The 71,701-nt window shown below is 36.8% G+C and overlaps 5 protein-coding genes across 10 annotated transcripts; 4 read left to right on the top strand and 1 right to left on the bottom strand.

Annotated features, from left to right (window-relative positions):
- The first annotated feature begins 18,343 nt into the window (after window positions 1–18,343).
- On the top strand, window positions 18,344–22,222 carry LOC141605575 (uncharacterized). Of its 3 annotated transcripts, none has more exons than XM_074424408.1 (4): window positions 18,345–18,531; window positions 18,874–19,310; window positions 19,501–20,059; window positions 20,913–22,222. In XM_074424408.1, exons 2-4 carry the CDS (start codon window positions 18,906–18,908, stop codon window positions 21,050–21,052), a joined length of 1,104 nt encoding a protein of 367 aa, XP_074280509.1. In that variant the 5' UTR covers window positions 18,345–18,531; window positions 18,874–18,905; the 3' UTR covers window positions 21,053–22,222. The 3 variants fall into 3 exon arrangements, with proteins under 3 accessions (XP_074280508.1, XP_074280509.1, XP_074280510.1); XM_074424409.1 differs by having other exon boundaries at window positions 18,349–18,531; window positions 19,501–19,899; XM_074424407.1 differs by lacking the exon at window positions 20,913–22,222 and having other exon boundaries at window positions 18,344–18,531; window positions 19,501–20,460.
- A 3,016-nt stretch (window positions 22,223–25,238) lies between these two features.
- Window positions 25,239–27,503, bottom strand: LOC141605572 (GTP-binding nuclear protein Ran-3). Its single transcript, XM_074424405.1, has 8 exons — window positions 27,400–27,503; window positions 27,246–27,315; window positions 26,950–27,006; window positions 26,751–26,868; window positions 26,046–26,135; window positions 25,763–25,942; window positions 25,607–25,684; window positions 25,239–25,531 (listed from the first exon to the last, which is right to left on the bottom strand). The coding sequence occupies exons 1-8, from the start codon at window positions 27,400–27,402 to the stop codon at window positions 25,462–25,464; spliced, it is 666 nt and encodes a 221-aa protein (XP_074280506.1). The 5' UTR covers window positions 27,403–27,503; the 3' UTR covers window positions 25,239–25,461.
- A 224-nt stretch (window positions 27,504–27,727) lies between these two features.
- LOC141605573 (uncharacterized) lies at window positions 27,728–28,482 on the top strand. Its single transcript, XM_074424406.1, has one exon. It carries the CDS (start codon window positions 27,857–27,859, stop codon window positions 28,310–28,312), a length of 456 nt encoding a protein of 151 aa, XP_074280507.1. The 5' UTR covers window positions 27,728–27,856; the 3' UTR covers window positions 28,313–28,482.
- Window positions 28,483–36,636: 8,154 nt separating this feature from the next.
- LOC141605571 (potassium channel AKT1-like) lies at window positions 36,637–44,823 on the top strand. 4 transcript variants are annotated; one of them, XR_012526387.1, is made up of 13 exons: window positions 36,637–37,053; window positions 37,141–37,506; window positions 37,599–37,656; window positions 38,196–38,513; window positions 39,127–39,372; window positions 40,405–40,503; window positions 41,020–41,052; window positions 41,157–41,342; window positions 41,802–41,996; window positions 42,452–42,527; window positions 43,123–43,689; window positions 44,051–44,478; window positions 44,596–44,823. XR_012526387.1 is itself a non-coding variant. In XM_074424404.1 (13 exons), the coding sequence occupies exons 1-13, from the start codon at window positions 36,884–36,886 to the stop codon at window positions 44,332–44,334; spliced, it is 2,520 nt and encodes an 839-aa protein (XP_074280505.1). In that variant the 5' UTR covers window positions 36,637–36,883; the 3' UTR covers window positions 44,335–44,823. The 4 variants fall into 4 exon arrangements, 3 of the variants coding, with proteins under 3 accessions (XP_074280505.1, XP_074280504.1, XP_074280503.1); XM_074424404.1 differs by having other exon boundaries at window positions 37,141–37,337; window positions 37,416–37,506; window positions 44,051–44,823; XM_074424403.1 differs by having other exon boundaries at window positions 44,066–44,823.
- An 877-nt stretch (window positions 44,824–45,700) lies between these two features.
- LOC141607526 (uncharacterized) lies at window positions 45,701–47,140 on the top strand. Its single transcript, XM_074426883.1, has 3 exons — window positions 45,701–45,728; window positions 46,356–46,510; window positions 46,604–47,140. The coding sequence occupies exons 1-3, from the start codon at window positions 45,701–45,703 to the stop codon at window positions 47,138–47,140; spliced, it is 720 nt and encodes a 239-aa protein (XP_074282984.1).
- The last annotated feature ends 24,561 nt before the right edge of the window (window positions 47,141–71,701 follow it).

Below are 71,701 nucleotides of genomic sequence, written 5' to 3'. Positions count from 1 at the left end.
GAATTAGTGGGTGGTTAAGGGAAATAATGGGTGTTCTTATTTATGCACTAGACACCATCATTACCTTATAAGCCTGGATACCTACCTATGATATTGATAAGGCAAAAAGCAAAAGTAGCTCACCCACTACCCATAGAAAACCGGATCCTCCCCCCCCTCCCTTGAAATAAGTAGATGAGTTCTCATTTTTTAGAAGAATAATAATTCTCATGCTCATCTTTATCTCTCACTCTTTCTCTCTCATAAAAATGGTTTTTATGTTCAAAATTTGTTCATAAATTCTAATATTCACATGAGATTACTATGGTAGTAATATAACTAATATTAGAATTAATATTTAAGGTTAACTAATTTTATTACCTAGTTAGTAATATGATTAGTGTTATGGGAATGTCTTGGGTGCATCACTAAGGAGGCATTCTACACTTGAATACTTGAAGGTTCTTGGAGGATCATCCAAAAATGGCATTAGCTCAAGATCTAGATTTGGAAGGAGTCCAAATCTAGTGCCCTAAATCCGTCACAAATGTATGTAAGAAAATCGTTTTCTCGTTATTTTGATTAAAAACATCTTGCATGCAACTAGATCCACTAGTATATAAATTATGGGTAATTTATAAAATGATTAGATGAGTTTAATGGGGGTATATGAACCTAACAGTTAGCAATTCTAATTGCCCAAATGAAGGCAACCCAAGCAACCAACCAACCACTCCTCACCGATTTTTGAGCATTGACCATGAATGTGAATTTGAGGTAATGACCTTTGATGTGGAATATGTGAAGTTGGAAGGGCCAATTCCCTTGAGCTCTTGTGAATACGAAAGTGTAGTATTTGATTAAGGAGATATGAGGTTGAGCAAACCATATACTCTCAGCCTTTGTGAGTATGAGGGTGTGACTTTTGATTTAATGTGGACATTGAGGTGATGGACAAAGAGTTGATGAAGCGGAGTGAAGCCCCTATTTATGATTTGTTTGAAGAAAGCAATGATGATGAATCTATGGAAGAAGATGATGAGGGAAAGATGGACTAAAATGATGAATGGAGTTGTGGGGATTCCTCACTTGAGAAACCTATCCTTGAGAAGTTTGAAGATTACTTCAATGAAGAAGAAGAATGTCTCTTCCTTATTGAACATGAGGAACTTCTCAGACCTACTATGGAACCCATGATAGTTGGAGATGACGCTATGGACCTTCTCATGAAAGTCAAATCGTCATACAAGAACTACTTGGTGAAGAAGCTCAAGGATAAATCTAAGAGGGAGCCTATTTGGGAAAACTCAGCACCCACAATCCCAACTCTCAAGCCACCCCATTATCAATGCTATGAGAATCCACCTTTTATCCTTGAAGGATTGATTAGTCCAAGTACTTTCATCATCAACTTTGAAAGAAATAGGAGCAACCGGAAACTCCTTTATGTCAAGAATCTCAAGTTTGCTAGTTGCAAGAGCCGGAAAGGCCATCATGACAAAGCAAAGGACAAAGGGAAAAAGTTCAAAGAGAGGCCATTCATGGATTGGCCATACTCTATTTTGAAATGGTTCAAAACTTACTCATACTTACTTGAGGACCATTCACAAGCTTTTGATCGTCTATTGAGAGCATTGAGCTCCATGGATAAATGAAAATTAACACTTCAATTTAGTTTGGTGGAGTCCTATCTCAAACCACCATTTGTAATATACTTTTCTAAGAATTACATTGCATTGCATGCTAGTGGTAGTTGCATTTTAGATTCATAATGTTACATTACATCCTTTAGTCCTTACATGAGAGTTGTGAGGGAGAGTTCTTATCTACTCTTTAAGCCATTTTTCTAGAAAGAGCACGATGATAAGAAGGGATCACAAAGGGAGCAAGTGAAAGGCTTAATTTAAGCCTTATTTTTGAAAGCATAGGCTGGACGCCCGACCATCAGGGAGGGACGCGCGACCCGTGGCTCAAAGGAAACAAAGAAAATGTCCTGACACGAAAAACGTGCGACCTAATCCCAGGACGCCCGTCCCATTATGAGGGACGCTCAAGCCGACTCCAGGATGCACGGGTCACACGAGAAAAACCCGTAGGGCTAAACCACGGCACGCCCGAACCCGACCCCTAGCCCGCTCGTCCCAGCATGCTTCTTTGATAAATTTGCCCCCCTCACCATCCCTATTCCTTTATCTTAACATCAACACAACCACATCATCATCTTCTCCAAAATATCCACACAAAACCCCATCACAAAAACATCAAGTTCCTACCAACCACATCAAGCAAGAATGTTTCTAAGGAACAAAAGCAAAAAGACCGGCGAGGCGGGATCTAAACGCCGAAAGGGGACTACCTCAACCGCCACGAGAGGCAAGGGTCCACGAAAATGAAGAGATACCGGGTGTTTAACAACTTGAGCATTTTCCGTAAGTGCATTTCATCGAAGATACACACCGTCAACGATTGAGGAGTTACTGCTAGGTAAGAGTTACGAGACTACTCAATTCATTGATCTTGATGTGTTGGAAATACTTGGTATAAGGCAATAAACGGAGTTATTTTTCAATGGCTTGGGTCTTGAGAGGATGTTTTACGCCCATGAAGACACCTACCTTAGCCTCACATTTGAATTTCTTTGTAACCTCCGTGTTGTTACTAATCGATGAAAAGAAGTCGGTATGGAATTCCGTCTTTGTAATATGCCTCATAGGTTGACCTTAGAGCACTTTGCGGAAATTTTTGGCCTTGAGGTACCAAAGAAAGACACCGACAAACCCTCCGACCTTAATATCGGCCACCTTTGGAGGGCCATTTCCGGGAGAGAATTTAGTTCTTTCAAACGATGCTACACTTTTGTTATCCAACACCCGGTGATTAGAAATTAGAATTAGCGAACGCTTTGTGGCCGGGACCATTCCTGGATAGGTAGAGCAAGATAAATGCACCCTCCTTGACTTGACTTTCCTTGAGTCCTACTTGAATGTGCAAGGGACAAAATCCTTCAACTTCAACACGCCCCTTGGGATGCTTACAAGGTTTAATGATTTTGCAAAGGGGATTTCTCAAATCAAAACCTTTGTGATGGGAGGGCTAATAACAATTTTAGCCAATGAACTTTGCCCCGGATTCAACTTTGATGGAAGGTATGCAAAGCTCAAAGGAAGTACTTTAATTGATGAACATGCCATCTTTTACCACCACCGGTGGCGTAGATACAACGGGGCCGGGAGTGTAGAATGGTACACTAGGGAATGCTCATCACTTGTACTCTTGAGGTGGAATATACCACCCACCGAATCCCGCTTGAGCCAATACTCACAAAGGCCAAGTCACCTTATACCCATTAAGATTTATGACCACCCACCACCGCGAGAAGAAGTGTCCCACCAACCTTCTCAAATGCCGGAATGGGGGTGATGCACCACACCAACAACCATCTTATGTGCCCATACCACCCTACCCCACCACACATGTGGAATTCACCCCCCAAGATCCAAGAGCCCCATCCATAGGTTAATTGATGAAACTCATGCAACGTGTTGACCTTGGAGTGCACGATGGACGAATTGACAATTACTTGGCCCAATACCCCTCCTACTACAACATGTCTCAGCAAGGGTACATCAATCCTAGAGGCCCTCTTCCTTCATGGGCTCAACCACACCTCTTGTTCCCTAATTATGGCAACCAAGGAGGGGAATTTGGCGGCCAAGGTGGAGGATACCATAACCAAGGAGGAGGTTATGAAGACCAAGGAGGGCATAACAGGTATGGAGGATAGAATGATGATGATGATGATGAAAGATACAATGTCTAGAAACACTTAGCCTTGCCACCTCCGTGGTATGATACCTCTTCTTCCCCTATCTTTCATGTATAGTTGCATTGCATTTTAGATTAGCTTGCATCATAGTATAGCTTACATTGTAATATATCTCACATACTTCATGTAGTTAGTTGCATATAGCTACACTTGCATTCATGCATAGTCATCAATGACCAAACCTATTACTTTCTACACTAGAAATAGTGCTTAAATCGGTTTGGGGAGGTTTGATCATAGGTGACCTAAGCTAATTTATATTAGCTTCCAATTCAATAGAAAACATGCATCATCTAGTGTAGTTTAGATTGCGTTCATTTGTTATATATGTCATATAGAATTGCATTTACTTAGAGCATGCATTCATTCATATCATATCATTGCATTTGTACTTCAATTTCCATAAAACTTTAAAAACCCAAAAACATGTATTTTCTTTTTATTCCTACTCCTACATGTACATTGAGGACAATGTCCAAAATAAAGTGGGGGATGGGAATTTATATTCCAAAATACATAAAAATTTGAAAAATTTCGAAAAAACTCAAAAATATGTTCTTTATTTTCATAAAAACAAAATCCATAAAAATTTGAAAATTTCAAAAACCAAAAACATGTTCTTTAAATTAGTAGTGTAGAATTATATATACTTGTATTTTTGTTCTCTTCTCATATAGATACGACACTTCATTTAAGGCATTAGAAAGGGAATGTGAAGACTGCTTGGTATGATCGCTCTAATCCCTATTTACCTTCTATTTCTTTTCATTATTCATATGGGGAGGATGGGCTTACATGACAAGGAGGATGTGGTGTATTTTGTTGTTGCGGTTTGTGTATCTATGTAGGAGTTGCATCTAGATTATATGGCATTTTAGTTGATAGAAGCATATGGATTAGAGTTGTATATATGTTAGTTGCATCATGGCATGTAGTTTGCATGGTAGAAATTTTCGTGAAAACGCCTATTTGGGAAGCTTGACAAGTGTATATAAGGCCTTTGTAGATAATTTTTCTCCTTGAGACTTTGTTTGATAGAATACTCTCAAGACACCCTAGGATGTGTCATACTAGTATCATTTGACCCATGGGCTAAGGACTAGTCAAGAGTGCCTTGTGGTGTGATAACTTCTTGGCTACCGTTTATTCCAAAGTGACCCTTGATGCCATGCAACCGTCCTTGCACTTCTATCATCATTTTGTCAAAAAAAAAAAAGGAATGGGCACAAAAATATCAAATTGACTTCAAGTTATCAAATGTCAAATGTTTGCAATTGCATCAAATGAAATGAGGAGCAAAAATAGACTACTATGCTTTTATAGAAGTACCCTTGCTACAAATGGGGTTACTTTGAAAATTGTTCAAAAATGCAAAATTGAAATTGTCAAGTATCAAAATGTCAAACATCAAAAAATGGCATGAAATGTTCTTAATCGTCAAAAGCTACAAAAAATGGGGGGGAAATAAACCCAAAAGCAAACTACCATCATGAAACTCATATACTTAAAAACCCTTTTGTCCATTGATTATCCTTGTTGCATGGTGGAGAGGGGACGACCCTTCTTCTTGTCTAGGCAAGAGGGGGAATTCCGCGATCCTACACTGTTTTCTAACACCATAGGAATTGGCACTTGACAAAAGCATTTAGCAATTGTGGACGAAAGTAGCCTAGTATAACAAAACTTGGAGGTGATTTGTTTGTATCCTCTTGGGCTTAGTAACTTGGAGAACCAATATCATTGATGAAATGTGTACCCATAAATTGCTTTCCTTTTAGATGATTTTTGCCACTTAGATGAGGAAAGTGGCTATTCTTTTGTAGATGCATTCTTTGACGTGATTTTGTGTGCTTAATACTTGGATGCATCGCCATTTTGGCAAGCCCCACCTTGGAAGAAGACACCTTACCTCGTAGATGTCTTGTTGTGAGTTGAAGGGGCGGAGTGAGACCCTCTAATTGTCTCACATCGGCTATATTATGAATAAGGGTCGTAGTTTTGGTCACCTCTTTAATCGGGACGAGCAAAGGTTCGGTTTGGGGATATTTGATGTGACTCCTATTTACACACATTTAGTCCCCTAACTAGCCTAGTTCTTATGCTTTTTAGTGTGTATTAGGGTCGTTACTTATCTTTAGCTTTCTTCTATGCATATTCTATAAGGTTTGGTGTCCTTTGTAGGAGAAGAGCACTAACTTGGCTAGACGGAATGAAACGGAGCTAAATTGATAACATCTAACGACCAAGCATCGTAGAGGAGACTAACACTAAAGACCTAAGTCAATAAAACAAGGAATTGGGCAATGACAAGGGATCCCCACGACCCATGAAGGACCCCACGGATTGGGAGACAGCTAAAACAAGAAGAGGAATAGCAGCTCGGGACGGGCGTTCCGATACTGACTCGGGCGTCCTTAAGCTCTGGACGGGCGTCCCCAAGCTGGGTCGGGCGTCTCCCCATACAGGATGATTGTCTTCGAGCAGAGGTCGAGCATCCCCTTTTCAGGACTTGCAAGGCCTTGGACGTCAATTAAAGGGCCTAATCGTCATTTAAGCCCTTAGTTAACCTAATCCTTGTACCACTATATATACCCTATTTGAAATAAATTGAGGGTTAAGCCCCTCTTAGTGGAGGCTAAGTTTCCTTAGATTAGATTAAGCCTTCTTAGGAGTAGATTAGAATAGATTAGCCTCTAATCTTTCCACAAATTTGCACTTTAATCTTTCCTCAATAATTTCTCAAACAATCTTAGATTTAGCTTGGTACTTAAAGAATTCTTAGGTTTTGTATTGGGGAATTGACAACTCCCCACCATTAATCAAAGGGTTTCTTCTATTGTTCTTTCATTTCCTTTGTTCATTTCAAGTTGTTTACATTTTGATCTCTTGGGTATATTTTGAAGACTAAGTGACAAGTCTCCATCTTTATTCAAGAATTCTTTCTTATTTATGTTCATTCTTACTTTCCAAGTTGGTAACCTTCTTAATCCCTTTACTTGTTAATCTCTTGTTTCATTGTCTTGCTTAATCCTCGTGTTCAATTGTGTTGTGATGTTTGACACCATTGCTAGCATAGTAATCATGATGTGTAGTGAGTAGTCTTCTAACTAAGGATTAGTGGGGGATTAGGGGAATAATTATGGGATAAATCTATGCTAGCTTAATGAGTTCATATGAATGCTTGCTTATTGTACTTTCAACTTATGCACATGTTATGCTTGATGAAATGCTTGATTGACAACCTATCATGATTCTCTTATCCTTTCAACAAGACTTGTAAGACAAACTATTTCAAGCCTTGTTAGACCATGCATATAGTTGAATAGGGAGAATTAAGTCGACTTGTAGGTGTTGTAAAGTCTTGACCGAATCGGCTCTGAGACCCAAAACTTCCTAGGAATTGTAAGACATAAACTAACTCGATTCCAACAATAATAATTGCTTGCATCTATATGATTCATTTATGCTATTTCACCATGATTCCCCTATGATCCCATGATTCCCTGGTATTGTTAATCATTTGTTCACATCCTTATTTTTATTGCTTGCTTTCCCTTCGTTGTTTTTTATTGCTTTCATTAGATTAGAATCATCAACCCAAACCAATTGTGACACTAGCATAAATTGAGATAGATAGACTTAGAACCCAAAGCACACCGTCCGTGGATCGACCTCGACTTAACCACTAACTAGTTATTTGTTGAGATTATAAATGTGTTTGATTGAGTGAACAAATGACTCGCTCACCATCAACAACCTACAATTACTTCTCTCTAAGGTATTTACATTGAAGTCCTCTAAAGATTGTGGTGTTGCGCCATTAATAAAAAGCAATCATTATAGACCTTTGTGGGCCTGGAAAAATATACTCAAAGTAGTACACAAGCTGCAAGACGGATTTTCATGGAAACTTGGAAATGGCTAAAAAACCAATATATTATTAGATCCTTGGATTAATGGAGCCAAACCAATATTATGCAATCAAGGAACATAGCATTTTCTATACATGCGATTGTTCACAATGATGGTAATTGGAATATGACAATCCTTAGAGAATATTTCCAGGCTTCTTCGCTCCAATGCATCACCAACATGGAGCCACCAAATGTTAACACAGATGATTTCATTTATTGGAAATATACTAGTGATGGACAATATACAGTCAGCTTTGCTTAGAAGGCTCTTATCACAGAACAAGCTAAAATAGATGATAATGTCGCTACGATATTTTGGCGCCAATTATAGAGGCTACAACTAGACCCGTGGTACAAGCTTTTTCTATGGAAATTGATGCACAACGATTTACCAACAAAAGACCTGCCATTAAAGAAAGGTTTACAATTGCTACCATATTGTATTTTATGCAAGAGGTTTCCAGAAACAGCGGATCACCTATTTAGACATTGTGAAATGACTCAGGCCATATGGAAAAGTGGAGATCTTGGACTTTATATGTCTATGAATCAACACATTGCTCTACATCAATGGGTGTTAGATTTTATCTTTTACCTTTCTAAGAATGATAGTCATGGCCCTCAATACAGTACTACTGTCTTTTGCTCTACATTATGGGTTATCTAGTTAGCTAGAAATGATATAGAGTTCCGGAAGAAGAATGTTGCTTCGCGCCAAATACTAAATCGAAGTAAGGAACTTACACATCAACTAATTCTCCTGTTTAGCAGTAAAAGGATAAATAAACACCCATCAAGTACGGGAATCAGAGTTCAGTTCACCAATAATGAAGGCCACCGAATACAAATTGCAGCGGTTCGAGGTAAGCAATATGGAATTTCTGGAATTGCTTGATTTTCTGAAGACACAACTGAGATATATGGAAGATCAACTAAGTCAGCTCTGCAATTCATGCGCTCTCGACGTCACTACTCACGGCTATGCATTAGGCATTCGAACGCAACTATTCCGAAGTTATCTTTCTCATATCTACTCACCACTTAATTCGAGCTCTTAATCATAAAACCAAAATCCCGATGCACATTTACAATACGATGGACAAAATTAAGGAGTATAGTTACAGATTTAATAAGAGTTGTTTTAACTTTTGCAACAAAAAGGAGATTATAGTTATAGTTGCTCATTACTTAGCAACTATTTACTCAAAATGTAATGTTAATAACTCGGCACTCTTGTAACTTTCATAGAAATATATATCGGTGTTACTCGTTCACATACGCGTTTTACTCTCACATACATTTTTCCATAAATTTTCCATAAACTACTCTTTCTCTAAAAAAGGAAAATTTACACAAAATGTAATGTTAATAACTCGGCACTCTTGTAACTTTCATAGAAATATATATCGGTGTTACTCGTTCACATACACGTTTTACTCTCATATACATTTTTCCATAAATTCTCCAAAAACTACTCTTTCTCTAAAACAGGAAAATTTATTCTCTCCTTTCATTTCCTCTAAAATCTACTCAATTTTTTTTCCCCAAATACTTCAATTATTCATCTTAGTTGGTATATCAAACAAGCAATATTCCTTTTTGTTAATTAAACTACACAAATTTTTGTTTAGGATGAATTGATTTGTTATTTTTGTTCAATTAGGGCTGCATTTCTATTAGACTTGATTTTGGAAGAATAGGCCGTTTTAACAAAAATATGTTTTTTAGGCAATTTTTCTTTTAACATGTTTGAGTGTTTGATTGTCAAATTACCGATAAAACCAATTATTATAGGTAGTGAACTACAAGTTTGAACTTGTAGCATCCCGGCCCAAACCGGGTCGGGAGCGGTTAATTATGATAGCTCTCCAGGTTGTGTACATGGCCCACAGATCAACACGGGTTCTTTATAGCACATTTTGTCCTCACTCATACGCATCCCGGGAACCTTCCCAGGAGGTCACCCATCCTAAGACTACTCTCAGCCAAGAACGCATTTCGTTGATATGAGTAGTATTTTCAATCCCTTTAAGCACTAGTCATTTAAGTCTATCAATGGACCTCTTCAATTACTGTGGGGTGTTACAGAAGTCGTTATTTGCACCGAACTGAATCCCGTACTACGTAGCACTGTTGCGGCCACATTTTAATGAGGTAGCAGTTTCATTGATAACGTAGTGAAAAAGATGGGGCCATTACCACCAATTCTGAGACCAAAGTCTCGAACAAATTTGGTACCATTATTATAGTAGCATGTGTGTAGACATATTTTTGACTGGAGGAAAATGCTTTTGCACCACATTAAAATCTCATCCATGAAGGGCGAAGGGTGGTGGGTCATGTGGAGTGATGGTGGGACTGTCGAGAGGTGGGCACTCAATGCGAGGCAGTGCGAGTGGTGACCGGGTGCCAGGTGGTTGTTGGTAGGTGTATTCAGTATTCATTGGGTTTTGAGAGGAAGATGAGAGAAAATGTCAAGAGTAAAATGGTAAAAATTGTATGTAAAAGAGTAAAATTCTGAAAAATCAATACCCATATATATATATATATATATATATATATATATATATATATATATATATATATATATATATATATATATATATATATATATATATAGAGGTAAGATCTAATGAGTCCTCCTCTCAAATTGAGTCCATAAGTCCCTCTAAGGGCCATTGGATGGCCTCAATGGATGGTTGAGATTAATTTGATTAAAGGCCATTAAAAAGAAAAGGAAAAAATGTGGATGGTTGGATTGAGATGGGTGGTTGAGATTGAAAATTACCAAAAAAATTACCACTAATCAAATTTCTATACACTAATTAATTTTTCTTTCTCTCTCTAGCCCCTAATTAATCAGTTTTGAGTTTTAGATTTCAGAAGTGTAAATGTAATGTTGTATGAGTTTTACAAGTGTAAATGTGACGGAAATTTTGAATTTATATAATTTTAACAGTTTACAAGTGTAAATGTGATGTTTTACGAGTGTAAATGTAACATTTTAAAAGTGTAAAATTTATTTTTTGTGACGGAAATTTTGAATTTATATAATTTTAACAGTTTACAAGTGTAAATGTGATGTTTTACGAGTGTAAATGTAACATTTTAAGAGTGTAAATTTGATTTTTTGTGACGGAAATTTTGAATTTATATAATTTTAACATTTTACAAGTGTAAATGTGAAGTTTTACGAGTGTAAATGTAACATTTTAAGAGTGTAAATTTGATTTTTTTGTAACGGAAATTTTGAATTTATATAATTTTAACATTTTACAAGTGTAAATGTGAAGTTTTACGAGTGTAAATGTAACATTTTAAGAGTGTAAATTTGATTTTTTGTGACGGAAATTTTGAATTTATATAATTTTAACATTTTACAAGTGTAAATGTGAAGTTTTACGAGTGTAAATGTAACATTTTTAGAGTGTAAATTCGATTTTTTGTGACGGAAATTTTGAATTTATATAATTTTAATATTTTACAAGTGTAAATGTGATGTTTTGCGAGTGTAAATGTAACATTTTAAGAGTGTAAATTTTATTTTTTGTGACGGAAATTTTGAATTTACATAATTTTAACATTTTACAAGTGTAAATGTAATGTTTTACGAGTGTAAATGTAACATTTTAAGAGTGTAAATTTGGTTTTTTGTGACGGAAATTTTGAATTTATATAATTTTAACATTTTACAAGTGTAAATGTGATGTTTTACGAGTGTAAATGTAACTTTTTAAGAGTGTAAATTTGATTTTTTGTGACTGAAATTTTGAATTTACATAATTTTAACATTTTACAAGTGTAAATGTGATGTTTTACGAGTGTAAATGTAGTATTTTAAGAGTAAATTGGTCCTTTGAGTGTAACTTTGGTCCTTTATAAGTGGAACTTTTGTCCTTTATGAGTAAAACTTTAGTCCGACTACCAAAAAACACCACCACCGTCGTCCTCCACCACCAACTCATATCCACAAAAAATATGAGTGCAAATCTATATAATTTTAACGAGTGTAAATGTAAAGATATACGAGTGTAAATGTAAAAATTATGAGTGTAAATGTAAAGAAATACGAGTGTAAATGTAAAGAAATAAGGGTGTAAATCTGAAAAATGCGTGTAAATGTAAAGAAATATGAGTGTAAATGTAAAGAAATACGAGTGTAAATGTAAAGAAATACGAGTGTAAATCTGAAAATGAGTGTAAACGTAAAGAAATATGAGTGTAAATGTAAAGATATACAAGTGTAAATGTAAGGAAATATGAGTGTAAATGTAAAAAATATGAGTGTAAATGTAAAGAAATATAAGTGTAAATGTAAAGAAATATGAGTGTAAATGTAAAATTAATATATTTATTAGATCTAAGAATAAAAATCATGTTAATACGATTTTTTTTCAAAAATCTACTATATATTTATTAGATCTACGAATAAGATCAACAATTTATTACACTTCATAAGAGTGTAAATGTAAAGAAATGCGAGTGTAAATGTGAGGAAATACAAGTGTAAATTTAAAGAAAAACGAGTGTAACTTTAAAATAACACAAAAAAATATATAGATCTGAAATCACGAGAGTGTAACTTTATAGATTAAAAAAGAAAAACAAAAAAAGACGAGATACGCAATTAAAAATTAACCACCCACAATAACAAATGAAAATAATAATAAAAAAAATTATGTAACCCAACACTAACACCAAACGGAAAGGCAAAAGAAAAAAGAGTAAGGGGGCCCATCACCACTACAAAACCCACAATACCACGTACAAGTGTGGTACCACCAATTATTAATTTTTTTAAAAGAAAGAAAAAGAAGAATAAACACACTTAAAGTAGCATTAGATCTGACATTAAAGGAAAAAAAAAATACGGACTACGAGTATAACATAATAAACACAAAACGGAATGACAACATTGCCTGCAACACTACACCAACAACAACAATAGATCTGAGAAGGGGAAAGGAGAAACAGACGCCCTTCACCGAAATGTTTTGTTTTTTTAATTGAAATTTTATTTATTTTTCAGATCTAGTGACGGTTGGATGGTAGTGGTGGTGGTGGTGGTTGTTGTGGTCAGATTTGGAAGAGGAAAGGATGAAGTGGCGGCAGTGGGTGGTGTTGATGGTGGAGGGTGGGTGGTGATAAGCGGTGATGGTTGCGACGGAAGCGGGATGTGCGCGTGTGGAGCGGTGTTTGTATGGTGAGGAGGTGTCGGGTGTTTGTGTGGTGGAAAAAATGAGGATGTTATGGTGGTGGTGGTGGGGCTGCGAATTGGTGGTGGGGTGCTCTGTGCAGGCAGGGGGTGGGGTTGTGGTGTGATGGCGGTGGTGTTGGTGAGAGAGGAAGAGAGGAGTTTGTGAGGGAGGGTGGCGGTGGTGAGTGGCGGATCTGGTTGTTGGCGGTTCTGGCGGGTTGTGTGTGTCGGGTGTGTGTAGGGGTGGTCTGATGGTGGTGGTGGGTTGGTGGGTGTTGTGGGGCAGCGGGGTGGTGGGTGTCGGGGGTGAAAGAGGAGGGAATTTTTTTTGTTTTTTGGTTTTTGAATTTTTTTGGATTTTTGGATTTTTTTGGTTTTTAGAGAGATTGAGGGATGATATTTGTGTGATAGGAGAGAGAAGTGAGTGGAAAAAGAATGGTTTTATAGTGAAATTAGAGTTTGATTAGTGTTGGTAGTGAGGGAAACTAATTAATTAGTAACAATCCCATCTTTTTTGCACTAATCCCTTGTTTTTCCTCTTCAATCTTAGCCCTCCATCCTATCTTTTCAATGGCCCTTAAGAGGACTCATGGACTCAATGAATTTGGGTGGACTCACTTGATCCTTCCTCTATATATATATATATATATATATATATATATATATATATATAGAAATGAGATCAAGAGAGTCCACCTCCTTACATGAGTCCAATAAGTCCTAATTTTAGCCCTTAGATTGTAACAAAATCAAGGGCTAAGATTAATTCTAAAAATAAAAAGGCTATATAAAACACAACAAAACCTAATTTCTTTTCATTTCACAGCCTCCCACTTCTCTCTCTTCCTCCCTTTTTCTCTCTCCGTCTCTCTCATCCCTCACTCACAAACCAACCCTAATCACCCTACCACCACCACAAAACCTCCGTCCTCCGCCAACAACAACAGGCAGACACCGCCTTTCGTCCGTCCTTCATCGTCGTGGTCGTCCCTCCTCCCTTCCTCAACCGTCGCCACCAAACGCCGCTTCTCCTCTTTCATTTTTTTTTTTTTTTTTAAGATCTGAAAACGTGTGTAGGTGGTGGTGGTTGGAAATGCGGTGGGTAATGGTGTGGTGGTAGTTCTGCCGCCTTCTCCCCTTTCTTTTTTTTTTTTCAAATGTAGGTGCTGTTGTTGGTGGCGCGCGGTGGCGATTTACCAATGGTGGTCCTTCCTCTTATTTTTTTTTTCTTCAGATCTAAGCAAAGGAGTGGTTGGTGGTGGTGGTGGGTCCTTTGTGAGGCTGTGGGGTGGTTGTAGTCGGTGGTTGCGGGCGTTTGTGGTGTGGTGGTCGATTTTTTTTTCTGTTTTTTTTCTCCATTCGCGGCTGTTGCGTGGAGGTGGTGTGGTGGTGGATTCGTGTATGGTGTCGGTTCAGGTGTTGGTGGTTACAATGGTTATGGTTACAGTGGTTATGGCGAAACATAATTAATTTAAATTACGTAATCTCTTGACCATTAAAGTTTCACTCTCGACCATTAAAGTTTCACTCGTATACCGTTGAAGTTTCACTCGTATGGTTGTTGCAGAGGGGTCATTTTGGTGATAATGACGTGGTTATATGGATTACAGTTTCAAAGATATGGACTAAAGTTTCACTTGACATGTACTAATATTTATTTCACTGATATGGACTAAAGTTTCATATGAATGGACTAAAGTTTCACATGACATGGACTAAAATTACATTCCTAAGAGAATAAAGTTTCATAAACCGTTAAAACTACATTACATAAATTCAAATTAATATAAAGTTAGAAATTTATAATCCTAAAAAAAATAAAGTTTCAAAATTTATGATTAAAGTTACAATTGTAAAACATTAAAGTTACATTTCATAAAATTACAATATTTACGTAAAATGTATAAATCAGTAAAATTAATTAATTTCAAATTTTTGTATCAAAAATTGTCTAAAAAAATTAAAGTTTCAATTTTTAGCATTAAAGTTTCAATCGTAAAACATTAAAGTTATATTTATAAATCAGTTAAATTAAATAAATTCAAATTTTTATATTAAAAAATGTCTTAAAAAATTAAAGTTTCAATTTTTAGCATTAAAGTTTCACTCATAAAACATTAAAGTTACATTTATAAATCAGTAAAATTAAATAAATTCAAATTTTTATATTAAAAATTGTCTAAAAAAAATAAAGTTTCAAATTTTAGTATTAAAGTTTCACTCGTAAAACACTAAAGTTACACTTAAAAATCAATTTTATATATTTAAAATAAAATTTTATAACATAAATTTAAATTTTTATTTATAAAATAACCTTAAATATTAAAGTTATAATTGTAAAGAATTAAAGTTACACTTATAAATTAAAGTTTCATTTATAAAACATTAAAGTTTTCATCTTAAAGTTCTAAAATCTCAACCATCAATCTTAGAAGATCAATGGATAGGATTAGGACTTAGAGGACTCACCATTTTAGGTGGACTCATTTGAACTCATCTCTCTCTCTCTCTCTCTCTCTCTCTCTCTCTCTATATATATATATATATATATATATATATATATATATATATATATATATATATATATATATATATATATATATATATAGCAAAGTTCTTCTAAGTCCCTTTTTTTTTTGAGTCCATAAGTCCCTCCCACAACCCTTGGATCATGCATGGTGGAAGGTTGAGATTGAAAGCAAAAAACACACTTAACACTAATTAATTCACTTCTCTCTCTAGTTTTAATAATACATTCACTAATTCATTATCATACACAATTAACACCATATTTTGTCTTATACTTCAAAGTTTATGAAAATTTTGTTAACATTTTTCTGTTTTGGTTTTTTTTTTTTTTTTTTTTTTTCCGAGACAAGTTTTTACTTTGTTTCGTTTTTTTTTTCGTTTTTTTTTTTTCGAGACAAGTTTTCGACATTTTAGGATTTTACGAGTGTAATTCTAACGGCAAAAAGTGTAATTTTAAGAAATATTTTCGAGAATTTAGCGTTTTACAAGTTTAACTTCAATCTTTTCCGAGTGATTTTAACGAATAATATTTTGAATTTTTGTCATTTTATCACAAGTTATTGTAATTTAGCATTTTACGAGTGTTATGTTAATGACAAAAAATGTTATTTTAGTCCAGGTAAGTGTAATTTCAGTCCAATGAGATTGTTATTTTTAGTCAAAGAGAATGTAATTTTAATCCAGAAAAGTGTAATTTTAGTCCAGAAAAGTATAATTTCAGTCCATTGAGAATGTAATTTTAGTCCATTGAGAATGTAACATTAGTCCAATGAGAATATGAGAATATGACCAAGTCCATTGAGAGTATAACATTAGTCCAATAGAGCTAAGTGTAATTCTAACAAAAAATAGTGTAATTCTAACAACAAAAAGTGTAATTTTAGCAGAAAAAAGTGTAATTCTAGCAAAAAAAAAGTATAATTTTAACAGAAAAAAGTGTAATTCTAACAACAAAAAGTGTAATTTTAGCCGAAAAATGTGTTATTCTAGTAAAAAAAAAGTGTAATTTTAACAGAAAAAAGTGTAATTCTAACAACTAAAAGTGTAATTTTAGCCGAAAAAAGTGTTATTCTAGCAAAAAAAAAAAGTATAATTTTCACAGAAAAAAGTGTAATTCTAACAACTAAAAGTGTAATTTTAGCCGAAAAAAGTGTTATTCTAGCAAAAAAAAGTATAATTTTCACAGAAAAAAGTGTAATTGTAATTCTAGTAGAAAAAAAGTGTAATTTTAAGATGAAAAAAAGTGTAATTCCAACCAAAAAAAGAGTAATTCTAGCAGAAAAAAGAGTAATTGTAGCAAAAAAAAAAAAGTAATTGTAATTCTAGTAGAAAAAAAGTGTAATTTCAACGAAAAAAAGAGTAATTCTAGCAGAAAAAAGAGAAATTCTAAGAGAAAAAAATGCACATCTAAGATGAAAATCAACAAATAACCTTAGATCTATTTATTAGATCTAAGACTAAAATAAAACGATCTAATATAACAATAATTGAAGAAAAATGAGGAGATGACATTTTAAATATATCTAAGATTAAAATTAAAAGATCTCACAAAATTAAACATGAGATCTTTTTTTTCGATCTAAAACTTAAAAAATCGACTTTTACGATCTAAAAAATCGACTTTTACTAAAACAAAACTAAACGAGATCTAAAACTTCCACTGCCCTCATCACAATTAAAAAAAAATACTAAATGTTAGATCTAATACTGGTAGAAAGGAAAAAAAATAAAAAAAAATAAAAAAAAATAAAAAAAGTAAAGTAAACGAGAAAGACACAGTGGAACAAGACAAAAAATCAAAAAGCAAATGGATCTTAGGGGGTTGGTGGAAAAAAAATGGACAGATCTAAAATTTAAACATCAAAACAAAACACTAAAAAAAATAACCACTGCCATCTTATTTTCAAAAAAATAGATCTTAAATAATTTAAAAAAAAAAAAAAAAAAAAAAAAAAACTGAAATAACGCCAACCAGGCGACCAACAATAATCAATAACAACAGATCTGGAAAATGGGAGAGATGGAGAAGAGCATGGTAGGGTGGCGGCGTTGGTGAAGGAGACGGGACGTGAAGGCGGCGTTGGTTGTAGCTAGGGCCGCGGCGGAGAGGAGGGAGCGTGGTGCGTGGTGCGTGGTGAGGTGGGCTGGTGTGTGCGTGTAGTGGGTCGGGCTGCGGCGGAGAGGAGAGGGTTGGTGGTTGTGGGTGGTGATTTATTTGGGGTTAAAAAAAAGGACAGATCTGAGGGGGTTGGTGGTTGTGGATGGGGGAGGGAGGTCGGGGCAGATGAGGGGGCGGGAAAGAGGAGGAGGTTGGTGGCAGACGTCGGGTGGGGGAGGTGCGTGGTGTGGTGGTGGTGTGGCCAGTGGTGGGGTGGCACGGTGGACGGTGGACGGTGGTGGTGGATGGGTTTTTTGTTTTTGGGGTTTTTTTTTTTGGTTTCTTTGAGAGGAAAGAGGAATAAGATTATGAGGGTATTTTGAGAGAGAAATATAATGAAATTGTGAGGGATGAGTGAGAAGTGTTTGTGAAAAAAATTGTTATATAGTGTATTAATATTTGATTAAGGTGGATTAGTAAAGTAGAGAGGGGAAGTGTTTAATTAGACATTAATTGCCTTTTTTTTGCTTTCAATCTTACTTTCTTCAATCCCCTCATCCAATGGCCCCAAGGAAGACTCACACTGACTCAAATGTAAGAGGTGGTTTGACTCACTGATCTTTACACTATATATATATATATATATATATATATATATATATATATATATATATATATATATATATATATATACACTTTTTATATATATATATATATATATATACTGTTTTTTTTTTAAAAAAAAAAAAAAAAAAAAAAAAAAAAAAAAAGCGGAAAACAACGTTGGGTATTGGGGCAACGGGTAAAATGGACACCTGTTTTTACTTCAATATACGCTAACTCAAAACTCAATTCCTTTTCCTGATCCTAATCCAAATCAATTCAACGATACTCAAAAACCCTAATTTTACACTTTTCTTCCGCCTTAATTCCAATTTTCAATCCAACTATTTCCTTCAATCGGAGTTTCTCTTCATTCTTAACCACGGTACCTTTCTCAACTTCTATTCATTATTTTTCCAGTTTTTCTTAATTGCTTTCATTACTTTTAAATTCAATCGCAAAGCTATACTGATAGATTCAATTTTGTCTTGTCTTTTTCCTTCGTGCGTTTCGATTTCTGTTTGATTAGGGTTCCCAAAATTTCAATTTCCATTTATTGTTTTGTATTGTGCTCCAAATTATAGGAAATATGGTGCTGTTTATTTTTAGGTCAAATTATTGTTGTATTTACAGCGCATAAACGTTTCTCTTTGCTATTTTTTGTTGTTTTGATTTGATGCCTTTGTAAATTATAGATATGCTAAATCATCATATTTCAATTGTTCAGGTATCAATCAATTTACTATAAAGACAATCATCATGAGGTTTAAGGTTGGGAGTATGGTGGAAGTATTGACAAAGAAGAAGACGCCTTCGGGTGTTTGGCGGTGTGCGGAGATTGTGGCAGACAATGGTGATGGTTACACGGTAAGATATTATCGTTGTACAGATATTGTTAAAGAAGGTGTCGATAAAGTGTCAGTGGAAGCGGTCAGGCCTCGTCCTTCGCCATTACGTGTTATAGATTCTGTGGATTGGGCTGTTGGTGATATTGTAGAAGTACTTGATAATGGTTACTGGAAAGTTTCTGTGATTGAGGATGTTTTGGGACAAGATTGTTATCAGATTCGTGTGGTGGGATCTATCGATGAGTTTAGAGTGAAGAAAGCAAATATCAGAATGCGCCAAGAGTGGAAAGACGACCAGTGGATTTTGTTAGGAAAGGTATGTCCATTATTTAAGATTTTTTTTCTTGTTCTTTTCGTATTTGCATCATTTTCTCCTGCAGTTTCTCTCCTGTCCAGAACTTGTAAAATTAGTTCACGGTTTATGATTTTAGTTGTATGTTTGAATTGTGTAGGGCCATGTAATATTTTTGACAAAACTTTTAAAATTTCTTATACTTTATCCGCAGGATTCCGGAGAATGTGAGGATCTGATAATTAGGGCTCGCAAGAATGGTCGTATGCAACAGCAACTTCAGCAAGATAATGTTATCAATGCGCAGTTAGTCACGGAAAAATCTTTGCAATCGGTGAAGAGGTCATTCTCAGACATCTCATCCAGTGAAGAAGCTTATTCAGAATGTTTGAGGAAACGAAGATCCGTAAACAAAGAAACTGAACTTTATTTCATCGATGACGACTCCTACTCATTCATCGGAAACACAGACTCACATGGCAACATAAAGGCAAATCTGGGTAATAAAAATTTGCAAATTTTAACCATGGAAGGAACTGATTTCAGTAATGCTGGCAGGAGAAACCATGGTGATGCATTGTTCCTTGCTAGATCCTCCAACTCAAAGGATTGTGTAAGTGGTTTATCTTCTGTTGCTAGTTGTAGCGTTATTGATCCTCTTTCTGATAGGATGCTCAGCCATGCTTCAACCAGCTGTAGTCAGGAAGCTGATTCACTTTGTAGTGATGCCGACTCAATTAGTCTCTTGGGTTATGAGGAAGGAAAATCTGTTGGTGAGTATCGAGATGCGTTTAAAACTCATGAGTTAGACTTACGTAGTTATCGCTATGCTCTAGAAGCTTTACATGCATCTGGTCCCTTGAATTGGGAAAAGGAAATAATGCTAACAGATCTTCGTATGAAGCTTTATGTTTCAAATGATGAACATTTGAGGGAGTTAAGAAGGTTAAGGTGTTGCTCTGAGCTGTTACTTAGCACTATGGCTTGTTAATTATTTTAGCTTGGTAAATCCTCTGTAATTAGAAGTATTGTCTTCATCTTTGTAAGAAGTAGCCATGTGTTCAGATGTTATGCGTTTCTAGTGGGAAATGGTAATCTTCTTTGTGCAAACATTGAAGTGTCAGCATTTGACAACTTGCAAAACCAAATATAAAGAAATATGTTTGTTTAATGTTTAAATGTTGGAACTATTTTTTGTATTAAGATTACATCCATCATATTGTTGCTTTCTTCTAAATCCTGCTCTAGCTCTAATTTCCTTTTTCATATTCGACATTAATTAATCTGATCTGACCCAAGTTTAGTGGCTTTGTTTTAGCTATTATATGGCATTTTGGTAGATATTGGACTGTGTTTTTTCTGTCTTATTGCTTGACATCAATCCATCATACTTTCCTCCCTCCTTTCCTCCGTCACTCCAACCCAAGGTGTAACCAAAAAAGTTAATGTTGTAACAATAGTACATTGCAGATACATTTGTTTGTATTGTTAAATTATAGCGGTTCTTGCGTTATCGTGGGGATGAGGTACCCTTCTGCTCGTATTGGGTGGTATAAAATCTAATTATTGACAGGGTATACTTTACTAAAGGGTACAGTAACATTGATGTGCCTATGAATTTTTCAGGGCCTGCCAAGGCACGGGTGCCTTATTGCCGCAGTCTAAAGATGATATCGTGGTTGACCACTAGCTCTTTGGCTTCAGGCAAAGGGCATAACTGCGCTCTGTCTTCTTTGCAGATAACAGATAAGCCAATTTGTATCTGATTTGCCTTGCGTATTCTCTTTATGCAACTCTTTTCATCCCTATTACAGTATATCATACTTATTTGACTTTGTTGGTCAATTGATGTTGACTTTAATTTTGACTTAGACTTATATGCTCTCATAATCTACAATTAGCTAGAAAATTGATTTTATATAAAGTGAGGTTTTAACCAATCAAACATGAGAAATTTTACAATGGAACTTTATGTCTTTTTATTTTTAGAGAGATTTAAAGGCTGAAGTTGATGTCTCATGACCATCAAATTCAAACGAGAACAATGAAAATGGGATGGAGTTTGTATTGTTTTGGGTTCTGCCAGGTTAGGTCCAAATTTGTCATTAAACTGTCTGAAGCTGAACTTTTTCTTCAGGGGCCTGCCAAGCGCTTTTTTTTTTTTTTTTTTTTTTAATACACAAATGACAAATATTTTACTTTGCATCAAACATTTGCTTTGAAATAACTCTGAAATAAGGCACATCTATCAACCAAGATAGATATAAGTTAAGGATAGCACTTTCACAAATCTTCTCTAAACACTTGCATCTAAATTGTTGCTGCGTCACTTGTCCGAATTGTTTCTAATTAGTCAATTACTTGAAGTTGGAGGGAGCTTGTTTGGTTTCGTATGGTTTGCACATTCTTTTCCCCTCTGCCGACTTATTTTGGAATCTTGTTATTGCAACTACACTTTCATGTTAACTCGTTCTTATGTTTATTTTTTATTGCCCGCTCTACTCGGCAATGTACATATATCTCAGTTTGGTTATGGCTTTACTGGCATCAGGATGGCAATCTATTCAGGTTCTTTTGATTGTAATGCAGTAGTACTAGATTACACCTTCTATCTGTTGATTTTTGTAGAGATGAAGGCAATGAAGCTATATGAAGAAATGATTTAGTGGTCATTCTCTCAACAGTTTGGCATGAACTCTGCAATTGCCGTTCTAGGTTGTATTATGTAGTATTCAACTTTTACGTTTTTAGAATACGACTGCTTCTCAATTTTTTTCTGTGTTCTAGACTATCCGAGTTTATTGTCAGCTTAGATTTTGGTAATATATTTGGTTATGTAAATAATGTCGGCTTGTTTAAGATTGTCTTGCATGTGGACTACACGTAATGGTATGTTTGGGAACCTTGAATTGGAATTGAATTCCGTAATTGAGACATTTCAAGTGTTTGGGAACCACTAGATTTGGAATTGGAATTGACTCAATTCCTTATCAATTCCAAGCTAGTTAAATTTTGGGGTTCTCAAATACCTGCCATATACTAGTCATTTCAATTCCATCACTTTTTACGTTTTATTTTGTTACGCAAATTTCATCACAATATTTTTATTTGTGGTATTTTTTCCGATCGCAAATATTTTCCGAGATAATATTAAATTTTTTTCAGATATAAAACATCCAATGGCCTCGACCCATATCCGTCTCGCCCAAGTTTAATTCCAATTCCAAGGGTTTCCCAAACGCAAATTTTGAATTGAATTCAAACACTTCAATTTCTACAATTGAAATCATGAAAATGAAATCAATTCCGTGTTTCCAAACACTACCTAAAGGTATTTGGTTTTTTTTTTGTTTTTTTGTTTTTTGGCAGTTGTAAAGTTATAAGTTTTACAAACCTATTGCGGTTCTAGCCAGATTATGGGCAACCTTATTAAGATTACGAGGAATAAAACTAAGGGGTTGTTTGGTTGATTAAGGAACTTAATTTTCCTAGGAAAATACAATTCATGGGAATTAAGTTCCCTCATCCAATTCGGGTGAATTTCAGAAAAGTGTGTGGTTGCTCATGTATGAATTAAATTCCACAGGAACTTCCAATGACCAAGGGGTAGTAGGTAAGCAACTATCCACATCATGTAGGCATTGGAAGTTCCTGGGAAGTGCTAATTCCTACATTTTCCAAAATTTATGGCAACCAAACACATATTTTTCAAAATTATGGGATTTTCTAATGCCTATGTTTTCTAAGTGGCAACCAAACAACCCTAAGACTATTTGGTTGAAATCCAGCATATCTGGATTTTTTTTTTTTTTTTTTTTTTTTTTTAGGTAAGAAAACTAGGTTGATCCTCTAAGGTAGGACCAACCTATCTCATCCTTTCGAATGAGGGAGGTAAGTTGAAACCACCGGCTATCAAACCACCTCGAAAGAGTTGGACATAAATGTCCAACTGAAGCCATGAAGTCAGCAACCTTGTTGGCTTCACGAAAGCAATGTTTAATTATCACTTCATCGAAAAAATGAAGGTCTAATTTCACATCCTTGATAATACTATGGTTTTGATAGAGAGCATGGAAGACCAAAAACAAATTTTGTTTGAAGCACATTGTAGTTCAATTCTGGTAAACACTTCGTATTTGACAGCTCAAGATGATACATCTTCTGCCAAGGATTTCCAAATCGTCCAGGGATATATGACGAAAAAACCATTCGAATAGTAAAATTAAAAGGGAAAATTGACAATACACCCTTTCGACAAACCTAATTTCAAATTTACAAAAACTTCCTACCAAACAAGTTATACGTGGTTGTTTTAGAGTTTTAACTGATTTTTGTATTTGATTTGCCGTCATTTTTTTTTTCGTATATTTAAAATTGACTCTCAAATCATATTTTATAACAAATGACTGAAATCGAACATTAGAATCTTCATTTTTTAAAGAGTGAAGTCCATTTTTTATTGATGGTTCATATTTTAGAGTAAATCTTACTATTACTCTCTATTAATTTTGTAGAAGTTGGAAATTGGGTGTTTTATATCAAAGAACCGTCTTACATTGGGAATGACTTGAAAATGGTCATTTCTTTTAGTAAACAGACTAAACCTTTCTCAAAATTTAACGGTTTTTCTATACTATGCCCAATTGACGCTGGATAATTTAGACGAGGGTTACCCAAAACAATTGGTACAACCAAAAAACTTCATGTTCCTCAAAAGGCTCAATAATTATTATCCTAATTTAGAGCATCTCCAATGGTTACAACAAAGGACCTGCTTGCAATTTATTAAAGTTTTCAAGCATGTTGCTAACCATTGGAGTCAAAAAAATACAACCTGCTAGAAAGCTACACCTGCTCTACCAAGCTACATGCTTGATTTTGAGGTGCTTGCTTTTTATTGGTTGCTTTTGTAAAGTGGGAAATATTAAATTTCTACAAGATAATGTAGCTCACCATTGTGAAGGTATGTAGCTTATAAGCAAGGTTACTAGAAATAACTATATGCCAAGTCAAGCTACAATGAAATATGGCTCACCACTAAAGATGCTCTAACCTTGCATTCTAGGAAGGCCTAATCTGCAAACTCCCTACTGGATTGATTGTATCTAATAATTAACGACGGCGCCGCGGAATGAATTCCAAATTGGGAGGAACTAAATCTTGTCCACTATTTTGAAATCTTTTGGGCAATGACTTGGTGATGGCGAGCATATGGAATTGTACAAGCTCTGAAAGATGCGGATGGTTACCGCCGAACCCACGACGGATAATGGGATAAAGTTCTTTATTTTTCGAAGGTGCTCCGATTGAATTATTGGGCAAGAACTTGTTCCATGATAAACAAGTAGGCGGCCAAAAAAAACAATTGGACCTCAAAAAAAATAGTAGGCAGCCAAATAAACAGTTGAAAAAAAGAAAAGACCAGTTCAATAGGTTGACGATGAAAAGACTTGCCCAAATCACGAATCGAAATATGGCATCAACAGTAGCAAATACCAGTACATCTGAATCGAATTTCACTTGAAATCACGAGAGAAAATAAGGAGCATGGGAAATAGCTTAAACCCTAAAATATACTCGTTTTTTTTTTTAAACAACCCTAAAATATACTTAGAAGAGGTGCAAATGCGCAATTCTAACCCGACACACCTAAACAAGTGTAATGCGAACAAACAAAGCTCATTAGAGTAGAGATTAGGGAACAAATAGAGAAATTTGGGTATTGAGGAGACGATGTCCCCTTTTCCTTTTCTTTTTATTTAGTCCTTATATTACCTTTCCCCGCACGGGAAAAGAACACAAAAAAGATAATGCAAGGTCACACCAATGTTAATCTTTGGTTGAGAATCGCACAATCAACCACCTTTTCAAGAAGCACAAAATCTTGCAAATGCAACCCCACAAACAAGTTGACAGAATAGGGGACAAACTACATCCCCGCAAACACAGATAACCACTCTCAAATCGTGCTCTACCTCAAGCATCAGCACTTTGTGATATGAAATACGAGTAAAGTTTAGCTCCACAGCCCAACACACGTCTAACTTCTAAAAAGGGCAAAAAAAAAACCCGGGAATCCAAAATTCACCCCAATATTCATAAAATCTTTTTAATTCAGACGGGTACAAACAACAGAAGATCAACAAAACCATCTTCCCAAACTAACAAATTACATTTACTCAAATGCATCATCATCATCATCAGGAAGGGGCTGCGCAGCGGCCATGGCAAGCTCGTGTTCATGCCTGCATAAATAAACACATCATTTAATTCAACAGACCTATTAGAAAATGGAACATAAACATGGGACAGAAAATTACCTCTGTTGCTCAACTAAATCAATTTGAACTTCGGGAGGTAACAAAGCTGGGGACTCCACAAAGTGCAAGGTTGCGTCACTGCCAACAGCAGAGCATTAAATTAGACAACGAAAGAATTTCCTGATTCAATAACATATAGTATGAAGATATACTAACCCAGCTAGTTTGCGAGCAAGGTAAAGGAAGGGCTTCTCGAAATTGTAATTGCTCTTAGCTGATATCTCATAGTACTGCAAGTTCTTCTTCCTGTGGAAGGTAACTTGCTTGGCCTTCACCTGCCTGTTCTTCACATCAACCTTATTTCCACAGAGCACAATGGGGATGTTCTCACATACCCTGAGGTGAAAGAAAGCACAATCAAAGAAATTGTTAAGAAATAACATCGATTCATAGAATATCAACACCCATGATAAAGAGTAAGCATGAAGTGTGATGCGACCTGCAGAGATCCCGATGCCAAGTTGGAACGTTCTTGTACGTCAAACGAGCAGTGACATCAAACATGATGATAGCACACTGACCGTGAATGCTGAAAACACACACAATAGATGGTTTTAGTAAAAGCAGATTAGAAAAGAACTAGATGTTGCTAACATTGAGACTCCCAATAAACCTAGGTGGCTAGGTGAAAGAACACTGAATAACATGTCAATGTACGATCAAAGTAGTAACTTATATGCAATTAAGAGATCACTCTGACACAAAAGTCCTTCGACTTGTATCTCCTCTAGAAATAACTTGGAAACTACCCCATTGTGAGTGTGCCATGATACCAAGTGTCATCATAGTCACACTGGAGAGTGAGGATGAAGACATTAACCACTTGTTCAGAATATGAAGAGGGCATTCAAGTGTCTGTTCTAGGGTTATGTTACTGTAACTCGTTTAGAGGAATCCTACGAGTGTATGCAAAAGTGTCAGCCTCAATCATTTTTGCAGTAAAAAAACGTTGTAAGCACGCTCTTGAGAGTTGAGAGTCAAAGTACCACGAGTAACACAAGTAAGCATTTTCTTGAGATGGAAGTACCATGAGTAACATAGGTTTATATCAATGCGACTTTACTACGAGTGTACACAAAATAACATTTTCAAATTTAGCATGACACGAAAAATGAAGAAAGAAAGCAAGTAGAGAATAACTGACTAGTATCCATCTCTAAGGCCTCCAAATTTCTCTTGGCCGGCCGTATCCCAGCAGTAAAATCGAATCTGCCCACAGTTAGTGTGGAAGTCCAACGGATGTACCTCAACACCAATAGTAGCTGCGTAGCGTAAATCAACCTCAAACATGGTTAATTAATCTCCTACCAAACAACAAAGTAAGGAAATAGAAAACAACTTACGCTCGTATTTCTTCTCAAATTCACCAGAAAGATGCCTCTTGACGAAAGTAGTTTTCCCTACAAATCATTAAAACTTCAAAATGAAGCTTCTATACACACACTCATCTGAACCAAAACCGCTACGAATTCTATATCTAAATTCATACAAGATTTAAAAACAAACGGAAGAGAGATCAGAACGAACATGACGGTTTTACGACGAATTGATGTCGAAATAAAATCCAAATAACAAATCTAGTTAACTATTAACAGCTGATCTAACAAGTAAATGGTAACTATTTCAAAAAAATGTATACCTGTACCGCCATCGCCGACAAGAACAAGCTTGAAGTTAGGGTATGTAACTGTTTGCTGATTCGGCAACGCCTGTTCATCAAATCAAATCAATCGATTAGAATAAAATAGAATTGAGGGGAAAAAAGAGAGAGAGAGAGATGTAGTTGAAGAAACCATGGTTGTCGAGCTTAAATTGATTGAATAGAGAAGGAAGTGAAATGCGAAAATGGAGGAGAGAGAAAGAAAGGAGAAAGGAGGAGGAAATGGAGGATGGGGGGTTTATATATCCAGGGTTTTGGGATTCCTTTGAATTTTGTGTTCTATGGCGTTTCCCCAACGCTATCATCTCCGCCGTCCGATTCTCTCTTTATTGACACGTCTTATTCATGAGCACAAGATACTCCATAAAGTCATACGCTTTTATTAACTTATTTATTTATACCATCTCCCAATGTCTTAACTACCTTAAATTAATGCACCTCCTAATTAATTCCTTACCCACAACGAAAAGAAATTGCCCTCAAAATCAGCTTTCCTGACTTCCACAAACTCCTATATATACACACAAATTCTCATCAAAACCCAACACTTTCCTTCCTCCACCAAAAAAAAACCAAAAACCACAAGAAAGATGTCTGTCCAATTCATTGAAAGTCACAGAGAAAACGCAGAAGTTTACACAGGAGCACAACTATGCAAACAAAAATCAAAGGAACTGTTGGCAGAAATTAACATGCCGAACGGTCTGTTACCAATGGATGACATACAAGAGGTTGGGTATAACAGGCAAACCGGGTTTGTATGGTTGACCCAGAAAAAACCGATCCAGCACAAGTTCACCAAGATCAGCAAAAACGTATCTTACGATACACACGTCACGGCTTTCGTTGAGAACAAACGAATGAAGAAGGTTCATGGTGTCAAAGCTAAGGAGATATTGATTTGGATCAGTCTCAATGAGATCTATATTGATGATACTACTCCTGACAAAATTACCTTTGGTACCCCTACTGGTATTTCAAGGTCTTACCCTGTTACTGCTTTTGTTGAAGAGGATGATAAAGAGGACAAAACCACTGCTAATTAACTAAGTAGTAGCCATATATTTGAAATTTCAACATGTTTTGTCAACCCATCTTTTTAAGTTGTTTTGTTATATACTTATTATTATTATTATTATTATAATCATGTTCCTCGCACTTTGTAATTCTAATGTTTTTCAGATACTCTGTTATTTCATGCTTGATCTTTGTTTAACTTCATGCCTATTTTTTATCTCCCCACTTTTTACTGCCCATTCACTTTTTTCACAAAGATTAAGAAAAACAATTGAATATTGTTAGGATTTGTAGTGGAATAAAGTCTTAAGAAGAAAGAATCGTAGTAGAATGGTGCATGTGAGGGCAGTGGCCGATCTTGATCTAAATGTTAGATAGGGTCGAGATTTAAAATAGGTGTGAGCAAAACCGTGTACCCGATACGGTTTTAAAAACCGTATCGGGTATACGGTTTTAAAAATCGCAAAAATCACTATATGGATCCGATACGGTTTAACCATATATACGGTTTTCGGGTACCCGGAAAAACCGTGTATACGGAATCCGTATATACGAATACAGTTTGCTGACAAATGCCCAATTAAACATTGTAATTATTCAAGAGTTAATAATTACCTCTAACATGACCACCTCTTATAAAAGGCTGATTTTTGTTTATTGAGATAAGTTAGTAAAAAAAAGTCGTAAAAAACATTAAAAGAGTGGAGTTGAAAGAGGAACTTTGCATTTTTTTTAACTTTTTTTATACAAAAACTTCAAACCGTGTCAGAAACCGTATATACGGTTTCGTTTTTGCCCGACCGGATACGGTACGGTTTTTATAAAACCGTATCGTATATACGGATTTTCGTATCGTATATACGGAAATCCGTATAACTCAAATCGTATACTGTATCGTATCCGTATTATAAACCGTATCGTATATTTTTGCTCACCCCTAATTTAAACTACTGTACTAATTTTGTGTACGATTATCTAAGGCTCAAACATTAAGTCAAACATTTAAGTCAAGGGGGCTGGATAACAATTTACACTGAAATATTATTACCGAAATTTAATAATATCATCATCGTGAAGTACAAGATTTTAAGAGAAAAATTAAAGTTGTATACATAATTAATCACATTTGACTTTTTCTTTCATTTTATTGTCCTATTAAATCTAGTAAATGGTTTAACTGAGTTACGTAAGGATCAGATTAGTTTGGGTTCCTGTAACTTTATGTTTGCAATCATCTAGGATGATTTTAGTGTTTTTTTGAGTTATTTAATGAGAATACTCTGACCTATTAAGATACTTCTCAAAATACTACAAACTATATTTTAACTATCGTTATAACCAACTACTAGTTGGAAAGCCCGTGCGATGCACGGTGCTCCCGTTAGGATTATCTGTAAAAATATAATCTTAAGTTGATAAAAAAGCCTACTATGTTATCATCGATGGAAAAAAATCGTGATTGGTATAGATGATAGCCGATGAATTATTTGTGCTTTTAGTATAAAACTTTTGCCATCAATTAGTATAACATCAAGTGACATAGTTATAGTATGTCGCTAGCTTTTTCAGTGTTACAGGCACAATCGGTTTTTAATTAGATACAAAATTCTTTCTCTATAAACATGGTGGAGTTCGCCAATATGAACCCTTAATAACGGAGACATATCTTTATGAGTTTTGTAAATTATTTTACAACTACGTAAAACTGAATGATGTTACAAAAAACAGCAGGTATCATAATTATATATATTTAGTGCGTTGAGAGAAAATGTTAGATCTCTTATAACATAATTTTACCTTGACTATTTACAATTAAGAGTATTTGCTCCTTATAGACATCACGCAATATTTCTTGTTCTATTACATAGAATGCACGGCACCTAGTAGTATTATATGTGACAACATCAGTTAGTAGTTTATGTCATTTTTTATAATAGTTGGGTTACCAATTTAGTTTAATAATGTCAGTTAGTAGTATACTCCCTCTGTCCCGGTCATTTGTTGTCCTTTTTCATTTTGGAGTGTCTCAGTCATTTGTTGTCATTTCTATTTTAAGAATGAATTTGATGAGTAATTTGATAATTTACACTCAATTTATTCTACTTTTAAGCTCGTTTTTTAGGTTTCAGTTAATTTTTATAATGAAATCTGAGATATAGTATATGAATAAGGTGTATTGACATTAATATACCATATAATTAGTTACATAGTGTATTTTGAGTATGTAGTACCTACTACTCCCTCCGATCCAGACCAAAGGTAACATTGACTTTTTAGCATTATTCATGGTCGTAAGGAATCTTCGATATTATTCTTAATCAATAAGACAACATATATTCATGTGAGATCTTGTTTGAATCATCGTCATGAATGCTATAAGAATATCAAATTTTTATAATTTTTAATAATGTGTAACTAAAGATATTTACGTTGCAAAACGTGCCTCGACAAGTGTGAAAAAGTCAATGTTACCTTTTGTCTGGATCGGAGGGAGTATTTCGTAATGGTTAGATTACTTGGATATATGTTGGTGGTATATATGAAATTTTGTAGTAGATGAAATTAAGTAATACTACTAATGCGTGAGTCTAGAACCTATCATCAATTCATCATATAAATAACACTTGAGTTGTTTCATTGTTACACAAAAGCTTTGAGTTGTTTAAACCCCCAAATTCTACTTCAGTTTTTCTCGGTTTCATTCCTCCATCTAATTATCTCCACATTCTTATAGAAAGTAAATTAGTTAAACAAAAATAGTAACATATATAGATTAGTGAAATGTTTTATGTATTGATAACTTGAATGTATATATGAAGGCATTTATGTTTATGATTTCTATACACACACTCCAATGATTATTTAGTGATTACATTTTGATGAAATCGTAATTTATACTTCGTGTAATTACATAAGATTACACTACATCATCTTAGCATAACACTTTAATAAATAAATTCATCTTTTATTTGCCAACTTCTTGAATTTGAATGCGAGAATACAAACTAAAAATGTATGAGACCATAAGTGGGGAAAGTAAATGTGATAACTTGAACTATTATGAATTTCTATTATCTATTTGATAATTTTAATCTACTTATATTAGGATAATTTTATCAAAATATATTTGATCTACTTATATTAGGATAATTTATTAAAATTTATTTTAAATACTAAGAAATCTACTTTTATTAGGATAATTTTATTTATTTAGCTTTTTTCGAAATCTACTCTTGTTAGGATTTCTAAAAAATTTGGACTCTCTAATATCGCTCGAAAAGTTTCTGCTTTATATATATGTATTGATTACACCGGTTGTCCACTAATAAAATAGGTGGAAGGGCTACCTGTTCTATCGGTTTATTTTATTTTATTTTTTGTTTTTTCTCTCCAAAACTCCTTTACTCTTCTCAAAACCTTCTTTACTGTCCAGAATGCCATTTTTCTTCTCTAAAACACCACTAATCGTACCCTACTCTTATTTAATTTCTCCAAAATAAAAAATTTCCCTAAACGCCATTCAAGTATGTGGTACGTGGAGAGAAAGAGATCTAGCACAGAGCAAACTCACAACAGACAGACAATGCACTTAGAATAGTTCAAGCAAGCACAGTCCTATCCTAAGTAACACCACAGATCCTTAATCACCTTCTAAGCAAGCACAAGAAGATATTAAGTCTGACTTACAACTAAGACTCAACAAAGTTAATAAGATTTGGAATTGTTGAGAGAAATCTCAAGGTTTTCATTAATCAAAGTCTGAGTAAAACAGACTGAGGAATGGTCCTTATATAGGCATTCCTGTAAGGTTTCAGTACATGTAAAACCCTAGATAAACTCCATGTAAGGGCCAGGATTAAACTTAGGAAGCAAACAAGAGTGGTGGAATTATTTTACAATGGATACAAAAGAAATTAAGGCAAACTGAATAGGAACAAAAGAGCTGCAGGTTGATACTGACATGTTGTCCTTGGCTGTTGCATTTCTTTGGCTGGTTGTTGAAGGTCAAATGGCCTTGGTCCAGGCATCTTCTGTGGCTCAAGGCTCTATATAATGAATGCTGAAATAGGCCAAAATCTTCTTTGTTGAGAGTTTTTCCCTTGTTTGGCAAAAAATGGCAACTTTGCTTTATCTGTTTTTTCCTCCTGCAACTAGCTTTTCAGTCTGAATTTTTGTGCAATGCTTTAGGAATTTGACCTGGCTCCTTAGGACTTATTTCTGATTAGTTGAACAAGGATTCAGCTGGCCAAGGTGGCTGCTGGTGGCTAGCCTGGCTGCTGTTCTTGTGGCCTGATGAGACTAGACTGGTAGTTGAGGTTGCCTGAATGTTGTTGCTCGCTTGATTTGTGACTGGCATCCCTGGCAAGACAAGGGTGTGCTTTGCTTGTGCCTGATCAGTCTCTAAAAGATTGTTAGCCTGGTTAACAGCTCCTGCTGCACATATCTTCCCTCAAAAATTTATAAGTCATCAATACCTATATGACATTGTGTATTTTAAAAAAAAGATATATTGTTTTGAGCCCATGGTCAACCTGTTGCGGGCCAGGTTTTGACCCGCTGTTTACGGGAGCAAAACATGTTCGGGTTAAAAAAACCGGGTTATTTACAGGTCGGATTACGGTCAGTTTTGGGGTCAGGTTAGGTTAGGTTTTGACAGGTCGAGTCCAAATGGATATCACGGTCCAAGACTAGCCGTCATATCTCATATGAAATGGTTTGTTTGATGAGGTCGACATCAAATTACGATTTGAGCAAATTAGATTTTACTCCCTTTTGAAACCATCTTTTTTAAACTTACTCCCTTTTAATTTTTTTTTTTTTAAAATTACTCCCTTAAGTTGCATTTCTTGCTAAAAATTACTCCCTCAAGTTGCATTTTTGCTAAAATTACTCTCTTAAGTTGCATTTTTTTTTTCTTCTAAATTTGCTTCAAAACTCACAATTTAAGTGACTTATTTCCTCTATTTTTGAACTCCCCTTACATTTATCTACATAGTTATACCTTTCAAAGTATAAATTGGCTAAGCTACAAGCGGAATAAGTTCAAAAATAGACGAAATAAGTCACTTAAATTGGTGTTTGGAGCAATTTTAGCAAAAAAATGTAACTTAAGGAAGTAATTTTAGCAAAAAAATTTAAAAGGAAGTATTTTTAAAAAAGTTGATTTCAAAAGGGAGTAATTACTCTTACAATTTACCGTATGATTGGTGCCTTGGTGGTATGAGGCCACCTAGTGAGTGACCTAGTGCCGAGTGGAGACTGAAGTAACATAAATCCTATATATTAAAAGAACAATTACAGAGCTGATGTGTCAGCCTGTGGTTGAAAGTGCATTATTTTATTATTTAACATAAGTGTCCCCACCACATTCTTCTTTCATCTTTTGGAAATTAGATAAAAAAAAGCAAATTTGACAAATTGGTGTGATATGAGATTTATGCGTTTAGATTATTAATTAAAATAAAATAATTATTAATAATATCAATTGACTTGATTATGATATATGAAAAAAAAATTAACAAAATCAAACGCTGAAAAAATACAATCTACTAATCTACGAATTAAATACGGGATACAATATTAAACTAAAATTTTAAAAACTACCTAGGCTGAAAAAGATTCACATGAATATGAATGACGCTGAAAAATAGTAGTTTTGTCAATTAATTCAAAATAATTATTTCATATGAATATGAATGTTAGGTGAAATAGTAGTTTTGTCAATTAATTCAAAATAATTATTAATAATATCAAGTGACTTGATTATGATATATGGAAAAAAAATTAACAAAATCAAACGCCGAAAAAGATACAATTTACTTATTTACGGATTTAATACGGAATCAATACTATATATTAATTTCAGAAACCAAGGGAATTCAATGTAATTAAAGAAAGTTATACAAATTAATTATACTATATAGTTTTAAATCACTAGGACCGTGTGATGGACCCCATTAAGGGATCTCAATGCAAATATTATAAAGTTTAGGTTAAAATTAAACTTTATAGAAGCTTGATAATTTTCCTAAACATTTGTAAGAGATTAAAACATGTTCAATTTCCTTAAAATAAAATAATTAATTAAGAAGGTCAATTTCCTTAAAATAAAATAATTAATTAAGATGGTCAATTTCAAAGATACTAAAAGAAAGGAGATGCTTGATAATTTTCCTAAATATTTATACTCCGTAGAAAACTAGAAGATGGTCAATTTTCTTAAAATTAATTAGTATAAACATGCTCACTTATGGTATTAATTATTAATCATCATAAAATTATATATTAAATTTAAAATCTATTCAATTTTATTAAACTTTATAGTTTACTAGTATTGGTGCCCGGCTTCGCCCGGGCTACTTCTACTTACCATTAAATTTTTTTTTTCATTAAATAAAATTACTTGAAGTTGCATAACCCATAAATTAATCAATAATATATTTTCTTATAACATATCTTAAATTTACGATGAAATAATTTTGAGACAAATTCACTACTCCCGCTATTAATATTTTACTCTTATTAATGAAACAATAGTAATAACATTTCACTGCTAGCTCGTAATCATTGTTAATTTCACTACTCCCGCCGTATTTATTGTTACTATCACTACTGCCGCATTAATATTGATAATTTCACTACTCCCGCCTTAATTATTGTTACTTTCACTATGAGTGATTACTATCATATAACTATATGCATAAAATCAAATCGAAACAATTATGCAATATTACATATTATGGAATCTAAATTGAATTATTTATAACCTACTTATTATCTTTTTGTATGTTAAATAATTAATGCATGGATTTTAAATTTAATATACAATGGATTTTAAATTTAATATACAATTTTATGATGATACATAAATGTGCATGTTTATACTAATTAATTATTTTATTTTAAGGAAATTGACCATCTTTTAGTCTTCTATAAATATTTAGGAAAATTACCATGCATCTTCTCTCTTTTAGTCTCCTTGAAATTAACCATTTTAATTAATTGTTTTATTTTAAGAAAATTGACCATCTTAATTAATTATTTTATTTTAAGAAAATTGACCATGTTTAGGAAAATTACCAAGCTTCTATATAATTTAATTTTAACCCAAACTATATAATATTTGCATTGAGATCCCTTAATCGGGTCCATCACACGGTGCTATTGATTTAAAACTATATAGTATAATTAATTTGTATAACTTTCTTTAATTACATTAAAGTCCCTTGGTTTCTGGATTTAATATATAATATTGATTAGATTTATAGAGATGTTAATTATTTAACATTTACGGCGGGAGTAGTGAATGTAACAATGATTGCCGGCAAGTAGTGAAATGTTATTACTATTGTTTCATTAATAAGAATAAAATATTAATAGCGGGAGTAGTGAATTTGTCTCAAAATTTATTTCATCGTAATTTTAGGATATGTTACAGAAAAATATATTAATGATAAATTTATGGGTTATGCAACTTTTAAGTAATTTTATTTAATGAAAAAAAATTAATGGTAAGTAGAGGTAGCCCGGGCAAAGCCGGGCACCAATACTAGTACAATATTAAACTAAAATATAAAAAAACATCTAGGCTGAATATGGATGTTAAGCTGAAAAGGTAATACAATACGGAATACAATATTAAATTACATCGTTTTGAACGTGTACGAGTCATTTTTGTTGTGTTCCAATAGTTAACAAAACTACCATAATTCATCATATTTTTTGCATTTACTGTTGTTACGGGTTTTTATGACCTTACATATTTGTTCATGCATCTGACAATAAATAAGGGGAAGTATGTACTAGATGAAAAACGGGTTGAAATTATCATTTTAAACGTGCACGGGTTAAAATCCATTTTGTCTATGTGGGTTTATAAACGTACACAACTTAGTCTAAATGAAAAATATATTTACCAATTTTCACGGGGTCTATATTCGCTGTGCAATTTTACTATTTTTGTGTTGTTTTTCATTCGAATAATTTTGTTTCATAGGAAAACGTCCAAGTAACAAAACAAAGTAGTAAATCTAATTTAGATACCAATGGACAATGTACAACAATTATTACTCAACTAATTTACCATAATGCATCATTTACCCTAATTGCAAATGAAATTTATAATTCAAATCTAAGAACGTAAATATGACTCTAATTTGAATTTGTTCAACAAAAAAGAGAGAGTTTATTATTATTATTTATTTATTTTTTTCTAAAATTAATTTCTAAAGACAACTAATTTTTAAAGAAGTTAATTAATTAATATAGAAATTTATCATTGAAAGTCAATAATTTTCTACAATAACAAAATTGATACAACGAACAAATTGGAATTCCTGGAAAGTCCAAAAAGGTAGTCACCAAATAATGCAAAGCCGTTAGCAAATCAAAATACTCGGTACGTACATCCCTCTCAAACTTTCCATCCAAGAATCTAAACACAAATAAAAGTGCAGTGCGCCATGCTAAATATCATCCACCCTTTTCAATTCGCCTCATTTCCAATAAATTAAATAATACAATTTTAGGGCCGGAAAATCAATGAATATGGAGGCAGAAATTCATGCATAGAAAACAAAAAAGAATAAAAGAATAAGAAGATGAAGAAATGGTTTAAGGTTGGAGGATGTGGAGTTAAAGAAGTAAATGAAAGAGGATCATTAGATGAATATAGTTTCTCTAATGGCATTCTTCCTTCTCTTGGTGCTCGTAGCAATCGTCGTGTTCTTCTTACCCAATATACTATTTCTCCCTTTGATCCCCGCTACAGGTCGGTCTGCTTTTTATTTTCATTTTTCATTTTAATGTTTCTAATTCAATTCAATTCAATTCAGTTAGTTTCATTGCGTATTTGCAGGGTATGGGAGACATTTTTGGTTCTATTGGTGTTCTATACAGCATGGGTGTCTCCATATGAATTTGGATTTCTCCAGACCCCAATTAAAGGCCTTGCTATTGCTGATAATATTGTAAATGGATTCTTTTTCATTGACATTGTTCTCACCTTCTTTGTCGCATATCTTGATCCACAAACATTTCTCCTTATTGACGACCGTAAGAAAATTATTTGGAAGTACCTTAGTACCTGGTTTCTTTTTGACATCATATCAACATTTCCTTCTGAACTCGTAGAGAAAATTCTACCTCACAGTATGCAGGCTTATGGCCTCTTCAATATGCTACGTCTTTGGCGTCTACGTAGAGCTAGTAAGATGTTTTCCAGGTAACTTCTCCATGTCCTTGTTATAGGAACTAACTCTATTTTATCTACTTCAAGGTGAGCTCTTACAAACTTTTGCCCAAATTGTTTTACAGATTAGAGAAAGATCGAAATATTAGCTACTTTTGGATACGTTGCTGTAAGCTTGTGTTTGTGAGTATACTCCTCAGAAGATCCAATGCTCTATTGAAGTAGCTAGTTTTATGCAAAAGTTGTTGATTTTAAAATATTTATAAAACATACTCCCTCCTATTCTCCATATTGTTCCCCTTTGTTGGGGGCACAAGAATTAAGGAGGGAAATAAAATATTAATTGTGAGTTGAGTGGGGTTTGGTTATAGGAGAGAGGAATGAATAAAATAAGGAATTGTGAGTTGGGTGGGGTTTGGTGATAGGAGAGAGAAATGAATAATTAGGAATTAAATAAGAAATTGTGAGTTGGGTGGGGTTTGGTGATAGGAGAGAGGAATGAATAAAATAAGATTAAAAGTTTCCAAAAAAGGAAAGGGGAACAAAACCTGAATAATCCGTTTTAGGAATAGGGGAACAAAATGGAGAATAGGAGGGAGTAGTTTCGAGCTAATTGTATAGAAGAAAGATTATTGGTTTTTAATTTTTGTAACTCAAAAAATGGACCCATGTCCATAAACCTAGATCCGCCAATACTCACTGTAGACTATATGTTCCTGCAGGTGACTCTTTTTGCAGTCCATTGTGCTGCTTGTTTTTACTACTATATTGCGGCTCATTATCCAGACCCCAAAAAGACTTGGATTGGCGTTGAAATGGATGACTTTCACAAGGCGGATCTCTGGCTTCGCTATGTCACTTCAATATACTGGTCAATTACCACACTCACAACAACAGGCTATGGTGATTTACACCCTGTGAATATAAGAGAAATGATCTTCGACATTATTTTCATGCTCTTCAATCTTGGATTAACGGCCTATTTGATAGGAAACATGACTAACTTGGTGGTTCACGGGACTAGTCGAACTAGAAAGTTTGTAAGTATGCACTCTGCTGCCTCATTTTTTTTTTTGTAACACTTATTGCTTGTAGAATAAGGAGCTTCCGTTTGTTTTTCCTTTTTAAAGTAAGCTAATTCTTTCCAATTTCAATGTTGCAAAACACTTTCTAGTAGAATTTTTTGTCTTTGGTTTTAGAGACTTATGGAATAAAACAAAATGACTCGTTAAAGGTTAAACTACTGTCTAAGCTTCTTTTATTGTGAAGTACCATTCAGATCACGCAAATCACGATGTAATTTTCATTAAGGGTAATTGTCTAGAAACCTATCAGTGGTAAGGCTGGGTACATCCAACCCCTAATTCGCAATAGTCGAGAGTGCACCGACCTCCTCTTTGATGGTATTGAGTAATGCTACTGTTACGTTTAAAGTAAAGTAAGCTACTACTTTCTTTCTGTAATTAATTTATTTTCTTTCTGAGTTTCATACATGACTTTCGTAATGGAGCTTGGTTTGAAAATTGTAAATGCTTCTCTTTATGCGGTCGTCTGCGACTGAAAAGGGTGGCAATGTTACATTTGTATCAGCTTATAGGATTCAAAGATGTAAAGCTAATTTATCATATGTTTTGGCCTTATGTGGAGTTATAGAGAGACACGATTCAAGCTGCTTCCAGTTTTGCACTAAGGAATAGACTTCCAGATCGCCTCCAAGAACAAATGCTTGCTCATTTGTGTCTGAAACACAGAACTGACTCTGAAGGTTTGCAGCAGCAAGAGATTCTTGAATCACTCCCTAAAGCAATTAAATCAAGTATTTCACATTACCTGTTTTATTCACTGCTTGATAAGGTGTATCTATTTCGTGGAGTATCAAACGACTTGCTTTTTCAGTTGGTATGTATCCACTTCATCAAGACTACATGCTTGCTAGTAATGTTTATCTTTCTCTGTATCTTGCTGTACTTCTAAATGAGTTGATTTAAAATGTAGTATTGTCTAATGATTTTATATCATTCCTCTTTATATCATTTTGTCTCGGTTCTCTTTAATTGGTGTATTGCAAACTTAATTGATGTTGAATCATATTATGACTCGATAGTTATTTCCATTATGTCCCTTAAAATTACAACACATGGCACTGATGCCAACGTGGCGGAACTAGGGGGTTAGCAAGGGCAGTCACCCGAGCAATACAATTTAAAATTTTCTACTTTTTTTGTCACTATTTTACCTTATTGCATTAATAGTTCTCCCCTCTGAAAATTTTCACCGCCCCTAACCAACAAATCATGGTAACACCAGGTGGAGCCAGGATTTGCAGTAAAGCGGGGGAAAAATAAGAGGGATGAACGAGTAATGCCATATGGTAAACTCGAATAAAAAAGTTTAAAACAAAATTTGAAATTGTCATTGTCAAGCAGTGCTAACGCCCCTAGCTTCAGCATGGCACTCATATCATCCATATTCCATATCCAATGTAGCCAAATATAAATTCGTCTCTTGACTTTGGAAAATAATAGACTAAAATATCTTTTCAAACCATAGCGTTTATTTTTTCTTTAAGCTGCAAAGAAGGTTATGCAAACACTGCACACCTCATGTATTCGTTTAGAATTTCTATCCTTCACCATGGGCGTTTCTTCAAACCGTATTTGGTTAGTTGAGCCAATAAACAGACCAACTAACATAGATAAAAACTTCAGCGGCTATTCAATATGGGCTTGGTGTTATGTGCCCTGTAGTCCTGTACCATAAAACCATGATAAAACGATATCTGTGGAATGATAAAGATGTTTCTCTATAGCTTTTAATCTCATAACGTTGCTTGCATTACGCTTTATTGGTCTGATCCCTTGGGCTTCTCTGTTACTCTTTTAATGATAATGATTACTGATTTCAGTAACTTTCTGTCATATCCTCCATAAGGTTTCAGAAATGAAGGCTGAATATTTCCCTCCCAAAGAAGACGTGATTTTGCAGAATGAAGCTCCCACAGACCTGTATGTACTAGTCTCTGGTTCCATGGTGAGTACTTGAACTTAGACTGTGTTTTTCAAATACCTTTAAATCATGGAGGGAAAATTTCACATCGCATCAGTTTCCTAGACTATAAGCTCTTTATCCAGTATGCAAATGCAATCATTTGGTAGTTGTTTTAAAAGTTGTATAATAGGTACTCCCTCCGCCCCATTCATTTGTTTATCTATTCTTATTTTGGGTACCTAGGGCATTTGTTATCCTAAATATTTTGAGAATTTTTTTTATGTGTAAAATGAACATATTGGTGCCAAAAGTAACAGAGAAATGAATGGGGCGGAGGGAGTACACATGGATCCACCAGTGTTTGTAAGCGCAGAGCAGAGTTTCGCATGAGGCTTTGCTGCATAATGCATACAAAAGGCTTTGTTGTATGATGCGTACAAATGTTTTCTCTAAGTGAGAAAGATTAATTTACCTTTCAAATATTGAACCCATAATTCTTTTTACTAGATCATTGTAGCTGTCATGTTTTGGCGTCTCATCTAAGCATTATCTTTTCAGGATCTCATCGTACACAGAAATGGAGCTGAACAGGCAAGTCTCTTATAAAGATATGAGTCACATTTTAAAAAAAAAGTTGCTAATGTCAGTGGCTGTATGATAAGTTCCTGTATTCTAACTCAGAAGTTTATTCACAGTTTCAAAAAGATGTTAATTCAGGAGATGTCTGTGGAGAGATAGGTGTTCTTTGTTATAGACCACAGCTCTTTACGGTTCGCACAAAGAGATTATGTCAGCTTCTGCGCTTGAATCGTACTGCTTTTCTGAATTTAGTCCAGGCAAATGTTGGAGATGGAGCCATTATTATGAACAATCTACTAGAGGTAAGTATACTGGGTTCAAGACTTTTTGTTATCGCTCTTACTTGCTCAAGTATAAATCTAGTCAATCTGAGCAGTAGTTAACTAGTTACTGAAATTTTAGTTTCAGTTTATTCTAACTAATTGTCCAGAAATTAAAATTTGACCCTCAGTGGCGCTGATCTTTTTCTAAAGTTTAACACTAATGCTTCCTTCCAAATGGATTTTTTTGGCAGATTTGGGTTTTGATAGTGTTACTACAAAAACCAATAATAACAGGGGGCACTAAGCAAACAAATTTCACTAAAATGTATAGTTTCGTAGAAGACCTATTGACAAGGCAGTATAAGAGACAATAAATACCCTAGAATGTTGAAAATTTTAGGCTGATAATTGATATACATTATTAGGATGACATCTCTAGAGCTGTAACTCATGTACTAACTTCTGACACTGAACATTATATGTGTGCGTGTGGCCCAGCATTTGAAAGAACAAAGTGACCCATTGATGCAATCTATTCTCCGAGATATAGAGAACATGTTAGCTCATGGTAGAATGGATTTGCCTCTCAGTTTATGTTTTGCTGCCGCGAGAGGGGATGAACCATTGCTGCAACATTTACTACGACGGGGCTCTGAACCAAATGAATCAGACATGAATGGGCGCACTGCTCTGGTATGTGAAGCTTTCTCGTAGTTGCACTTAGTCTTCCAATCAATACTTGCATAACTACATGATTGCCTAAACTATCTTCTTATTTTGTGAAGTAATAGACACAAATTTCATTATGGGTCAATAGTGGCTGAACCTAATATTTTATTAAATTGTGAACCATTTTATTAGACAAAAATTGTGAACTATAAGTTTTCATCCTGAAAATTTGGCAAAACAAAATATTGTAACTTTTGAGTGTCCTGCGAGCCCATTTGGTATAAGGTGGATACGCAATTGCGGGTCATCTGGAATTGGCTGCTCTGTGTCTCACAAATCACAATGATAAAGATTGTTAAAGTTGAGTGTCTGAGGCACTGGGAAAATTTTGCTTTTTGATTTTTAACAGAAAGAGAAAATTTCCCCCCTTTTTTCTCGTGCCATGTTTGTAAATTTTTTCCGCTTGTTTTCATCACCAGCACATAGCTGCTGCAAATGGGAGTGAAAATTGTGCAGTTGTTCTCCTTGCATATGGGGCAGATCCAAATGTCAGAGGTACTCTAACAACAATCTTTATCCTTTACTGTGTTATCTTTATAGAGATTATTCGAATGTTCGTGTCCAGCTTACATATTGACATCTTCGGGTATTCACTTAGATATTCGTTTTCTAGTTCAAACTTCAAAGTGTTGATCATTCAGTTTATAATGGTATTAATTGACAGTTTTAGCCTTAATCTCTGAGATGGGTTATCGCATCCTAGTCTTGGTCATTGCTTCATGAATGCAGATCTTCGAAATCTTTACGAAGTGGTCGTGATGCGATGTTACATCCTAAATTTAACACCATGATTATTATCATTACTGACCAGCGCCACAAAGAGGCTCTTGGAACAAGGAAGGGATGGGGTGGAGTCAATTATCTCCTGGAAGATCTTTACATTAATGTTGTGTAAAATGGATCCATGCACGAGATGATGACCCTCTTAAGTGCAAAACAGTTACCATAAAACCTTGTTTGTTGATATGCTTGTGTAAGGCTGCCTTGCACAAGAATTTGTGATAAGGTTTTTGGTTTGTTTCTCATCAAAGTATCAAACGTAGTCTTTTTATCAAATGAATTTCTGAATATAGTAGTTTTTATAATTCAGACTCAGAAGGAAATGTCCCTTTATGGGACGCAGTAACGGGGAGGCATGAGTCCTTGATCAAGCTACTTATTGATCAGGGTGCTACTCTAAGTTCTGGTGATGTGCCTCAATACGCCTGTTATGCAGTAGAGCAAGATAGCCTAGAGATCCTAAAGGACATTGTTCGGTATGGCGGTGATGTTACTCTGCCTAAGAGCAATGGGTCCACTGCTCTTCATGCTGCCGTTTCTGGCGGAAATCCGAAAATAGTGAAGTTCCTTTTAAAGCAAGGTGCGGATGTCGACCAGGCTGATTCTCACGGGTGGACCCCAAGGAGAGTGGCCAATTTTAATGCGAATGAAGAAATTAAGGCGCTATTTGTTTCGAAAGAAGAGGCTAGTAGACAATCGGTTGTAATTGTGCCTGATAAGGAAGTTAGTCCTAGATTACTTAGGAAGACTCGGAGTAATAGTTCAATGGATGTCACTCCACGCTTGCGCGAAGTGACTTGGGCTGACCGCCAGCCTAGACGCCGAGTTAACACATTTCGGAACTCTTTATTTGGGATCATGTCAGCTGCCGCTAGAGGTGAGTGGTTTTAGTTTCCATCTTCAGTATTCATTTTTCTTTGTCTAATTACAATATCGTTCTCACATATTTTGATCCATTGACCTTCGATATATAGAACTTTACATTTAAGAAAGTATCTTTCTATTCAATTCAATGGTGTAACTTTTACAATTTGGGCAGTCTAGAAAAGTGAAGGCAAAATAAAGGAAAAAGGAGAAGGTAGTAGGACTCCGAGTTGATCTAAATTAGATAATTTTCCCATAGTATCAGATACTTTCAATTATGAATTTACTACCATCATTGATCTAAATTAGATAATTTTCTTTTATGATTCTTGTCCTAGACTCCGAGTTGACTATCATAAATTTAAAATTTGCAGCTGACCCTATGGCAGACGGGAATGGTTTCTCGAACTCCCCAACCTTTGGAAACCAACTAGCGAGAGTGATTCTTAGATGCCCTGGGAAAGGAGAGGCTGCCAAACTTGTCATGTTGCCGGAGACCATTCAAGAATTGCTAGACATTGGCTCCAAAAAGTTTGGGTGCCGCTGTACTAAAGTATTCACCTCAGATGGAGCTGAAGTGGATGAGATAGAGCTTGTTCGAGATGGTGATCAACTTTGTATCATTTACGATGAAGAGGGTACTACGCCCAAAAGCTAGGGGTGTTGTCGATAATCATCTTTATGATCACACTCATCCCGAATCCCAACCCCTTAGAATGTCGGTTGAAATGCCGAGGGACAAATTACATCAGAGATTTGAAAAAGAGAATGAAACTGCTGTCGTACTCAGTATGGAAGGAAGGTCAGGCATTGATTTTTCCCCCTTTTTTTCTCCATCTGGGCCAATTTTGTCTACGAAGGATAGAGTTCACCCTTGTTTTTCTTAGTCACCACTCACCACCCTTCTTTTTCTCAGCAGGAACTTTTGATTGATTACAAAGTATTTTTTTTTGTACGGTTTTTGGAGGAGTAACATGCGACTTTACGATAATGCATATCTAAAAGCGTCTTATACAAGTATCTGTAATTTTTTTGGAATGATGATCAGGCTTCTTGTATATATATGGCTATATGCATGCTAAGGGAGGGACATGTGAGTATAACTGTAAAAATAATGTTATCTACCATAAATCTGGCTTATGATGGCAAGCTTCTTGTTAACGTGTGCTAAATTTTGTGACTTGCAAACACAGAGATGCATGCGTTCCTTTCATTTGGAGTATACTTTTCTGAAGATGTTAGTTGCTTGCAAGTGTTTTACTCTTAACTGATTTTTCACCTTTTACCAAAGCCAAAGAACTGAAGGTGTTTGTTCATTTTAATCCGTTGTATGAGTTATTGTTGTAAATCAGAAGCATCTAACGTAATAAATTAATCACTGGCCTACAATTTGTTGTATGAGTCGTTATTGTAAAATAAAGGGTAAATTGATAACTTATACCTAGTATAACCTACTTTTTCAAATCTTATACTTGAAAGATAATTTTCTTTCAAAACTTGTACCGAAAATCTTCATTTCTTTCACACTCAATACCAAAACTCACGAATTGACCATTTTACCCTTACTAATTAGTCATCACCATACTTTTGCCCACCACATTAACCAATACCCACCACGTTAACCCACTAATAACCACCACACATATCCTATCACCACCACCACTCACCTCTCTCCGTCGGCACCACATTCGATATCTGGTTGCCACCGCAAGTGACCTCCCTCCGGCGTCGCGGCCTACATGTCCTCCCGACGGCACCCCCCTCTCAACGTCACCCAAGGTTGTGTTGAACTGCTACACCATAACCACTACACCTCCCAAAAGAGACCTCCCCCACCATCAATAATCTCTCCCTCACACTCAAAAACCCTAGATCTGGTGGTTTTTAGAGTGGCAAAAGGGATTTCGATAGTGAAGTACTGTTTTTATATGGTGGGTAATGGTGTTTAAGAGTTTTAGGCTGGTGATTATGAAGAAGCAAAAGGTGGGTTGCGGCGATGATGTGACGACGGTTAAGTAGCGTAGATGGGCGTTGTGGCGGTGGTGGAGCAAGGTAGGTGGTGGTTGTGAGTTTGGGTATGTAGGTTTGAGTTTGGGGAGATTGTGGATTTGTGCTTAGGGAGGTTTTAGGTGTTTAAATGGGAGACACTAAGAGGGGGGCCGAGAGGGGGTAGGATATGTGGCGGCAGTGCCGACAGGGGAGAAGGTGGGTCGTGGTGGTGGTAGGGTGTATGGGTGGTTGAGAGAGATTAAGGACTAATGTTTTGTGGTGAAAGGGTGATGGTGGGTTAAACAATAAGGGCAAAACCGTCAATTTTTGCTTTTTCTTAGATTTGGTATCGAGTTTGTGAAAAAAATAAGATTTTCGGTATAACTTTTGAAAGAAAATTATCTTAGGTATAAAATTTGAAAAAGTATATTACATTAGGTATAAGTTATCAATTTACCCTAAAACGAATGCATCTAAGAGTCTAATAGCTTGTTTGGAATTACTAGCTAAAGCTAAAAGGAAAAGGATGAGAGAGAAAGCTTTCCTAATCTTCTGGTTTTGCTTGGTCAGAACGCAATGGCTCGATAAAAAAAAAACAAATAAAAATCCTTTACTTAATTCAGGTCAAAAATCACAAAAAAAAAAAAAACGATGGAATCAATTAATCAAAGGGAAGGGGGAAATCTGCAGCGAGACAAATTCGATTTTCATCTGAGGAGTTTGAAACAAATTTGAACTCAATCCTTGAGGATGAAGAATTGATTCAGGAAATCCCGGAGGAGGCTATTCCGGAAACGCCAGCGCCGCTGTTGCTTCGTATTATAAAGGATGACGTTGAGGGTGAAGTAAAATTCTGATCTACCTCTATCTACTATTATATTCTTGGAGCGAATCCACCCAGCAATGTAATAAGTGGGTTTGTGAAGTGAGTTTGGCAGTCTAACGGGGTGGATAGGGTCTCTTTTTTACCCAATGGGATATTCCTGGTTCGTTTCAATACTAAAGAGCAACAACAATTAGTTCTTAAAAATGGGCATCTTATTTTTGATAATAAACCTGTCATTATTAAAGAATGGATGCCTGATGCAGAATTGCTTAAACATGATGTGTCTAGGGTCCCTATCTGGATGAAAATTTATGGATTGGATATCAAATTTTGGGGTGCTGAGCGTCTAAGGAAGCTGAGTGGAATTGTTGGCCAATTTATAAAATGTGATGAAGCTACTACAAACAAAGCATTCTTAGGATATGCTAGGGTTATGATTGAGATACAAATTGGTCAACATTTCCCTTCTGAACTTAACTTGATTGATGAGAATAGTAGAATTCAGAGGGCTCGTTTGGTGTATGACTGGCTCCCTACTACATGTTCTGTCTGTAAAGGAATGGGACATACATCAGATATATGCAGGAAGGGGGAAAATGTAGTGGGGGCTCGAAAGGTCTGGAGGCCTAAGGTCCCTACTCAGCAATAGCAGCAGCCTGTGCAACTGAATCCTAAACAGCCTCAGAGGAAAAGAGAGTATCAACCACAGAAGCCACTACAGCCTCTACAATCCCAACAGAGACCAGTGTTAACCCCAGTGGTATAGAGGGCAACTAGCACGTCTGTTGTGATCTCCAAGGAGCCTGTGGTGGAGCAATCCATGCCTAGAAAATTGATCTCTAGACTGATGAAGTGAGCTAATGAAGAGTGGAGGTTATTTACCCCAGGAGGTTTATCCTTTATGGACTCTTTTAATTTCTCCTTGCAAAAAACTAGAGCTGGGTTAATTGAGAGGGTTATGTATGAAAAAGGAGAGTCCAGTAAAGTCCCAAAAGATAATGGGTAGTATTGGATTTTGGAACATAAGAGGTATGAATAGTAGTAATAAATAGAATGAAAAAAAATGGTTTCTTAACCAAAATAAAGTAGGGTTGTTTGGGTTATTAGAAACTAAAATTAAATCTACTAATTGGAATAAAGTTAAAAGTAATCTTTGTGGGGACTGGACTACTTGCACTAACACCAGCTGTCACAAGGGATGCAGAATATGGTTGATATGGGATCCTAATATGTTTCAAGTTGATGTGCATGATGTTACTGCTCAGTGTATTCATGCTAAGGTCAGTGATAGAGTCAGAAGAAGTACTTTCTGGCTAACAATGATTTATGGATTCAATAAGCCTGGTGAAAAGGGAGAGCCTATTGTAACACCCCATATTTTATAATAATATTTATTCAGAAGCTCCTTATTAAATTACTTATTTTCAAGTTTAATAACATATTTTGGAAATATATATTTATAGTTTTCGTTCTCTATTTTATTATTTCTCGCTTTGACCTACTTTTGAATGGGTTAAAATGTCCGTGTACGATTTGACTATTTTAATTTAATAATTACTTTTCTTATTTAAGCTCTCCTAGCGTTTTAATAATATCCAATTGTATTTGTAATAAGATCATCCATTGTATGAGCTAATAGACCAAAACCCATTAGTTAATCCCCTTATAAATAGAATTTAACCTAGCAAGCAACTAGGTTATTCTCTTTTCACCAAATCTCACTGAAGACGGGCGATATCCATCACAAGCTTGTGACGGATACCGTTTCCTCTCACAAAATACCCATTGAGAGGTGAGTGGGAAGCACATGGGGGGTGCCCCCACCTTGTCCCCTCTCCCTTTTTGTAAGAGGTCACAAGCTTGTGACGGGATTAGCCCGTCACAAGCAAGACTAGCTGTTCTCTTTTTGTTTGCGTGAAGTGTCGCGCGGCTCCTAAGTCCTATCCTCTCTTTCTTCCTTTTGTTCTCTTTTCTCCCTTTGAATCCATTATTTTACATCTTTTCTTTTTCCAAACTCATACACGAATTATATTTTCATAATCATTGCTCTTATCTTTACAACATATTTATCTCCAAATATTTTTATGGAGATTATTTGTATGACCCTTTAGATCTACCTTTATGGTCTCATTTTTTGTGAATAAAGAAGAAGATGTCTTTCCTTTGACGTTTTTTAAAGAGGATTTGCGTAGCACAATTTCTAGCACATGGGTTTGGTCATTCTTTAAAGTCGATTTTTGGGGACGTTGACACGTGTGGGAGACGAGCCTTGTTGAACGTGTTTTTCATGGCGGTTTTCGTTATTGTGCATCATTAGTTGCTAAAAAGGTAACTAGGTGCTTCTCTTTTAATTGTGTTTATGCCAATTGATGTAACTAATATGATTTAATGATTGATTTGTATGATTGGCACATGTTTGATTGTTCCGTATCATGATTAATTATGTTTTCGCATATTTGTTTATGTTTTAATGTTTTAATTATATATCGTATGTTGTTTATATGTTTATTTTGGATGTCATGAGCGCAATTAGGGTTTACAAATGTTATAGCTGAAGTTATAGCTAAAGCTAGTACAACCTTGATGATGATTCGAGTGTTATAGCTGAAGTTAGTACAACTTTGGGTCATTACATAACTAGGTATAACCTTGGAAATATGAATCAAGGTTATAGCTGAATCTACTATAACTTTGGAACACGAGTTAAGGTTAGGGCTGGAACTAACGTACCCTGAGATTATGGCTCAAGGTTATGGTTGGAACTATTATAACTTTGAGTTTCATGTCAAGGTTATGGTTGAGGTAAGTATAACTTCAAGTTATATATATTGAAGTTATAGTCGAGGTTGGTACAACCTCGCGTCCAGAGTTGATGTTATGAGTAAGGTTATTATAACATTGGTTGTTCATACTTGCTTCATATGTTGTATTGTATGCAATGTGTTATATCCTTGTGGTTTCATTTTGTTGTTTGGTTACTCTTGTTCATATGTAGGATAGTCAGTTAGATTGTTCTATTATGTTGAGTCATGATGTTATTCACGCATGAGTTGTACATTTAGTTACACTGTTCTTCTGAGTTGAGTCGTGATGTGGTTCATGCATATTGTGTGCAGTCAGTTAAACTGTGCATTTGTTTGTTGGCTAGTCGAATAGATGACGGTAGTATCAGTTAAATACTATTGGAATGAATCAAGAGATGCTCTTCGGAGGTTTGTTTGGTCTATGTTCGGGGGCGGCCAGATTTGTCAGTTAAACGTTCTGGATCCCGAGTGTCGTTCGATGTACAGTTAATGCATCGAGAGGTTTGGCCAGGTCTTAGGCATATAGGCAGTGGTGATATGCTATACATAGTACCATGGAGTATCAGTTAAATACTTCACAACCGATGGTTCGTCAGTTAAACGTTCCATCTTCTAGATCATCAGTTAAATGTTCTAGCGACGTTCGCTCTATTCGTTATGCTTTGATGCTAGCTTTGTTCCTTATGTTGTTGTGGATCGTGTGCTATTGTAGTTATAAGTGTCCATGGTTTAGTGGTTGCATATGGTCTAGGTTTGCAAAATTACATTCGTCTAAGGTTGGTAAAGACATGGTAAGCTGTATTGGGTTTTCATGAGTATGGATGGCCTCACATGTTTACTAGTTTTGCATTTCAACTGTTATTGATTGTTGATTATATTCAATTGTTGTAAACATGACTGAGAGAGCATCTAGTTACTTCCGACTGATTGTCGACCCCCACTCTCAGCTTGAATGCTCGTCGCTGTTTGGATGATGTTTCTTGGGATGCATCGAGGGGCGAGACAAATAAATTATTAGGAATTTGTTTTTATGTTTGAGAACCTTTAATAATGTATTAGTTTGGTTTTGGTTTTATTAGCGAACCGGATTAGTCAAGTGTTTTCGCCACCTTGACCCTTTTATCATTGTTATACTCTGATAATTAATTTAATATACGTTTTCCCTTTATTTTAAAATCCGGGTTGTTGCACCTATGGACTAGACTTAAGTTATATTGTCACAGCATTAGAGGGCCTTGGTTGACCTGTGGTGATTTTAATGCTTTGATGGCTATTGGTGAAAGAATAGGTGGAGGTCCTGTAGCAGACATTAGGCCCCTTAAACAGTCAGTACATGAATGTGAACTTTATGAATTGAAAGGGTGTGGGTCTTTTTACACCTGGACTAACAAACATGAAATTGGTAGCAAGGTGTATAGCAGAATAGATAGGGTGTTCACTAATGAGGAGTGGCTTACTGAGTCCCAGAGAGTTATGCTCATTTTCTCTATGAAGGTCTCTTTGACCATTGCCCTTACCTGACTAAGTTTGAAGAAGATGTTGTGAATAGAAAACCTCCTTTCAAGTATTTTAACATGTGGTCAAGGGCCACTGATTTTGAGGAGGTTGTATTAAGCAGTTGGGATCCTGAGGTTAGGGGGACTTGTAGATACCCAGTATCTGTTGAATCCCCAACAAATACTCGATGATTATCGGACTACAACAGGCTCAGGAATCGCAGCGTTTAATCGACAGTTTTGTATAACTATATGTCGGAAAACTCAAAACAATTTCGAAAATAAACATTTTCAAAACTTTTCAAAAGTACCTGGAGTGTTTTATGCACGACGATGGGGTCGCAATGACACTAACTAGAGTCAAAACCGACACTGGACCAAAAACCGACTCAAAATTCAAATCCCGACTCCAACAACGAGTCAAACACAAAAAAACAAGCATCACAAAGCTTCCATGTTAAGTATACCCGGTATACTTGAATGGTCAAGTACTACAATCATGTCATCCAAAACCTAGGATAGAACAAATCATGATTTCAATTGCGTGATAGTGACAAGACAGCTCGAAGGCCCGCGAAATGACTCGCGTCTCTTCGAGTAGCCCATGCGGCCACGTCGCTCAAAATGCACACAACCACTCAATCCTCTATAAATACCCCTCAAATGCCACCATTTAAAGGTACGCGAATGTCCGCCCCCTCATTTCTCCCTTAAAATTCTAGACTCCACTTCTCAAGTCACAAACCGACACGTGTTTTCGACCTACTGATCGAAAACACAAGCCATACACATTATTTGGTACCGTCATCGTGCATTAAATAACTAAACCGACCACTTCGACCAACTACACAATCACTAAACTAAACAAACACTCTTTGCATTGCTAAAACGGTTTTAACAATAACCCTGGCGCATCAGAATAAAGACCGTTAATATATGACTGAGGTGCTCTTCAGCGGGTTGAGGGGTAAGCCCGGGAAATAACCCTGGCGCATCAAAATGCGATTGATTGTGAGGTTGGAGAACGGGTCACAATCAAAGGGTGTTGATTCATTGGTTAGGACATTCACAGCTGGGAATCCCCACATTTCACTATCTTCCTCTTCAATGACCTGAGAGGCTATTCCCTTCTTCATGATAGCCTTAATCGGGGATGCAGGAATTGTGATTGTTTTCTTGTCGAAAGGGACCCTGATTTTATGATGATGGGTTGAGGAGACGGCCTTGACGGCGTGAATTCAGGGACGTCCCAGAAGCATGTTGAAAGAGGCGTCAATGTCGACCACCTGAAAACTAGCTTGTCTTTCCAGAGGTCCAGTTGCAATGGTCAAGGTGATAAGCCCCGCAACCTTACGACGAGTGCCGTCATAGGCGCGTACTCCTTGGTTAGTTGGGACCAAATCAGCTTCTTTGATACCCAGTTGTGAGCCGTCTTGAGAGGAATGACATTAACCGCAGATACGTCATCCACTAGAACCATATGCACATTCTTCTTGAGGCATTGTATGGTGATGTACAGTGCCAGGTTATGGTTGGCTCCGAATGGAGGGATATCTTCGTCAGAGAAGATGACTGGGTTGCTCAGGTCGGGGGACATCCCTTGTCATGTGTGTTACCACCTATTTAGGAGAGTAGGTAGAGAGAACTGTTAACTTTCCCAAGGCTTGTAGCAAAGCCTGCCGATATTCGAAGGATGTAGGAATCAGTTGCCAAATTGAAATTTCGGCCTTTACTTTTTGCAGTTGTTTAAGGATAGAGTTTTCGGGAACCTTGGGTTGAGTGTCCATGTCCGGGATAACTTGGTCATTCGTTGTTGGAACGACTGTTGTATTGTTCGGGTTTTGGTCGGGGCGTCCGGACCGGATAAGATGACCGATCTCCTTTGCTTGTTTGCCCTTTTCTGGAATAATGTAGACATCCTCCGTGTCGTCACTCCAGATACCGTTGATTTCGGGGTCGCGAGGGTCCCTTGGAGGGGCATTCCTCGGCGGATAGTTTTTGTAGGGGAAGTTCTTGTGGGGGGTAGTTTTTATGGAGTTGATTATTATGGGGTTGATTATTGTGGGGTACATGCCAGAATGGTCACGAGAGCAATCCTTTCTGGTGAAGGTAGTTTTGGGTGCTTGGAGGACCCTCCCTCAGGCGTGGTGTTGGTGTTGGTGGGTTGAAAATTAACCGGTGGTAGGCATCCTCAAGTCGGGTAATCCTTTTTGAGAGACTGGCTATGGCTTCTTCAACCTGTTGGAACATGGTGAGCATAGTTGCAGCGCTGAACACGAACACCCCGTCCGGGGTATCCTTTTCCAAGGCATTCACCTCATCATCGACATGTAGGATGAGGTGTGAGCAATCCAAGGTTAGCTCGTCATCAGAGATGGGATGGATTCCCAAGAGGTTCGTTTTGTTATTTGGTTTTGTTGGTGGAGGTAAAGGTAGCTCCTCTTTCTCGATCATATCTTGGATGGCGTGCTTCAGTTTAAAGCAGGCCTCCGTGTCGTGACCTTTACCCTGGTGGTACTGGCAGTAGGCATTTGGATTTTAGAAACGGGTTTTCTTGGCCTCGGAAGGGTCAGGAGTGGGCCCAATTGGCTGTAGTTTTCCTTGGTCCATGAGTCTTTTTAGGGCACTGGCATTGGTTGTCCCCAAGTTTGTGAATACCCTTTGAGGACGTTCAGTTTTCTTTGTGGTTGGTTCGAGGAGGTTGACCTCATCGATTTTGTTTGTCTGACCATAGGGGCGAGATCCAGTTGATGTAGAGCCCTGATAGCTTCTACCAGTGGTTTTGGCTAGGACACCCTTACGGAGGTCGTCTTCAATGCGGGTCCCGAGGATTTGTAGGTCCTGGAATGTTTTGATGTTTTGATATCTCAGCAGGTTGGCATAAACTGGACGGAGGCTGTTGACAAACTTCTCCTCCAGAATTGATTCACTGGGCTTACTGACCAATTGAGTGCTTACCCTCCTCCAACGGTTTAGGAATTATGTGAATCCTTCCTTATCATTTTGAGTCAGGACCTCAAGAGTGCGGGTGTTGCCTTGGATTTTGACGTTATCGGCGTACTGTTTAGCAAATTCGACGGCGATTTCATTCCAAGTAGTAATGCTTTGGGGGTCGAGGGAATAGTACCATTGGCGGGGAATTGGTTCCAGGGATGATGGGAAGATCCGGGTGAAAAGTTCTTGCTTGACCCCCTTGATAGACACGTAGTCCTTGAAGGCTCGAATGTGGTTGAGCGGGTCCTCCACTCCCTTAAACTTGGGTACATCAGTTAAGGTAAAGTTTTCGGGTAGTTGATCCCCAACGGGTTCAAATCTTCAATTGTTCTCAAGGTGGATGTTGTTACCACGGGTTAGAAGTTGTTCTTCCAAGAGCTTGAGCTTTTTCTCGGTTTCAGTTAAAGGCGGAGTGTTGAGTTCTCTGATTTCCTTATTTTCCAGGGTGTCGATACGGGTCTCGACACGGTCCAGGGTAACCTTAAGAGCGGTGAGTAGGCTGGTCAGCTAAGCAGTCGTGAGATCTTTGTTGTCATCGTTGTTGTTGGACGAAGCTGAAGATAGGGCCATGGCTCTAAGGCATAAAATGGCTCATGTTACATCCCAATCCGACACGGTTTAACGACTAAACGCGGATAACACAGAAGACGGAAAGACAAATCAGACTCAACAAGACGAGGGCAGCCATGTTTTGTGCCTTGGTGCTGACCCGATTTATAATGTGACTGTGTTGACCGGTTTTTGACTCGCGTTCAACGTAGTGGCGTGATGCCGTTGAACTAGTCTCAAGGTGAGACGACTCATATGTAAAGATCCATAAGTACGCTTGCTTCGACTCGATAGACACGAGGCGGAATTGGAATGGTGGACTGAAATTTTAGAAAATAGATATTTTCAAAAAGATTCGTTTGTCGCTTTATGGACGGCTTCGGAAGAATAAAGATCTTCGAATGTCGATCGGTCGAAAAGTTGTATTAAGTTTGTTTTCAAAAGACGGCTTGAGTTCGAGTTGCGACAGCTCTGAAAACAATGTGGTGTTTCCAAAGATGGTTTTTGAAATTCAAAATTTTATGTTTTGAATATCGAGTTTTGAAAAGTTTGAAAAGGTTGTGGTCCCAGGGACGGTGTATGGTCGTCGGGGTTTGAAAAAGGTCTCGAAAAAGGGGTATGTGCCTTTTCGAGTATTGAAATAGCAATTGTGTCGGCGTGAGACGAGTTAAAATCCGTGTCTTGACGCGGCGATTATAACGGCGTAAAAAGGTGTTTTAGAAACAGTTGTGAAAATCGGGTTTGAAAATCGTCATTACGACGACGTAAGAAGGAGTGTTTTTGAAATGCAACGGTCGGCGAAAGACCGAGGTTTGAAATGGCCATTATAACGGCGCAAAAAAGGGTTTTTGAAAGTTTGAAATGACACAGAAGGACTTATGATCATATAACACATAAGCACTTGCAGTTTCATTATATTATGCATAATGCTGACACGGGTGGATGGGTTACACAGCAAGCGATCAAACCCCGATTTTTGAGAGGGATACCAATCCAAACAAAATGTGTAAGGAGGGTACCCTAGCCTCGTGCTCGAAGTAAATGAAAGCTCTTTGATGAAACAGAAATGTGTAACGTCAACGGTATGCTTGACTCAATCGGGATTCGAAACGCGGGGATGAGAAAACTCATGCCGACGAGACGAGCCAATTGGTCGAAAAAGGTCAGGTTGTGGGCCCGGACAAGGAACCCGAATTATGTCCGTAATATCAATTAATTCATTTCAACAAGACCTCGTTCGAGTCTCACCATCTAGGGATCATAAAGACACAAGTGTCCTAGTTCTCCCCAGCGGATTCGTCAATCTGTGGACATGGGCCCACCTGCGATGCCCAGCCAATCCGCGGACGTGCAACGGTCTTTTGAAAGCCACACTCGGCGGCGTAAAAATGCTTTTGACCGGATCGTTTTAGATAGGTCAGTTTCGTCTCGACAAGGGCCTCGAAACGATGCAAGAGATGTTCGGAGTCGCCACCAAGCATTTGTGGGATGCTTGGAACCCGTTCGAATCCACTTTATACCTATGTCAACCAAGGCAAAAAGCGGTGTTTGACATATGTACAAAAGATAAGGAGTCGTCCCTCTTTAGCATCATATCTATAGAATGACTCTCGTACGCCCTGGATAAGGTCGTCCACTATCCAAAGTTTCTGAGTAAGAGGTGAAGGTACGTATTGGGAAGCCCTTTAATCGCACACTCAATCCCGCCCGCGGTAGCAGCCTCTACTTATCGATCTTGGTTGGTTAAATGCAAAAGTTGATAAAACGGGTAAATGCATGAATGTGCATCCACAAGTTTGAACCTAACAGGTGAGCTTTCTTTATCGGTTATTTATCCAAATATCAAGTAGTTGATGTCAAGTTGGATTTAGTGTTGATTTGCATGCAAGACGAAAATTAAACATCCATTTACCGAGTTAGGTTTATGGTGCATAACGTGATCCGTTTGTCTTAGAAAGGCGTTTTGCAAATACAATGTAAAAGGGGCAGATTTGTCATCTGATCCGTCCTGTATTCGGGTTAATCGAAGTCGGGATCGTCCTAGACGAGTGCTGGAAAGGAAGCAGAGTCTGCATCATGCAGCCTATTGAGGCGCGAGTCGTCAGGCGATGCAAGCAGGCCTGTCCTGGTTTGATAACTTGAAAATGGTTGGCCTGTTTAGGCGTGAGTCAGCAGACTGTCCAAGGGACGTCTTCTGACTGTTAGAATGTTTGTAAAATTGTTTGAAAAGAGGGTGTTTGATCCCGTCTTGGTTTGAAAGGCCGTTTAGATCGCTTTTGCGTCAATATGAGGAACGAGCCTTGAATAATCATCATTGTATTGACAATATTCGATGTCGGGTTCGGTTTTACAAGCTTGACATGAATAGTTTTGAAAAACGATTATGAACTAATTGTTTTAAGTTCATTTGTTTGTAATTAGTCAATGTTTATCATCGTACTCGGGTTAAAACCGACATGGTATATGGAACCAAGGATTACTTTGTATTTATGACTAATGTGTTTGTTTTAAAATGTAAAGAAATGAAATAAAAGGTTTTAAAATACGTTTTAAAATGTGATTAACTAAATACTATCACCGAAACACGGGTTTAAACCATCATGGTATGAGGAACCAAGGGTGAAAATATTCTATGGTTAAAAGTTTATCATGAAAATGATTTGAAATATTTGAAATGGTGAAAACCGATTGCAGATAGGAAATGAAATAAAAAAGGAAAGATGAGAGCAAACACGGTTCGATTAAGGCCTGAGAGGGCATTGAGGCACGAGCCTCCCTGCTATGCAAGCAACCCATGTCTCCGGCCAAAATCTGGTTTTGGCTCATCTAACCTATATTTGAATCACGTTATGCATGTTTTAGCATGTTATAGTCATAAAACAGATGAAAAATATGAGAGAAGAGGATTTTTACACCCTCATACTTACATGCTAGGCTTTAGACGAGAAATCGACGAAAGTGTAACAACTTGTTAGGCCGGAAAACTCGGTTGAAAACCGTTTTAGCAATGTAAAGAGTGTTTTGTTTAGTTTAGTGATGGTGTAGTTAGTCGAAGTGGTCGGTCAAGTTATTTAACGCACGCTGACGGTACCAAACAACGTGTAAGGCTTGTATTTTCGATCGGTAGGTCGAAAACATGTGTCGGTTTGTGAATTAAGAAGTCGAGTCTAGAATTTTAAGGGAGAGATGAGGGGGCGGACACTCGCATAAGAATTATAGTGTGTGAAGGTGGGTACTTATAGAGAAATGGATGGTTGTGTGCGTTTTGAGCGACGTGGCCGCCTGGGCTACTCGAAGAGGCGCGAGCCATTTCGCGGGTCTTCGAGCTGTCTTGTCACTATCACGCAATTGAAATCATGATTTGTTCTATCCTATGTTTTGGATGACATGATTTGTACTTGACCATTCAAGCATTCCAGGATTACTTAACATGGAAGTTTTGAGAAGTTTATTTTTTGTGTTTGACTCGGTTTGACTCGTTGTTGGAGTCGGGATTTAAATTTTTGAGTCGGTTTTTGGTCCGGTGTCGGTTTTGACTCTAGTTAGCGTCATTGCGACCCCGTCGTCGTGTATTAAACACTCCAGATATTTTTGAAAAGTTTTGAAATGTTTTGTTTTCGAAATTGTTTTGAGTTTTCCGACGTATAGTTATACAAAACTGTCGATTAAACGCTGCGATTCCTAAGCATGTTGTAGTCCGATAATCATCGGGTTTTTGTTGGGGAATCAACAGATACTGGGTATCTACACTCCTTCTTCAAGGCATCGACAAGGAGGTATCCATGCACTAGGCAAAAGGCAAGAGCCCTTCTCTTAGCCACCTCCGAGAAATTAGCATCCGGTATGAGAAAATGATGATGAAAGCCAACATATTCACACCGTGGGGAGCAAGGAGAAAGTTCACTTGGCTCATCGAGATGCTCAACATTGAACGAAACTTCTATTTGTAACACAAACGAGTCGGGGGAAGCACCAGAGTACAACCCGACCACCCTCCAATGGCGCCCACTTCTTCGGCAAGAGGGGAAATTTCACCTTTCGGGAAAACGAAAACTGTGCACATAGGCCACACACCGGTATGTGGGCACGGGCCTCCTACAGATCTGTAGACACGGGCCACCTGTATGCCAAGCCAAACTGTGGACATACAACCGTCTTTTGAAAGCCACGCTCGGCGGCGTAAAAATGCTTTCGACCGGATCGTTTTAGATCAGTCGATTTCGTCTCGGAAAAGGTCTCGAAACGATGCAGAGATGTTCGGAGTCGCCACCAAGCATTTATGGGATGCCTGGAATCCATTCAAAATTGTGATACCCCGAATAAAATTATATTATTTAATAAAATTAAGTAAGTTATTCGTTGAAAGAGGAAAGAATTTTTATCAATGTGGAGTCAAGAGAGTACATAAAATGATATGGATCCCACCCGGAGGGAGATATTGACCTAATAAAATTTGAAAGGCATAGTAACCTAGTATTGGTAAGACCCTAGAATAAGAATAAAATAGTTCGGTTGGAATCTGGCTCAATAATAACTCTACCCGTAGAATTTTTACTAGACCTATTTCAAAGGAAATAACTCGTAAAGAAAAATATCTAGATATTTTATAAACTTTACTGTATTTTATTCTTTTGCATCACATGGTAAAAAAAAAAAAAAAAAAACATGGTAATTAACTAACCACGTGTAAACCTAGGGGGGAGGGGTTGACATTTTTGGTGGTAAGAATGCCACGTACAAACATAGAGAATGTAGGCTAGTGTATCAAACCGACTTTGCAAATCTATAAATAGGCAATGTTCCATGCACTTTTGACACACAAACAAAATGTAGATCATTACTACTAATTATTTAGTGGAGTAGCAAACATATGGTGAGGTGCTCCGTCAGGTATATTTCCTACCCCTTCGTCTTAAGTTAATATAATGAGTAAGTATATTATCGTTATAGTTACTCAACTGATATTATAATGTACGTGAATTATTGTTTATGTGATAAAGTTATGTTATACTTGTATATTTTACGTAATGTGGTTTACGTGAGATATGACCGTGGTACTGTTTGTGTTAATAATTGACGTTATAATGCTCACGTGATAATGGTAATGTTAAAATATCATTGCTAAGATGTACATTTGGCCAATGTATCATTTGTGACATTATTATTGGAAGGGACCGGACCACATTATTATTTTATCCCGTGTACATGGATGTGAGCTCCGAAGTGGGCTCGGCAGGGGGCTCGGCAATTGGCTCCGCCCCGTTATATCCGGATAAAAAGAAAGAAAAAAAAAAGATAAAAAGAGAAAAAGAAAAAAAAAGAGAAAGAGAAAAAGAGGAAAAGATTGTTATCCTGTGTACACGGAGGAGGGCATAGCCTAAGGGAGTCTCGGCTCCGTAATGTGGCCCTGTTCAATAATAATGACCCGAATTATATTAATTTGAGTTGGAGGTTATGGGAAATATACTCAACCTGTGGTTGGTTGACCCTTTATTTTATTAATCTTTTTCAGGTACAGGAAACAGGGAAGGGCATGAGTGAGGTCGACGCAAGAAAATAGAATAAGGATAATGTATCATAATAAGATAGACCTATCAATAAAACTTGTTACTGGTTATTTGGTTGTACTAAAGAATAATGTAAGCCTTGTATTTCTCTGTATGGGAAAATACGGCGGTAACGCTCTGTAATTTCCGCTGCTATTAATAAAATATACCATTTTGTACTCCTGTTGTTTACGGGGCGTTACAAAAATCCACTTTATACCTAGGTCAATCAAGGCAAAAAGCGGTGCTTGCCATAGATACTAAAGATAAGGACTCGTCCCCCTTTAGCATCATATCGCTAGAATGACTCTCGTACGCCCTGGATAAGGCCATCTACTATCCAAAGGTTCTGAGTAAGGGGTGAGGGTACATATTGGGAAGCTCTTTAATCGAACACCCAATCTCGTCCGCGTTAGCGGCCTCTACTGATCGATCGTGGTTGTTTAAGTGCAAGAGTTGATAAAACGGTTTAAATGCATGAATGCGCATCTAAAAGCTTAACCTAGCATGTGAGAATTTCCTAGGTCGGTTTGTTTATCCAAATATCAAGAAAATGATGTCGAGTTGGATTTAGATTGGTTTGCATGTGAAAACGGAAATTAAACAACCATTTACCCAATTCGGATTATGATGCTTAACACGATCCATATATTGTTAAAATGAATCAGGCAGTTGAAGAGGAAGAGGAAGCAAGGAAGGCCGTGACACATGTTAAGGTGGAGGTAGTTGATGATTAGACGTTCTTCTCAACACCGAAAAAGACAATTCTGACTTTTGGCGCGGTAATAGCTGCTAGTTTATAATTATTCACATCATACACGTTTTTTACTTATGAAATTTATTAAAGGTAGTGCATGTATGTGTAGTAATTGATTAAAGCTGTCGTGAAGGGCGATTGCGAGGCGGCTTGTCGTCTGTTCTATTTACAAGGGAAATAGAAAGTTTTTTTTGCCAGAGGATACGTGTTCGTTTACGACCGGCTTCAAAAAGTTAAGGTTCATGGTATACTCCTTCGTGACAAATGCAGGAAACTGAAACTGTCCCAATTATATAAAGACGAGTATGCGAAGTTAAAAGTACCATTTCCTAATGAGGAGGTCACTTATTTGAAAGAAGCCCTAGGTTCTTATGTGCAATGGCCTGACGCCCTCATCAATGTTGTCATCACTGAGGTACCTATATGCAGACGTTAATTATTACTTGTTCTTTAAATATATTAGAGTACGGATATTATTATATCGTAAGTACTTTAATCTTTACATTTGCAGAAGTTAACAAAGTCATGGCGGCAACTAAAGCTATTACTACTACTTTAACGAACAAAGTCACCGAAAGGACTACGTCTTCCCCAAAAACAAAACCACACAACGTATAATATAAGCCAACTAATTTTGTTGCAGTCAAGCCTTCTTATGATTCTTATTATGAATCGTGTGCATATAAGAAAAAAAATGAAAACTACTTCGCCGAAGGCTTTGCACAACTTGGCTGTAAAGAAGTCACCTAGAGGGGATGTTGTCATGATTAACATTGAAGAGAAAATTATGGGCGCAGCTGATATAGCCGTACTGGACCCGAAGCAACTGATGGAATTTGTCGACCTTGATAATTTAGATGTTGTTCACATTTTAATTTGGATGAAGTAAGTTTTATTAATAAAATTATTTAGTCATTTCCATTTACGAATAATGATGTTTGTTTAAATTATCAATTACTATAACATTCTTTGTTCCATGTGGCGTAACAGGTACCTGAATAATCAGATCGCTGAGAGGAAGTTCCCAATTCACGCCTACGGATTTTTGAGTCCTAAGGCGTTCTCTATGCACAGAATTTCATACGAAGAACAAATCAATAGTATCGCTCGTCGGTAGATGTCGACCAAAAAATTATGTCTTGCCCCCTACAATGAGAATATGTATGTATAGTTGATAGGACAAGAGTTGGTCGTCACACATCCAATCAAACACATTTATAATACTCAACAAACTACTAGTTAGTGGTAAGTCGAGGTCGATCCATGGGACGGTGTGCTTTGGGTTCTAAGCCTATCTATCTCAATTTATACTAGTGTCACGGTTTGTTTGGGTTTGTACTTGTGTCTAAACTAATGCAAGCAATATAGTAAAACAAGCAATAGAAAGAAGGATGTAAACAAATAATTAAAGATGCTAGGATATCATGGGGTCATAGGGGATTCATGGTGTTGATCATACAAACATGTTCACAAAGTTGCAAGCAATTAATGTTGTGGAGGAACCGAGTTGGTTTATGTCTTACGGTTCTTAGGAAGAGTTGGGTCCCGGAGCCGAATCGATTAGATTGTACAACACCTACAAGTCGACTTACTTTCCTCCTAATCAACTTCTATGCATGTTCTAACAAGACTCGAGTTGGTTTATATCTTACAAGTCAAGTTGAATAGATAAGAGATGGTTGTAAATGCAAGGATTCATAGGCTTAGCATTTCATCAAACATAACATGTGCATAAAGTTGACATCATAACAAGCAAGCAATTTAATCATGTGAAAACATATTACATTAAGCATGAATCATTCCCATGTTGCTTTTCCCTAATTACCCATTAATCCTAGCTAAGAAACTACTCATTCATTATAATGGGAAACATGTCATCAATGGTGTCAAACATCACAACAAGTATAAACATGATAATAGAATGAAGAAAGGAACAATAAAGATTAAAGAGTAATGGAATTATACCAACTTAAGATGATTCCAAATAATGAAGCAAAGAATAATAGAAGAAACTTGATTGATTGATGGAAGGTTGTCAATCCTCCAATAATAACCCAATAGTCTTCAATTACCCAATAATAAACTTGAATAATAAATTTGAACAATAATATGGAAAGATTAATACGTAATTTGTGGAAAGATTAAAGAGCAATCTATGCTAATCTACTCCTAATCTAATCTAAGGAAGGATATTTCTAGCTAAGAGATCCCCCCCTTCTAATCTAATAAAAACTTCATAGTTTGATTATTACAAATGGGGTATTTATAGTGGAAATTAGATGGATGCATTAGGGTTAACTAAGGGCTAAACTAGTAATTACACTTTTGAGATTTGAGCAGGGAGACGCTGGTATTTCTTGAAGGAAGGGCGTCTTTCATTGAAGCTTGAAGAACACGAAAATTGCTGTAAAGGAATCCGGGCGGATTGGTGTCGGGACGGGCGGATTGTAGCAGGGGAAGACGGGCGGATTCAGGACAATCCGCTCGGATTGTACCTCAGCAATATTTCTTCTTTTTTTCTTCCCTTTTCTTCATAAAATCCTTGGGGATTTCCTCGGGGACTCAAGGATCCTTTCTCGCCATTTGCCCAACTACTATAATATGTACAAAGGCCTTCTAATCTTGTCTCTCCTTGATGCTTGGTCATTGAATTCAATCAATTTAGTCTCGTTTTGCCATGAAAATGCAAGATTCTTACTCCATTCCTACCAAGGGATCAAAATCTCAAATAATATGCAAAACAAAGAACTAAAGATAAAAAATGACCCAAATATGCACTAAAAAGCATGGGAACAAGGCTAATTCGGGGGCTAAATATGCGCTAATTATGGTCACATCAAATATCCCCAAACCGAACCTTTGCTCGTCCCGAGTAAAGAGGTGACAAAGACTAGGACCATTATTTAAACTAACCTAATAACATAGCCGATATGAGACAATTAGCGGGTCTCACTCCGCCCCTTAAACTCACAACAAGTCAACCATGAGGTAGGATGCCTTCTTGCAAGGCAAGGTGGGTCTTGCCAAAATGGCGATACATCCAAACATTAAGCACACAAAATCAAATAATGGATGCATCTACAAAAGGAATAGCCACTTCCTCATCAAGTGGCGGAGGCACTAAAGAGGAACAAATTTAAGAGCATGTAATCCTTCACAAATACTAGTTTAACAAATTACTAAGGCTAAGAGGATGGCACTAAATCACCTCCAAATGGTGTTAAACTAGACTACTTTCGTCCTCAATTTCCAAATGCTTTCGTCAAAGGCGATCGGATGGTTATGGAATGATGATCCCTATGATGCTAGTAGCATATGACATGACAAGTCTCGAATTCTCTACAAAAGTAAAGGTCATGGATCGTCCCAAGCTCGACAAAGTGGCTTGACAAAAAGGCTTTTTTGGGAATGAAATGCTCAAATCGTTATAAACAGGGGTGGATATGACTAATATTCAAAAATTGACCTCATTTAGCTTTCACATTTCAAACATTTAAGATGGGGTTTGTCCCTTCCGGGCTAGTGTCCTTTGCTTTCGCCAATCGCTTATTAGGCAACCGGTTAACCTCTAGACAATAGCTTTTCGGGGTGATAGTCACTCTGTCTCTGGGCGGTCGAATTCACAACCGTGTGGGGGTCCAATTCAATGGATCCCTCTCCAAAGCACATCGAAGTGGTACGCCTCCATCAAAACAATTAAATTTCTCAACATTTCAACATTTCATAACATTTAAGGTTTCCTTGGCATTAAATTACTTCCACATGACAAAATCTTTGAAATGAGCACTTCAAACTTATTGATAGAAAGTATTTTTGGGTTGCCTTACCACAAGGTCAATCAAGGTCACCTAGACAAGTTAACCAAGTCCACATCACATCACGGGGTTGGATACGTGACTCACATGCAAACCCTTGACTAGGCTTTGGGTCATGGGTCAAAAGACACTAGTATCACACTATCTAGGGTGTTTTACAACCATTCTAGTAGGCAAAGTCTTAAGTTGAAAAAGTATTTGTAATGGCTTAGTTGCTCTTGTCAAAGTTCCTAATTAGGCACTTTTCAAAACTTTTCATCTAAATGCAATTATATGCCATGATGCAACTATTATGTACATCCTAATGCAAGTGATTCTACCAACTAATATGTCATATAAACTAAATGCAAGTCCTAAGTTCACATTGTTATACCGCATCAATCAAAATAAAGCCACATAGTCATTAACATAGAGAGGAAAAAGGAGATTGGAAAGATCATACCATGCGGTCTTCAATATCCTCATGTCTCGGATGTGGCGTAGTCGATCAATGTGAAAAAGGGTAGAACAAACACAATATATACAAACAATATATACAAGACTACACTACAAAGGAAAAGGACTTGTTTTTGGTTTTTCCAATTTTTCAAATTTTTATGGTTTTTCGTTTTTATGAAATTAAAAGACATATTTTTGTGATTTTTCGAAATTTTTCAATTTTTATGCATTTTTAGAATATAAATTCCCATCCCCCACTTTATTTTGGACATTGTCCTCAATGTACATGTAGGAGTAGGAATAAAAAGGAAATACATTTTTTTGGATTTTTGATTTTATGGAAATAAAGTACAAATGCAATGATGTGATATGAATGAATGCATGCTCTAACTAAATGCAATTCTATATGACATATATAACAAATGAATGCAATCTAAACTATACTATGTGATGCATGATTAATGCTTGAGTCACCAATGATCAAACCTCCCCAAACCGATTTAAACACTATTTCTAGTGTAGAAGAGAATAGGTTTGGTCATTAGTGACTATGCATGAATTCTAGTCTATATGCAACTAACTACATGAATCATGTGAGATATATTACAATGCAACTATACTATATGAACTAACTAATGTAAATGCAATATGAGATATAATACAAATGCATGCAAAAACTAAACTAAATGCAATGTATATACAAAAGAGAGAGGGAGAGATGGGTATCATACAAGTGGAGGTGGTGAGGTAGGCCTCTTTCACTCGTCATCTTCATCTTGATCATAGCCATAATGATGAGAGCTTCCGGCTTGGTCATACCCTCTTGGTTGACCCCAATACCCTCCTTGGTCAAATTCTCCTTCTTGACCCGAGTACCCTCCACCTTGGCTAGAATGCCCTCCGCCGTCGCGATCCCAAGCTTGGTTCCCTTGATTAGGGAACAAGAGCTCCGGTTGTGCCCAAGAGGGCTTAGGACCATTGGGGTCAATATACCCTTGTTGAGCCATGTTATAGTATTGGGGGTAAAGGTCCAAGTAGTTGTCAACCCTCCCTTCATGTACCCCGAGGTCCACTCTATTCATGAGTTTCATCAAATCATTAATACCCGGGTATTGGGGATTTCCGGCTCAAATTCGGTATAAGGAGTAGGGTATGGTGGGATAGGCACGTAGGAGGGTGGGCGAATAGGCCTTCCCGGTGCTCCACGACGTATTTGGCGGTGCGGCTCTTCCCTTTGAGGGGGATTGTCAAGAATTTGGATATCAAGGAGGTAGCTTGGTGGAGGCGAATATGGGCTCAATCTTGGGTCAATGCCCGGTATCTTCCAACCTTCAAGGATCATTGAAGTGCATCCTTTGGTGTGCCACTCTACACTCCCATCTCGAGTGTAGTTACACCATCGGTGACTGTTGAAGATGGTGTGCTCATCAATCAAAGTCCTCCCCTCAAGAGGAGTATAGGTCCCTCGGGCATTGAACCCGGGACAAAGGTGGTGGGCCAAAATAGTAATTAGACCTCCCATCACGAAGGTCTTGAGTTGGGTGGTCCCTTGAGCAAAATCATGAAACCTAGTAAGTATCTCAAGTGGCGTATTGAAGTATAACGCCTCACCGCTCGAACATTCAAATAGGACTCAAGAAAAGTTAAGTCGATGAGAGTACACCTATCTTGTTTGTACCTCTCATTGATGGTACCGGCCACAAAGCGCTCGGTGAATCGGATCACCGGATGTTGGATGGCGAAGGTATATCAATGCTTTGGATGGATAAAATCCCTCCCGGAGATAGCCTTCCAAAGAAGGTCCACACCAAAATTATCGGGTTTTTCGGTATAGTTAGTGGTTACTTCAAGACCGAAAATGTAGGCGAATTCCTCAAGTGAAAGATGATGGTCTAGGTTGCATAACCTAAACTCCATGCCCACATTGGTGTGGGTATTTGTTACAATACGAAGGCTACTCAAGAATTCAAGGGTGAGACTAAGGTACGTCTCCTCATGGGCATGGAAAAGTTTCCCAATGCCAAGACCATCAAAGAACATCTCGGTAGGGTACCTTATCTTAAGGATTTCCAACACCCTAGTATCTACGAATTGAGTGGGTTCGTAGTTCTTACCTAGTAATTTAACAAATTTCATGCGGTGGTCATCAGATTCAAATAGCACCTCTTTGAAGTAGTCGAGTTGTTCAATTCCTCCCCTCATTAGGGGTTGGGAGCTCCTTGGTAGCACTACCTCCCGTGGCATTGAAGAGGTTGATCCCTTGCGTTTCTTTCCGGTAGACTCGACCAACTTCTTAGCCTTGCCTTTGAGGTTCATTAATGGTGCCATTTTTGATGTGAGGGGAAGTGTTTTTGAGGATGGAAGGGTGATTTTTAGGATTGAGATGAGTGTTTTAGGGTTTGATAAGGTGAGAAAATGAGGGAGAAAGGGGGTGATTATATAGAAGAAAGGGGGAATCCGAGCGGATAAGGGTGGGTCATATCCGGTTTATCCGAAAAAACAGGGCAATCCGAGCGGATTCTCGTCGGGACGGGCGGATTGTGAGAATAGAAGACGGGCGTCTTCGCTTGAATCCGGGCGGATTCTAACACAGCGATTTTTCTTGGTTGAGAGGAGGAAAAAGACGGGCGTCTTGGGACTGGGACGGGCGGCTTGGTCGGGACGGGCGTCTTGGACTAAATCCGCCCGTCTTCTGCTACAACGCAAAATCTTATTCTTAGGTGACATACGGGGCGGGCGTCCCGTGAAGAATACGGACGTATTGTCCCAGGACGGGCGTTTTTGCTTGAATCCGCCCGTCTTCTGCTACAGCACCAACCATTCCTTTGACGTGGGTCCTGGACGGGTGTCTTGCTCTAAATCCGGGCGTCTTCAGCTCCTTTCCTTCTTTTTTTCTTTCTTTTTCGTGCAATAACATACCCTTTCACCGATTTTTTCTTTTTCCTTATCTTTTTTCTGAAATTTGCTCATTAAACATGTAAGATGACTCTCTCTCTCACCACTCTCATGCAAGAAATTAAATGCAAATGCAATAATGTACAATATTATACAAAGTAAAGGGTCCAAGAAATATCTTACAAATGGTGGTTTGAGATAGGACTCCACCAAACTAGTTCAAATTGTAGAAATTCTTATCCATAGAGCTCAAGGCTCTTAATAAGAGATCAAAAGCTTGTGAACAAGCTCCAAATAAGCACAAGTATGGGTGGCTCAATTTGAATATGAAATTTGGCCAAGAAAGCTTGTAGAATGTTCTTTCCCTTGCTTTGTCCTTAGCATTAGAGCTTTCCCGATGCTTCAAATAAACAAGCCCATGATTCTTGTCAACACTAAGCATGAAGTGTGGTTCATTTTCATCCGTAGACTTCCATTTACCACCTTTTCTTTCAATCTCGGTGATGATGATAGCATTTTGATTTTTCAATCCTTCCAAGGTGGAAGGAGAATTGTCATGGCTTTGATGATCGAGTTCCTTAGAAGTCGAGATTGTGGGTGCCAAATCTTCACAAGTGGCTTCACGAGCAATTTTCTCTTTGAGCTTTTTCACCAAGTAGCTCTTGTATGATGTTTTGGATTTTTGGAGAAGATCTACCATATCCTCTTCAACAATCATTGGCTCCATGATGGGTGTAAAGCAATCTCCACGGGCAATTGATGTGACCATAATTAGCGCATATTTAGCCCCCGAATTAGCCTTGTTCCCATGCTTTTTAGTGCATATTTGGGTCATTTATTATCTTTAGTTCTTTGTTTTGCATATTCTTTGAGATTTTGATCCCTTGGTAGGAAAGGAGTAATAATCTTGCATTTTCATGGCAAAACGAGACTAAATTGATCGAATCCAATGACCAAGCATCAAGGAGAGACAAGATTAGAAGGCCTTTGTACATATTATAGTAGATGAGCAATGTTGAGAAAGGATCCTTGAGTCCCCAAGGAAATCCCCAAGGAATTTATGAATAAAAGGGAAGAAAAGAAGAAGAAATCTTGCTGAAGAACAATCCGTGCGGATTGACTACAATCCGGCCGTCCTCCACCTGCACAATCCGTGCGGTTTCATCCCAAGACGCTCGGGTTAGCACTGCCACAATCCGCCCGGATTCCTCCAAATCCGCCCGTGTTCCACCACCTGAATCCGCCCGTCCCGACTCTAATCCGCTCGGATTCCTCTACAGCGCGATTTCTTCTTCTCCAAGCAACAAAGAAAGAAGCCCTTCCTTCGAAAAATACAGGCTCCTCCCTGCTCAATCTAAAAAGTGTAATTACTAGTTTAGCCCTTAGTTAACTCTAATGCATCCCCCTAATTTCCACTATAAATACCCCATTAGTCTAATTAGAAGAGCAAGGTTCTTCTTATCAATTCTTAGAATAGTTAATATCAATCAAATCTCTCTTTAGTTTTGTAATCAACAATTAATCAAGTTTTAATACAAGTTTTATTTCCTTAATCTCTCTTTTGTTCATCCTTTATTTTGGGTAATTGAAGATTATTTGGGTTATTATTGGGAGATTGACAACCTCTCAATCAAGCATCAAGTACTTCTTTTATCTTTGCTTTATTATTGGAATCATTAGTAGGTATAATTCTCTTAATCCCTTTTTAATTATTGTTAATTACTTTCATTTATTCATCATGTTTCATTTTGTTGGTATGATTGACAACCTTGCTAGCATGATCAACATGATAATGAGTGAGTAGTCTCTTAGCTAGGGTTAATGGGTGATTAGGGGAAACCAACATGGGGAATGATTCATGCTTAAATTAATATGCTTTCATGTTTTATTTGCTTGCTTGTTTTGATCTCAACTCATGCACATGTTATATTTGATGAAATGCGAGCCTATGAATCCTTGCATTTTTTACCCATCACCTATCTTTTCAATGAGACTTGTAAGACATAAATCAACTCGAGTCTCATTAGACCATGCATGTTGTTGAGTAGGGAAGATTAAGTCGACTTGTAGGTGTTTACAATCTAATCGATTCGGCTCCGGGACCCAAACTTTCCTAGGATTGTAAGATATAACCCAACTCAATCCATCACAACAATAATTGCTTGCTTATAATTTGAGAACATGTTTGTATGATCAATTCCCATGATTCCCCTATGATCCCATGACACCCTAGTGCTTTTTATCAATTGTTTACAACCCTTTTAATTCATCTTGCTTGTTTATTTTCATTGCTATTTTAGTTAGTGATCTTCTACATCAACCCAAATTGTGACACCCCTAAGACACCACTAGTTTCAATAGAAATCTCATCTCAATTCCCGTCCCTTGGGATCCGACCTTTACTTGCCTCTTTAGTAATTGTAGAGTTGTTTGTGAAGCTATAAATTGTGTTTTGATTCGGACGTGACCCAACGACCACATCTATTTATTTGTGAACACGAAACGGACCGATCAAAAATGGCGCCGTTGCCAGGGACGGTGTTAGCTTGATTTAGATTTCTTTACATTGTTATTAGTTGTGTCTTTCTTTGCCTTGGGGAAGTAAAACTCCTTAAGGTTTGTTCTAACTATTTTCAAGTTGTTCGATATTTTGCAAGATGGACTTTATAGATTGTTTTGTAGAGGACCACTTAAGTATACCTTTCTTCAAAGATCCCATGCAAGCATTGGAAGCCTTGGAAGCAAGTGAGGCTAAAAATATGTATTGGGAATTGGAGGTGGATCTTTTTGAGGCCGCTCTAGCTAACAAAGAACTTACTCATGCACAATCCGAATTAGTGCATAACATCCTTGTAGAAGCATGTCAACCCATAGAGGATGAGCAATCCATCCTAGAGGATATTTTACACGCTCAAGAGCAAGAAGAACCTATCATGGAATTCGAATGTGATGAGGTTGATGAGAATGAAGAACAAGTTGAGTATGCTATGAGAATGGAATGTCTAATGGAGATGGAGCAAATTCTCAATGAAACTCCAAAGGAGGAAAGTGAGGTACAAACTCCTACTTTAAAACCCCTTCCCCCAAATTTGAAATATGCTTACCTTGATGAATCAAAGACCAAACCCGTGATTGTTAATGATAGACTTGATGAGAACCAATTGGGAAAATTGCTTGATGTGTTGAAACAACACGAAAAGGCTATAGGTTATAGTCTAGATGACCTTAAGGGGATAAGTCCCAACTTTTGCATGCATAGAATTCATCTAGAGGAAGACCATAGACCTACCATTCAACCCCAAAGAAGATTAAACCCCCACATGCAAGAAGTTGTCAAAGGAGAAGTTATGAAATTACTTGATGCGGGAATCATATATCCCATATCGGATTCTTTGTGGGTTAGCCCCGTCCAAGTGGTACCTAATAAAGGAGGCACCACGGTAGTGACAAATGAAAAGAATGAACTAATACCCACAAGAATAATCACCGGTTGGCGTATGTGCATTGACTATCGAAAATTAAACTCCGCAACAAGAAAGGATTATTTCCCCCTACCATTCATTGACCAAATGCTTGAGAGGTTAGCCTCCAACAAATTCTTTTGTTACCTTGACGGGTATTCGAGATTCTTCCAAATCCCTATACACCCGGATGACCAACATAAGACCACCTTCACATGCCCTTATGGTACTTTTGCATATAGGAGGATGCCTTTTGGTTTATGTAATGCCCCCGCCACTTTCCAAAGATGCATGATGAGTGTCTTTTCTGATTACTTAGAGACCATAATGGAAGTTTTTATGGATGATTTTAGTGTTTATGGAAAGGACTTTGACTCATGTTTGCATAATCTTTCTCTTGTGTTGTAAAAATGTGAAGATGTTAGTCTTGTTTTAAATTGGGAAAAGTGTCACTT

Source organism: Silene latifolia, chromosome 10 (assembly GCF_048544455.1).
Source record: "Silene latifolia isolate original U9 population chromosome 10, ASM4854445v1, whole genome shotgun sequence".
NCBI lineage: Eukaryota > Viridiplantae > Streptophyta > Magnoliopsida > Caryophyllales > Caryophyllaceae > Silene > Silene latifolia.
This window is presented reverse-complemented; position numbering and strand designations above follow the sequence as displayed.

Coding starts and splice junctions, on each gene's coding strand:
- LOC141607526 (XM_074426883.1), top strand. CDS start 45,701: ATGGGCGTTGTGGCGGTGGTGGAGCAAG. Junction 45,729..46,355: donor TGTGGCGGTGGTGGAGCAAG/GTAGGTGGTGGT, acceptor GGAAATCTGCAG/CGAGACAAATTCGATTTTCA. Junction 46,511..46,603: donor AGGATGACGTTGAGGGTGAA/GTAAAATTCTGA, acceptor TGAGTTTGGCAG/TCTAACGGGGTGGATAGGGT.
- LOC141605575 (XM_074424407.1), top strand. CDS start 18,906: ATGAGGTTTAAGGTTGGGAGTATGGTGGAAGTATTGACAAAGAAGAAG. Junction 19,311..19,500: donor AGTGGATTTTGTTAGGAAAG/GTATGTCCATTA, acceptor CTTTATCCGCAG/GATTCCGGAGAATGTGAGGA.
- LOC141605572 (XM_074424405.1), bottom strand. Junction 27,007..27,245: donor TGTCGGCGATGGCGGTACAG/GTATACATTTTT, acceptor AATGATTTGTAG/GGAAAACTACTTTCGTCAAG. Junction 25,532..25,606: donor GATTTAGTTGAGCAACAGAG/GTAATTTTCTGT, acceptor TTATTTATGCAG/GCATGAACACGAGCTTGCCA.
- LOC141605573 (XM_074424406.1), top strand. CDS start 27,857: ATGTCTGTCCAATTCATTGAAAGTCACAGAGAAAACGCAGAAGTTTAC.
- LOC141605571 (XM_074424402.1), top strand. CDS start 36,884: ATGAAGAAATGGTTTAAGGTTGGAGGATGTGGAGTTAAAGAAGTAAAT. Junction 41,053..41,156: donor ACAGAAATGGAGCTGAACAG/GCAAGTCTCTTA, acceptor GTTTATTCACAG/TTTCAAAAAGATGTTAATTC. Junction 41,343..41,801: donor TTATGAACAATCTACTAGAG/GTAAGTATACTG, acceptor CGTGTGGCCCAG/CATTTGAAAGAACAAAGTGA.